This window comes from Piliocolobus tephrosceles, chromosome 10, assembly GCF_002776525.5.
Source record: "Piliocolobus tephrosceles isolate RC106 chromosome 10, ASM277652v3, whole genome shotgun sequence".
Lineage (NCBI taxonomy): Eukaryota > Metazoa > Chordata > Mammalia > Primates > Cercopithecidae > Piliocolobus > Piliocolobus tephrosceles.
This window is the reverse complement of record NC_045443.1, coordinates 10,291,920-10,364,008: the sequence shown is the minus strand read 5'-3', so window position 1 is coordinate 10,364,008 and position 72,089 is coordinate 10,291,920. Positions and strand designations below refer to the sequence as shown.

General features: G+C 38.3%; 2 protein-coding genes across 2 annotated transcripts; both read right to left on the bottom strand.

The window, feature by feature from the left end:
- Window positions 1-13,571: 13,571 nt before the first annotated feature.
- On the bottom strand, window positions 13,572-14,430 carry LOC111526630 (putative uncharacterized protein encoded by LINC00612). The gene is given in 3 exon segments (XM_023192417.1): window positions 13,572-13,803; window positions 13,805-14,115; window positions 14,206-14,430. Coding segments are annotated over 3 exon segments (768 nt in total).
- A 2,451-nt stretch (window positions 14,431-16,881) lies between these two features.
- Window positions 16,882-63,781, bottom strand: LOC111526637 (alpha-2-macroglobulin). The gene is made up of 36 exons (XM_023192438.2): window positions 63,526-63,781; window positions 61,096-61,279; window positions 60,121-60,280; window positions 59,904-59,956; window positions 58,068-58,088; window positions 57,623-57,791; window positions 57,080-57,164; window positions 55,582-55,702; window positions 54,555-54,669; window positions 54,300-54,409; window positions 52,287-52,448; window positions 49,060-49,287; window positions 48,755-48,818; window positions 46,683-46,825; window positions 45,910-46,059; window positions 45,289-45,450; window positions 44,722-44,833; window positions 43,065-43,179; window positions 40,752-40,980; window positions 39,922-40,048; window positions 39,466-39,587; window positions 38,783-38,834; window positions 29,857-29,940; window positions 29,402-29,578; window positions 29,008-29,095; window positions 27,459-27,615; window positions 27,105-27,179; window positions 26,506-26,686; window positions 23,729-23,952; window positions 21,839-22,057; window positions 21,543-21,670; window positions 19,669-19,759; window positions 18,936-19,004; window positions 17,913-18,015; window positions 17,357-17,398; window positions 16,882-17,013 (listed from the first exon to the last, which is right to left on the bottom strand). The coding sequence occupies exons 1-36, from the start codon at window positions 63,609-63,611 to the stop codon at window positions 16,997-16,999; spliced, it is 4,425 nt and encodes a 1,474-aa protein (XP_023048206.1). The 5' UTR covers window positions 63,612-63,781; the 3' UTR covers window positions 16,882-16,996.
- Between the last annotated feature and the right edge of the window lie 8,308 nt (window positions 63,782-72,089).

Genomic DNA, 72,089 nt, shown 5'->3' with positions numbered 1-72,089 from the left:
TTTTCATTTAAAAAATGGGATTAATAATAGTATCTACATCACAATGTGATTGTGAGGATAAAATTACCTAATACCAACAAAATGCTTAAAGCAGTGCCAGGCGGATGGTAGATACTATTGCCTTTTTAAAAATTAACCCGTCTACCTCTTTTGTACTTCTACATTTTTGAAATCTCCTTAGAAAACTTGTTCCTATACAGCAGGTGCTCCAATAAGATTGTTTCTGTTCAACCTCGTTTTGTTATAATGTTGATGAGAAAAAAAAAAATTTCTTCCCAGTCAGGGCCACTTGTCTGTGTGGAGTTCTCCCATGGCTGTGTGGGTTTCCTCTGGGCACTTCAGGTTCCTTGCAAATCCCAGAGATATGCGCTTTAGGTTCACTGGCACATTTCCATGGTCCCAGTCTGAGTGTGAATGTGGGTGTGAGTGTGCCTGCGACGGGATGTCCTGTCCAGGGTTGTTCCCACCTTGGCCGTGAGCTACCAGGAAAGGCTCTGACCACCTGTGACCCTGAACTAGAATAAGTAGCTTGGAAAAAGAAAGAAAGGATGAATACAAATTATTGTGAAGTAAAAACTTCACAATAATTTGTGAAATTAATGGCTGAGAATGGGATCCATCAGATGTCTACCCTGTAAAGTAAATGATAATCATACAAATACATGGTAATAAATGAGGCAGGATGAAAATGCTTGGCAACCCCACCAGATTTGTTCTCATTTGTTGTTGAACTGCATGCTGGTAGGAGGTGCCACCTCCTACCAAAATTTTGGTTTGTAAACATTTCTTCCTTGACTTAACCCATCACTACTATGGAAACCATCCCTATAAACTTTATAAAAGTAATCAGGAAGAAGGAAGGTGGAGAAATGAAAATAAACCCAGCTTGCAGCACACTCAGCATTAAGCACTAGGTCAGCCTGTGCTTGGACCTGCTTCCTCCTAGTTGTTTGCTGCCTGTTGTCCTAGAATCACACAGACCCTGGATCATAGTTCCTTTTAACTGCTCTACAGTTAACAACTTGAACATTATAAAATGTAAACTTTTCCATTTGAGATATCCTTTCAGGTCCTGTATACCAATGAAACTACTGACATCAGCTGGTCTGAAGGACCCCATAGGAGCTGACTCACTAAAGAATGCAGTTTCCATGTCCTGATGAATTCATTCGCCTTACCCCAACCAAACAATGATCCCAATTCTCCAGCTCCTCACCCTCCACAATCCCCTTAAAAGCTCCAGCCCAGAACTCTTCAGGGAGGTGAATTTGAGGGTCTCCTCATATGTCCTCACTTGGTGCCCTGTGAACATTCTTTCTCTGCTGCAAATCCTGCTGTCTCCATGTAATTGGTCTGTTATTGTGCACTGGTCATACGAATCTGTTGGTCATGTAACACTATGAATGCTGTCACTCAGTGATTCACCATAAATTGGGGAGTTGCCTTGTTTTTATTTATTTATCACATTTATTTCAATGTTCAATATTAGCAATGTTTTGGGTCTTCATTTAGAAGCTTGGTGATGTTTCTGTGATCAGATATATGCTGTAGAAACAACTCATTTTATTTTTTAAATTTAAATATAATTTTTATCACTAAAGTTATGTGCAAAATTTTAAAAAGGCAAATTTTCCTATGATTTTTTATGAAAAATAATGGTTCATTGACTTCTTTAATCTTTAATTTTTATGGATACATAAAGTTGCATGTATTTATAGGGTACTTTTTTAATACAAGTATACAATGTGTAATGATCACATTTTCAATGAGATATTCATCACATTAAACATTTATCATTTATTTGTGTTAGGAACATTCCAATTCCACTATTCTAGTTATTTTTAAATGAAGAATAAATTATTGTTAATCATAGTTGTCCTATTTTGCTACTGAACACTGGATCTTATTCCTTGGTTATATTGATTAGCCTAGGGTAAAATTGGTTTTGTTCTATGTCATGTCATTTAAAGTTGTAGTTTCTAAGAACTTATCAATGATGTTAAGAGAGGATATACTATACAGGTTGAGCATCTCTAATCCAAAACTCTGAAATCCAAAGTGCTCCAAAATCTGAAACTTTTTGAGTGCTGATGTGATGCTAAGAGGAAATACTCACTGGAGCATTCTGGATTTCCAATTTTTGGATTAGGGATGCTCAACTGGCAAGTATACTTCAAATATTTCAAATCCAAAAAATTCAAAATTCGAAACACTTCTGGTCCCAAGCATTTTGGATACGGGATACTCAACCTGTACTTATTTATACTTTTCCAATAACACATGATTCTCTCACACACGTAAAACTGATATCCAGAGGTTTTTCAACCCAAAGTCATACAAATGGTCAGTGGCAGATTTTGGACTAGAAGTTAAGCTAATTCATTTCTAATTCCATGAAATTGTCATAATATTATGACTCCCACCTAAACATAACTTGTTAATTAATTGATTGATTGATAAATTTTCACCATTCTGCAATACAGAACTTCTATCTAGACAGGCCAGTCATTTTACCTGATGCTAAAATGAACCATTTCTTCTGCTTTTGCAAAGAATGTTTCCACTCAGATATACTCTACACTCCTGTCACTAATCTTCAGTTTAAAATTGTTTTCTTGGAGTGAAACTTTCCCAGATTGCCATTACATTGCTTTGCATATTCTGAGGTTCTGCAGTATTGAGGCTGTTGTGAATTACTCCTAAATTTATGCTAGGTGCTCTTACCTCAATTTGGATGTCATTATTTGTTTATTGCAAATACAGGGTACAAGGAAAAGCAGTAAGTGAGCATGGAGAAAATTTGCATTGAGTGAAGAAGGAGTCAATTAGAGAGAGTCTAGAAGTAGATACGTATTTACCAACCTCATGCAGTATCTGTATTGCAGAGACAAAATATCCTTTTAAAAAGTCCTGGGTCTGGGGTTTCCAGCAAAGCCTTGTTTATAGTCAAACGTTCTCTTGCTCTGTGTCTGTGGAGAAAAGAGGAAAGCAAACAGGGTGACCTAGGGCTTGCCAAGGAGTGAATATAATTCTAACTGGATATGGACAGCAGCAGGGCTTGCTAAAGGATACAAAACTGGCTATGGCTGAGAATGGAATCCATCAGATATCTACCCTGTAATAAAATGACAGGGTAATTTTATTCACATTCTTCCGATAACAAAAGTAGGAAGCCTTCCAAGGAGTTAGTGTTCCTGTCCAAAGATGTATATTTCTGTGTTATCTTGTGGTATGATAAATCTGGTATCAACTAATAAAAGATGTAGATGATTTTGTATTTAAGAGGACCAGTTTTGAGAGCAAAATGAAGGCTTGGGATATGGAGAACAAACTGCCTATCTGGGACTGCAGGGGACACTGTATTCAGTAAAAGTTGCTTCATCTGAAAGACACAATGGAAGAAAAGTTCGAGAATGGGAGCTTCAGTGGGACACAGCTACGTGGAGAGGCTTTGACCTATTAGGACTGCAATCCATTCTGAATCAGGGCCTGCATGATCACAAAAATGTCAGCCCACTGGGGAAATATATAGACGTGGTCCAGGAATTTCCACTCTTACTCTGGTGGAAAATCAAAGCCTGCTCATGCTACAGTGTTCAAGCAAAGTACTAGGGGGGATCACTCAGGTATGTATTCTTTCCGTTCTTATTCCATATTTGCTTCTTGTTTCTTGCATGGTATTTCTTATATGTTTTCCTCTTCTGAAAGACTTAGCATACTTCTCTCCATAAATCAGTATAATACCTGAAATTTTACTTGGGGTGTGTGTATGTATGTGTGTGTGTGTATGTATGTGTGTGTATGTATGTGTGTGTGTGTGTGTGTGTGTGTGTATTTTAGGGATGGGGTCTCACTCTCTCGCTCACTGCAGCCTCAAACTCCTGGGTTCCAATGACTGTCCTGCCTCAGCCTCCTGAGTAGCTGGGACTACTACAGGTGTGTACCACCATGCTGGCTGATTTTATTTTTCAATTCTTTGTAGAGATGGGCTCTCGCTTAGTTGCCCAGGCTGGTCTCAAACTTCTAGCTTTAAGAGATCATTCTGCCTTGGCCTCCCAAAATGCTGGGATTATAGGCATGAGCCACTGTGCCCAGCCTCTTCATTTGCTGTTTTAAGACCACTCAGGCTAAAGTTCTCTCTCCTCTCTTAGTTCCTACTATAATTATTTGTGTAGTTCTTAGGCTCTTCTTTATTGCTCTGCATTGTTATATTACCTTTTTAAGGAGATTTATGTATGCCTTTATTCATAAGCACTTCTTTGTAAAACTCTTGGTCCTTTGGATTATTTTGCATGATTGATAGGCTTACATATCAATATATGTGTATATTACAGGTAGTTTTTGCAGTAATTTTGTGGGCCAAGGAGGAAAGAATAAGGTATGGAGACAAATTAAACTGAAAACAAGATGTAGAAGGGTTTACCACACCTTAATTCCTTTAATAATTGAGGTTTGGCCTCACTTCCACCCATGTTGCTACTATCTCAAGAGAAATAACTCGGAAACAGAAGGTCAAATACTTCACAATCTCACTTATAAGTGGGAGCTAAATAATTTGTACACATGGACATAGAGAGTGAGATAACAGATATTGGAGACTCAGAAGGGTGGGAGGGTGAGAAGGCATGAGGGATGAGAAATCACTTAATGGGTACAATGTACTCTAATTGGGTGATGGCTACACTCAAAGCCCAGACTTCACCACTATGCAATGTAGCCATGTAACAAAATCTTACTTGTACCCCCTAAATCTATATAAAGTAAAAAAGAAAAAAATCCCAAACAAATTGGCTTTTATTTTATTTTTCCATCAAAGACACCACGCTGGAGAGAACTGAATTTATCTAAGTTTCTGTTTAGCTCACATGTCTCATAGTAATCATAGGCTTTCACAAAAGCAGGTTCCAGCTTTCTTATATGGGTGTCTTGCAAAGGAAAGAGCAAACATTCGGAACCAGGGAGGCCTCATCTCTTTTTCTTTAGCATCAGTCTTCATCCTTTGAAAGACAATTTTTTAGTGAGCTGATAAGATTCATTCTCCAGTTCATCGTGCTCCCTAACAGCTCACATAGGGAGCAGTTGGATGGTGATGTGGATTTTAGAGTAGGAACCTCAGGAACTTGAGCAGAGGCTCCTGAGAGCAGATTAGAAGTTTATCAGTCTTTTAAATGATTAAAATAATACATATTCCTCCATAATATCCAACACATGGCTCTGCCTATAGTGAGAGATAGATTATTTATACTGGCAAGCTACTCTATCTATATTAATATTAATATTTCCAAATGTTCAGGAAACAGACATACATCAGGTGTTATCCTTGTGCTGCTAATGAAGTTAATGGAATTACACTGTGATAAGACTGACTGTGATTAATATATCTAGACTGATAGCATATCTATCATCTGTATCTATCTAATCTACTATCTACCTCATCTATCTATTATCTATTTATCTATCTGTCATTTATCTAACTTCTCCCATACATGTATGCTAAGGTAAGCTTGATTTAATCACTGACAACCCTTGGAAACACTTCCTATCCTTGATTACCAACTTTCAACATGGCTTCTGGATGATGAGGCTTATTTAAGGAAAAGAGTGTTTATCTGAAGTACACAGAAATATTCATATTCTCATTTTAATATAAACAAATCCATATACACTGGCCTCCCCCAACCCTCTTGTCTCTGACATTCCAAGTCCCAGGAAGCTTGCGATGAGGAATGAGGATGTAAAATATCTCACGTGAACAGAGAGGATATGCTTTTCCAAATGGTCTTCCTGATGACTGCTCTTCTCGTACCACGTGCTTCCCTGGTAATGAGACCCCCTGGAAGGACTATTCACCTGGGTCTGTCTAGCAAGGCTGGCAGGGGCCCCATCTGGTCCACAGAAATCAAGATATGGTTGTTTGTGCACTTCTGTCCTGCTCACATGGCTAGATCTTTCAAGCTGAGGAGAATAAGAGAAATCCCCAGTGTTACTGAATAAAGAAAGCCTGTGGGGTAAAAAGAGACAAATAGACTGTGAGACTGAAGAAGTCTATATATAAACAAAGCTGGGGTTGCATTCATTTAGATGAGTTCGAAGACACTTGTCCAGTAAGATGAAAACATATACAGAGTATTATGAATACCACCGCATTAGATATAAGATTGAATATTCATATGATTAAGTAATAGGCATCTTTGGCGTTTGTTTGAAGGTGAGGGAGAAGTATCCTCACACTGGATAGCTAGTCATCTGAGCTGATCTGTGAAGACATCCGTCTCTACACTGCCATTCATCTCAGCTTTCTTTACATTTTCACAGTACTTAAAGACTATGGCAGTGATTTTGGTACTTAATTATGTCTTGCCCTGAAATGTCATTTGACAGTTTTGGTCACCCATGTTTAATAATTTTATCTAGAATGTAGGCCCACCTTCCTTATATTTCTTGTATCAGCACCTAGCACAATACTAAACATATATTTGGTGCTATATGAATTCAGTTTCCTTAGATTATGACCAATGTTGCTTAACATTATTAGGATACTGCTGCTATATTCTTACATGGAATTAAAAAAATCCAAATACCTAGCACCTATTTACTGTTTTCACTGTGAGTTTCAATGGATAAAACCAGATATCACCTTGGATATATCCAAGACTAGACAGCTCCCTGTGGAACTGTAGATATAAGAAAGAAAAGAAATACAACTCACTATCTTTTGAATCTTGCTCTGTGTTAAGGTTCCACATAAGCCCTGACATCTTTATTTATTTTTATTTTTAATTTTATGCATTTATGTATGTATGCATGTATGTATGTTGAGACAGGTTCTTGCTCTGTCACCCAGGCTGGAGTACAGTGGCATGATCACTGACCACTGCAGCTTAGACTTCCCAGGCTCCAGCTATCCTCCCACCTCAGCCTCCTGAGTAGCTGGGACCACAGGTGCATGCCACTATGCCCGGCTAATTTTTGTGTTTTTGCTAGAGATGGGATTTCACCATGTTGCCTGGGCTGGTATTGAACCCCTGAACTCAAGCGATCTACCCACCTTGGCCTCCCAAAGTGTTGGGGTTACAGGTGTGAGCCACCATGCCTAGCCAGCCCTGGTATCTTTAAGTAGCTTTGCTAACTATTCCTGTGTCCTCAGTGATCTTTTCATTGCTGGAAATAAATCGCCTTTACTGTCATTGTGAATGGTTCTGAAAACTAACTGCATAACAGAACCACCTACAGAGTTCATTAAAAACATAGATGCCTGTTAGCTGGATGTGGTGGTGGGTGCCTGTAGTCCCAGCTACTAGGGAGGCTGAGGCAAAAGAATTGCTTGAACCTGGGAGGCAGAGGTTGCAGTGAGCTGAGATCACGCCATTGCATTCCAGCCTGGGCAACAGAGTGAGACTCCTTCTCAAAAAACAAAAAACAACAAAAAAAATACAGATGTCTGAGTACATCCTCAGAAATAATAAACTAAATCTTTATTGATGAGACCTGGAAATCTGCATTTTAAAATAAATTCTACAAAGGACGCTAACCAGATTTTAGAATTGCTGGTATATGTCGCTTCTTTATAACTTATGTGTTTTGGATTAATGATGATCCTTTTCCGTCATGTGAAGACTATCTTCACAATCAGACTATAAGATTTCTCTAGGTAAGAGACAGTATCTGTATTTATGTTTCCTGTGGTTACTTGAATATGATTTTGCTTAATTCATACATCTTGCTTTTATGAAACACATTTAATTTGTCTATTGATGATGGATCAAATTGTGAATATTATTTCTTCTTTTCATCCGAGAAGCTGGGATTAAATTCCTTTAAACAAGTTTGAAGGATTTTGTATTTATAACCAGAGTCATGGGTTCTATTCCAAGTAAAACTTTTTTTGTTTTTTATTTTTTTATGAGATAGTGTCTCACTATGTTGCCCAGACTGGTTTTGAATTCCTGGGCTTCATGTGATCCTCCCATCTCAATCTCCTGAGTAGCTGCCAGATAAAGTTTCTGAAGAGTGTTGTTGAATTGGGAGTCTTTTTTCTGTTAGAAAAATAGAATTTTTGTTTTTAATAGAGATGGGGTCTTGCTATATTTGCCAGGTTGGTCTTGAACTCCCGGCCTCAAGCAATAGAGATGAGGTCTTGCTATGTTTGCCAGGTTGGTCTTGAACTCCTGGCCCTCATCAAGGGATTTCAGTATCTCTCTGCTCTTGTCCTGGTTACCTGCCAGGGCAAAAGCATAGGCCGGCAGTGCCTTGGTGTAGACGTGGCTGCCATGGGCCCCTTCCCTTGCTGACTTTCAGGCTGACTCCAGGCAGAATAGGGCATTACTGACAACAGGGTGAAGACAGAATGATGGTATTTTGACTTATATAAAAAGGGGTCCTGCCAGGTCCTAGAATAAACATAAAGACTATAAGATAGGTGATACCAGTGCTTTTCATATCTATCTGTCTGTCTGTCTGTCTGTCTATCTATCTATCTATCTATCTATCTATCTATCTATCCATCCATCCATCCATCCATCCATTTACCTATTCCCTGACCATCTTTTTAGGAATCACTCTTTTTTAAAAAATAAAAAGAATTGCTTTCTGATTAAAATGTAAACTGATAAAAGCAAGGCTAAAGGCCACGTGCTTTGGATGGATTAGTTTTGGCACATAATCCAGGGCTTTATTGAACAAGTGGATCCTCCTGAAGGAATGACAAATATGATGCATAGTGTTGTGCAAAAGAAAAGCTGTCACTTGACTTTTAGAGGAGTGTTATTAATATTATAACCATAGGCAATATGATTATAACCTCATACCAACCTCTGGTAATATTATAACCATAGGTCACTTGGTTTCATAGCAGCGTAGGAAGCTGGGAAATTAATGTGGTTCCTACAGGGACTGGGAGAGGAATCTCCAGAAGGGAGATGGTGATGTAGGCAGAGAGGGTCATTTCATCTTCTACTCTTCCTTGTGAATATAAAAGAGAGAAAGAGAAATTAACTCCACATCAGGAAACCTTTAAAGATGTCTTCTCTCTTCATGGTTAATCTGTTTTCTTCTATGATTCCTTGACAATTCCTCTCATCTATATTCCCACTGTTCCACTCTCAACCTAGATTCCATTTCTCTTTCCTTGGTGAATGCCTTTTTTCTCCTTTGCTGTTGCCCTTCCATATTCTCCAGTCCTTTCCTTTAGGAATTTTCTTGCACCTTCTTCTTACATGTCTTCACCCTTAGAGAAATCGCCATGGACTGGTGAGTCAGCAGGTTCATAACTAGCACACAAAAGAGATGATCTTCATGGCATTGTTGAACAGTGATCTAGAAATCCTGAAATAGCCATTTGTCCTTTTGCTTCTGGGAGAGCCATGTGAGGGGTTGGGTAATGTACACTTCATTGATGAAAATGAAGTGTCGAGTTTGAGCAAGGGTCTCACTCAAGGCCTTCAGTAAAATTCAACACCCCTTCAACACATAGCAAGATCTCATCTCTACAAAAAATAAAAAAATTTAGCTGAGTATGGTGGCACATGCCTGTAGTCCCAGCTACTCAGGAAGCTGAGGTGGGAAGATCACCTGAGTCCAGGAGTTTGAGGCTGCAATAACCTGTGATTGCACCACTGCACTCCAGCCTGGGTGGCAAGGTAAGACTCATTATTATTGTCTTTTCCTTTACTCTTTATCAGTAAACCTAATTACATGTCTATCCTTGCAATTCAATCATTTGAGAAACACATGTTCAAAATCTGTATCATCTTCTGCTTGAAATGCATTTTATAAGGTTATATTTTGGAAAGAAAGGAATGCTGTTTTGAAAATGGGTTGGCTGTGCCATGAGTTTATAGACTAGTGCTTTAATGTTGCTTAGAAATCAAAGACTATAGGGAAGTAGTCATTATTCTGGAAATGTGTTGTTATAACATCTTATCTCATATGAATATCTCAATCATCATTGTTGTATAATACAAGAAGGGAATTTAGAATATTATTGTATAACGTAAGAAGGGAATTTAGAAAACAGTTATGTTGACTCTTTCATTTTTACTAATGAGATTGAGGCCTGAAGAAGAGGCCTTTTAGCTCCCAATTCAGTCTTTTTAAAAAATGATGGCAATAAAAATAATCTATTGAAAGATGATATTTCAGAGAGTGTTGAAAAGGGGGGGGTACAATCAGAGGGGAAAATGTTTCACTGTGGACTCTGAAAGTAAATAGCCTAAGAGCAAAATTGAAAGTTTAAAAAGGAAAGAGTTAGCCAATAGAGTAACTATACTTTATTTGCAGTGTAATTTGACTTAAAAATGATTTTCTTTCTCTTGATACTCTTCCCTTTGCTTCAAATGGTGTTTTTTTCCCCCTCAGCTACCTCTCATACATGTGTCAAAATTCTCTGTTCCACTTGATGCATCTTCTTTACAAAATATTTTTATATTCCACAGAAGTGTTATCTTCTTGTGTGTACATTGTATACCTATTGTAATAATTATTACATTTTATCTTATTGTCTTTTTATTGTTGTTGTTGGGTGGCAATGTTGTGTCTAACACATCAAAAGAAGTGGCTTCAGTTCTGGTTCTGCAACTTACCATCTACATGACTTTGGGTGATTAATTTGGCCCATGCAATATTGGGTTCTGTCTGTCTCATACGGGCAATAGGCCTGCTGCACCATTTCATTTTTATCATCTTTGCTAAATAATTAGCATTTATTCTAAAACATAAACTGATTTCTTATTGTACCTAGATCATGGAACACTTTATAGTAAAGACATACTTTGGTATGTTTGATCTTCAAGTTGGTGAACACCTCTAAGCCCATGTCCTGGAAAAAGAATGATTACCCAATCAAACAGAAATATTATATAAAATTATATAAAAGTAGAATACCTAAGTCATGACATTACAGTTTTACCTAACCAAGAAGAGTTACAGAATACTCAGTGCAGTAGTGGAATAGTATAATTTGTTTCTCATACTCTTTAGCACAGCAAGGCTGAGTAGTGCAATGTATTTACTATGTACTATATTTACTATATATAAATGTATGTACTCTGTTTACCAATATAGTATTCTATTAATCCTAAATAATTCACAAGGCATATTAATGGATAATATAGGCTTTACCTTAATAAAGTTGCAAACATTCTCTTCATTGTTGTGTGACATTAAGTACACGAGTAAAGACGTTATCCTATTGGATACAGTCTTTTTCTTCTCCCTCCTGCTGAAACTTGGAATGAAGTCAGTGATGTCCTTCATACTTGGCAGATTATATGCCCATAAAATACAAGAAATAAAGGGAAATATTTTTTCTCTTCTTTCTTGAATGATCCCCAGTGGAAAGAAAATAACCGATGTGATTACTACAAATTATTTCTTGCATGTGTTTATGATTTATAAAAAAGACTATGTGGATATTTTCTTTTAAACAGTGTCTTGTCCTAACAGTGTGTTTACCATGTTCATAAACAGACCCAAAATACTCCAAATACCCAACAGTAACAGAAACATCAAGAGAGTTCAAAGATAAATTTTGGACCTTATATATTGAGAGAGATGATATTTAGAATATAATTTAAAATAAAATACATTTATATAATTATTAAGATATATATTAAATGTATAATATATTAATTGCAGTTTGGGTGACAGAGTGAGACTCTGTCTCAAAAAAAAAAAATACATTGACTATATCTAACCTGTAGAACACGATAGCTTAGTCTATCCTACCTTAAACATGCTCTGAATGCTTGTATTAGCCTACAGTTGGGCAAAATCACCTAACACAATAGACGTATAATATAGCTGATATATTTATATATTTATTTATTTTTTATATTTATATTTTATATATTTAGTATATTTAATATTATAGTATATTATATTATAATTTATATTTATTATATTTATATTATAGTGTATTATATTATCATTTATATTTATCTTTATATTACAGTATATTATATTATCATTTATAATAAATATAAATTATTATATTATGTTATATGTTACATGATATATATATAGCAGATAGACTAAATATCTATTGTGTTAGGTGATTTTTTATACAATATATAAATATATCAGATTTATTATACATTTAAACAATTAAACACCTAAATAGCCCAATTTTATGTGGATCAGTACTACTAATGGCTTAGGGTAAAATGAGAGCTACGGCATAACTAGAATGTTAAAGTGCCATGTCTCAGACAACGTGGATGGACATAAATTATTCGAGAGAATACTCCATAATAGAAAAAAGAGTTGTAAAGACTAAAAGACTAAATAAGACCTTTTTTTCTTGAGCAATGATTTGCCCAGGCTGGTCTCAAACTCTTGGCCTCAAACGATCCTCCTGCCTTGGCCTCCCAAAGCATTGGGATTACAGGTGTGAGCCACTGCTCCTGGCCAGAATTCTTGATTAAACAATAAGGTCTAAATAAATTTAAAACCATTTTATTCTTTTTATTCTTGCAGGGTAAATTCAAATATTCTATTTCTTTCCAACTTTGTATTCTTGTTATAACATCCCAATATTCTCTGAGGCAAATGGATGCTTATGACCAACTGGCCTGAAATGGGGGAATATAGGGTTGGTGGTGAGTCACATATAACAAAATGCAAGAGAATAGCACCATATCATATTTCAAAATAAAATACAAACTCTATATAAAACTGACCCCAACAAGTCTCCATTTCATTTCCTGTCATGTATCCATATGCTTTCCTGGAAAGCATAAATTTCAGTTCACAAAATCAGATGTAGAAGATACGTTCCTTTTTAAAATTCTACGTAATTTTAATTCCAAGATTCCCATGCCACCAGGCTGGTGGGAAATCCATTTTTAGTTGTAATTAGGCCCTTTCTCCAGTATCACATATGAATTTGAGCGTAATACCCCAAAACTTGAGAAGGCCATTGTATCTCCAGTCCACCGGGGCAATGAATAACTTGAGCACCTGATCATTATAATGACCCAGAAGTGTATCTTTTTCTTTTACTCTGCGGTGAGTTTTTCTAAGGGAGGAATCCTATTTTGTTTAATTTTGTATTATAGCATGGGATATTGTGCCTGGCAGATAGTAGACAATCAGTTAGCATTTCAGGAATAAACGCTCTTGGTCAGTGATACAGCTAATGATTTGCAACAAGCATATCCTTAAAGTACATTTTCAGTAACGATTTCCATATGAACAAAGAAATAAACTAGAACTAAGAGGTAAAATTTATTATAATCCTGTTGTCTTGTTCCCATAGCCATACTCTGATTTCTTTTAAGTTCTGTGCTCTGGACTGACACTTAATTTGACAGCTAATTATAATGTTTATTAAGCTCTGAAATATGCTGTCTCCTGGCCTTTTTGTCTGAAGTTGTTTGAGGCGTCACCATGGTTGGAAGTTAAGAGCATGGAAACTAGACTTCTTGGTCTTGAATTCTAGCTTTGTCACTTACTAGCTTAGTAACTTTGGGCAAATTACATGTCTCTGCTTCAATTTCCTCATTTGTTAAAGTAGTACCTATTTCACAAGGCTGATGGTGGCTGCAGTGGGGCGTCCAGGGCTGCCGCTGCCATCACGCCAGCTGCAGCGCGAAGGGGTGGGCAGCGGCGGCGGAGCAGCTGCGGGAGCGGCAGTTACTGCTTTGGGACGTCTGTGCCTGGCGTCCCCTGTGCCTTGAGATCCCAAGGCAGCCGACTCCGCCGCCACCACCCTCGCGTTGCCGGATGGGGGGACCTGCTCCCAGGCCCGGAGGCTCCGCGGCTCCGGACCCTGGCCCTACGTCGCCGCTCCCCCCAGCCGCGGGGGGCGTGGGGAGGAGGGGAACAGTCCCTGGAGCCGGCCCCGGGAGTCCCCCCGGAGCCTGCCGCCCTGCAAGCCGCCGCGATTGACCGGGCTGAGTCCCCCGCTGGAGGGGCAGCAATGTAGTCGGGCACGGAGGGGCAGACAGAGAGGTGCCCCAAGGCGGAGCTGGGCCCAGGGCGGTGCGGTGCTCGCACACGAAGCTCGGGAACTGGGCCCAGGGCGCGGAACTGGGCCAGTCTTCGGGGCCGGGGTGGGAAGTGGGAACGGGGCCCGCTTTGGGGACCCGGCCAGCGGTGTGGCCACCGCGCACATCCCTACAGCGCCGCGTTCCTGCGCCTTGGGAGGAAGCTCTGAGTAGGGCCGCCCGGGGCACGTCTCCAGGGTCCGCCCGGCATTGGGGTGACCGCCGAGCTAGACGCTCCAGACGGCCAGGCCCCAGGGCCCGCGATCTGCTCCCGGAGGCGCCCCCCAGGCAGGGCCGTGAGCCGGGCGAGGGAGAGTCCTGGGCTGCCCCTGAGCCCCAGGACCACTGGAGGAACTTGCAGCAACGTCACCCCTGCTCCGGACGCCGACCCGGGCCTACGGAGGACCTGGAGCGCCCCCCTCCTCCCCGCCCCGCTCCCGCCCATCACCCCAGGCTGCAAGGAGGCGCCACTGGAGCTGCACACCCTGCCGCGGCTGTGGAATTTCTGTGCTCTAGGAGGCCCAGCAAAGCCCCCTGCCCACTGCGGGCTCTAGGGTGCCTGCTCCCGCTGCCTGGCTTCTCTCCACTGTTAGCACCCGCTCTCTTCTCAGGGCAAGATCGGGCCGAGCCTGCGTACTGTCACAGCGTCGCTGAGTGTGCACACGCTCAGGACAGCACTGACACGCCAGTCCCCTGCCGTCTCGGCCCCCTCCGGAACTTGGACACCAGCAAGCACGGGAGGGAGGCCGAGAGGGGGCTGAAGATAGCTGGGCACTGGCTTACAGGCGCCCCTTAGCATGAACAGCCTGGGAGCAGGAGGCAGACAGGTTCCTGGGTGGAAGGGGGTGGGTCGTCAGTGAAGCCCCACCCTCAAGCCGGGGAGGGCCTGAAGCCTGCAGACCAGAGAGGGAACTTGTGGTGGTGTTCCCTGGGCCCACCCGTGGCTGCCCATGGACCAATCAGCAGGCATTTCCTTCCCTCTGAGGCTCATAAAATCACGTGGACTCAGCTAGATTGGAAGAGAGCATGGGAAGACAACGGATGACCTTCCTGTGGAGAGAAACTACCCGTTCTAGGACCTCCTCTTTGCTGAAAGCTTAACACTCAATGGGAAGACCTGTTTGCAGAGAGGAGCCGCTCACTCCAGGGTCTCCTTTCTGCTAGAAGCTAAACACTCGGGACACCCTTGCTGTGGAAAGGACACCCTGGCTGTGGAAAGGAGCTACTAACTGCGGTTCTCCTTCCTCTTCGTCTTCCTCATCCTTCTGTTCCATTGCTGAATAATGCTCCTCTTCATCTGTCTCATTCTCCACTTGTCTGCTTGATGCAGGAGCTGAGGAGCCGCACAGCAAGGCTAAAAGAGCCTTAACACAAACAGGGCTGCAACATGCACCTTGCTCCCCGCAGCGAGAGAAGAGCTGCGGCCCTCTGGAGAGCCCAGACCTGGGAGCTCCTTGAGCCCGGGCTGTGACTCTCTCTTTGGGGCCCTGGTTGATGTCACTGCATTCCCCCGTGCCACTGTGGGAAGCTGCTTGTGGTGCACCTGGTCCAGGGGAAGCTGTTTGTTGTGTGCCTGGTCCAGCCGCCTCACAGCCTGTGCTGGTGCCTGCAGCTGCCCAACCCAGGCACCAGCTGGCGTGTGTGACTGCACGGTGGCCACGCTTGCTCACACACCCCTAGCATGCCCCTCTCCGCTGCACCCCTGTCTCAGTCTCTCTTGGATCCGGGACTCAGGTTGCCAGCAAATGCGAGTGGGCGGAAGTAGCCCAGTGGGCCCAGAGAAAATCTCAGGCAAAGGTGCCACCAGACTGGCTAGGAAAGTGACACCTCAAGGATCCCATGATGCTGATATGTTAATGTCTGTGTGGTGCTTACAGAATAAGCACCACACAGAAGTGATAGCTGTTATTTCTTATTTTGTCTAGCCTGGAGACAGAGCTGAGGATTGCTGGAACTTCAAAGTCCTTTCCGGTTCTTAGTTTATACAATCCATACTCACCTTCTGCCTAACTAAACATTGTCATTTTTGTGCCAAATGAAGAGTAGGACTCCTAGCATTGTCCTCAGACTCTCTTGGTTCAATCCTCCTGCTTTAATCTTTCCAACTTCTTTAAAAACTCCTGAAGCTTTTGCTTCTCCTTCCATAGAATGGAAATACATGTTGCAATACTTACTGCAAAGAAAATTATATAATTTAAAAATAGACTAAAGAAATGTTGTGAGACATCAGACATCATCAGACATCAGATGTTGAGAGAACTGATTTCTGCATCAGAATATCTCCTTGACTTTACAGCTATCCTTTCATCCTGGCTCAAAGTTCCAGAAGAAACATGCTCCAATATAATACTCCTATTTGGACTTTGAGTCATACACATTCCTTCTTCGGAGAAAACTTGCTTCTGCATGAACCCTCCCTTCATTACTTTCAGCTCATCTATTATTGAATCTGAGACCCCAGGGTAACTGACTGATGACTCTCATCAGTGGCAGATTTTGGTGTAACACAGGACACACAACTCCCAATTCAGGTCAGGTCCCAATTATCCTGCCTCCCATTATGACCTGTTCAATGTTGTATTCCATTCTACTTCATTTTAATGTAAAATGTCTTTTCTGGTGAAGCCCGTCTTGTTTTCTCATAAAAATTCACTCTTCGGGTTTTTCATAGGGTATTTCCATAACCACCTTCCTAGTATATAACCCAATACTTTCTTCTTTCCCCACAGTCCTTACATGAAGCCTACTCATACCAACATCACTGTATCTTTTTTTTTTTTTTTTGTACTCTGAAGTCCCTCAGCACTTGATTCCTTTAAGTTTTATCTTAGTGTTCTATTGGGAATCATATGGAAATGTAAAAAGATATTTATTGAATGAACAGGAAACAGGGAAAGACATTGACCAGAAAAAATGTTTATTCATCAAGTCTTTAAAGATACAAAAACATGTGTCTTCTGTGGAGCTCAGAAAACAGGACTCCAGCAAAGCAGTTTTCAGCCTTGTGGTCTTCAAGCATTTCCAAGATCTGTGATATTGAAAAGAAAAAAAATTAAGACAGACTTGGGTCTCCATAAGCAGAGAGTTTTCTTTCCCTTAGTTCTGAGTGGCACAGTGCCCAAAGAAACCTAATCAGTACAGTGGGAACCCAAATCTATTACAAATCTTTACCCATAAGCAATCCTATGGACTGTCTGAGGTTTGACAGAGTCAGTGGCCCTCTCCAGTAAATGTGTTTGTCTATAATAATGTGCAGTGTGAGTAATCTGATGTTTTTGACAAATATTTACCCAGGGTTTTATGAAGGAGAAGGTTTGGGAGACAAGCTGAAGGAGCTCTGACTGCCTTTTGAAGGAGTGTGAGTGACTTACCTTTGCTGCAAGGAGCATTGTATTCAGCAATTGCAAACTCATCTGGAAAAGAGAAAAACCAACAAAAAACCAGAAATCATTACATGAAGTGAGAAAGAAAGCAAACATCTGTGGGATACAGACCAAGGAAGGAGTTTGTTGTGGGAAGAACAGTATTGTACCAGAAACATTAGCATCACTCATTTGATGCATTGCTTGCTACCTTATATTCTCCTTTCAAATATAGTGTTCTATATTTTCTTTTATCCCAAACTCCTGAAGGACTCTTCAGATGTTCTACTTACTTAAATCTCATAGTCATACAGTCTATTTGTTTGATGAAAAGGGAACTGAATATCCCACAGGTGTTTCGTGTTAGTAGCTGATATATTTATAACGTAGGTTGTTTCTACAATGTGTGTATAAGAGACAAAAAGAGGAGCATCAGACTCGATGGAGACAAAATGAAGTGATAATGTAATTACTTAATGTAATAAATAGCCCCAACACATCTCCCAAATCTGAATTTCTGTGATCAGGGATTAAATATTTCTGTGTGAAACTCACTCTCACTCACCCGTCTCGTAGTAATCATAGACTTTCACTATGGCTGGCTTCAGATCTCTTACTGGGACATCTTGCAGAACCGTGAAGAACAAGCTCAGTGTCTGATTTGACACCTGGAAAGCAAAAGTCAATTAAATGACCTTTCAGGAAGCTTTCTTCTCTCTTTGAATTAGTTTAAGTATTCACCTGTTTTTTGGGGAAAAGCCTTATCATCCTACAGCACACTATAGGGTCCTTAATTACATTGTGCAGAAATCTCTCAGAGGGGATGATAAATTCTCCAGATTATTTCTTAAATAACTAACACAACAGATATATTTCTGTCAATGCCAATACATAGCTCGTTTCATGGGGGTAAATGATACATACTTTTTTATTGGATGACTGTGTTCATTTTTAAATATCCAGAGATTTGGTATAGCTTCACTTCTCTGTCTTGCAGGAATACTTGTGTAGACTCAAGGAGGCATCTAAAAGGTGGATCTTTCCAGGCTTAAATTTCATAAAATTTGTAAACCATAATTCCCATCAACATGTGCATGAACAAACTCTCCTACCACACGTATCTATAAAATCAGATTGGTTTATTGGTGAACTAGTCTTATTATTTTATGGTTCAAGTCCTTGTGGAGATTGACAGCTTTTTTTCCTTTCATATTGTTGTTATGTTGATAATTAACTAATAATGGACTAATCACAGGTGCTACTTCCTTACATTACTGTGTATCAAAATAACCTGTCAGCATAATAAACACATTCTGTGAAGATTTCTTGGTTATGGGGTTTTAGGAATATTCATATCCCAAAATCCTAATAAGCCACTTCTATCCATAATGCCTGGTGAAACACAAATAAAGGAGAGGAGAACATTCTTTTAGAGTTAACATTAGAATTCTGAAATTTCTAGCATGGAAGTGATGTTTCTAAAATGCATTTACCTTCCCAGATGTTCCCTTGGAGGATTATTATCTACGTTTTTTTTTTTGTTTGTTTGTTTGTTTGTTTTTTGCAGATAGACTGGAAGGTCTCTTACCTTATCCAGGTAAATCAAGACATGGTTGTTGCTGACTTCTGTCCGGCTCACATGGTTAGATCTTTCAAGCTGAAGAAAATTGAAACACCACAAATGTTAATAAATAGATGAAACCCCTGGGGAATCCACAGAAAAACTATTTTGTATTGCCAAAATAACCCTGAGGATAGAATTCTTCAAATGCTTTTTGTAAGCAAAGATATAATGTAATACAATTAAAAATGAAAGGCATAAAGGGTTCAATATCAGTATGACACAGGACCAATGTGTAAAGTTATTTATCTGACGAAAAGACAGCTAAGTATTCTAAACTTGGTAGTCACTCATATTTCAAAGTTCAATTCAGTTTCTATTTCTTCATAAGGAGTTTTTTCCTGTTTTGCTTGCTCTATTATTCTTTTAACTTCTGTAATACTTATAGTTTATGCCAGTCATTTTCATATTTTTCACTGGTTCATGTTCACATGTTTTATCTTCTTAACAAAATTCTGAGCTAAGAAGAAACTGAAAAACACCTGCTGACAATCTTTTCTTGTAGTCAGGGGTCCTAGCGCACGGCTCTGCACATTGTGAGCATTCATACCAACACGTGATTATATTTCTGAGCTTGGAAAAAGCGTAACGCTTTGATATTGATTGATTTTCGTAGTGTTTTAATATTAGTATTGTCTTATGTTCGGGATACACACAACATTAAATCAAACAGGGCATTCTGGGGTTATGATAAACCTACCATTTTCACTGTTGGCTTCAGGGGAATAAAGCCAGAGACCATCTTCACATCAACGATCGCCATGTTGGAGGCAGAGCGGCTCCCGGTATAACTGAGGATCCATGGAAGGAAAGGATTAGCGTTTTCTGTGTTTTTAAATATTTTCTTCTTCTATGTCCATGTTAAGCATTCCACAGCTCTAAAAGGTACATGTAAGTCTTCCCAAATATCTTATCCCAGTGGTTTGTAAAAGTGGTGTGTATAGAATTTTAGGAAGCCTATTGAAGCCACCGAGACCAGGCCCTGCTCTAGACCCGATGAATCAGAATTTCTACAGTGTGGAGGCTGAGGATCTGCATTTTTTTTTTTTTTTTTTTTTTTTGATGGAGTGTTTTGCTCTTATTGCCCAGGCTGGAGTGCAATGGCATGATCTCGGCTCACCACAACCTCCGCCTCCTGGGTTCAAGCAATTCTCCTGCCTCAGCCTCCCGAGTAGCTGGGATTACAGGCATTTGCCACCACGCCCGACGAATTTTGTATTTTTAATAGAGACAGGGTTTCTCCATGTTGGTCAGGCTGGTCTTAAACTCCTGACCTCAGGTGATCTGCCTGCCTTGGCCTCCCAAAGTGCTGGGATTATAGGCCTGAGCCACTGTGCCGAGCTGAGGATCTGCATTTTAAGAAAGCTCTACAGGTGAGGCATAGGCTGTTTGTGATCTCTAATCTATGCCCATTATTTTATTTATTTAATTTTATTGTCTTTCAGCTGACAAAATGATGTATATTATGAATAATAAATTTCAGTCTACATTATTTACAAAACCAACAATAATTTATAATGTTTACTTAAACACTGACTTTCAACAAAACACTTAGAAACACCTAGCGTCTTGTCCCTGAGAGTTTGCATCTGAAATTTGGACGGCTTAATTTATTTTTTGGCATATATATATGCCAAATTAAATGAAAAAATATATATATATATTTAACTTTTAGGTTCAGGCGTACACGTGCAGGTTTCTTATCTAGGTAAACTCATGTCACGGGGGTTTGGTGTACAGATTACTTTATCACTTGGGTACTAAATTTTGTACTCAATTGTTATTTTTTCTGATCCTCTCCCTCCTCCCATCCTTCACCCTCAAGTAGGCTCTGGTGTCTGTTGTTCTCCATTTTGTGTCCATGTGTTCTTATCCTTTAGCTCCCACTTACAAATGAGAATGTGCAGTGTTTAGTTTTCTGTTCCTGTGTTAGTTTGCTAAGGATAATGACCTCCATCTCCATCAATGTTCCTGCAAAGGTCATGATCTCATTCTTTTTGATGTATGCCAGTTATTTGTTACATAGATTTTGTCTTAACTGTTTTCCTGAATAGTATTCCCAACCAAGTTATATGTTTGTGGAGAGATAATTTTTTGTCAGATCTGCAGCTATTTAAATATTGATGCATATAAGTATACCTTCCCCCAAAATTAATTATATCATATATAACCTGAAATGTATTTATTGCCAGTAGGAATTCTAACTAAAGAGTCACTACTTCTTTCTAGTCAAACTTTTCAATTCTTCATCTCCGTCTTCAATAAAGCAAGAATAATATAGGATTTCATTACATAACAAGGAATTCAGGTCAGAGACAATGGGTAATATTTATTTAGTTGTTATTGAGGGAAATTATTACCCTTTAAACAATGAGGTTGCACAATGATAGATCCTGGATGGACAATGTAAACCCCATCATTGAGAAATTATATCGTATCAACTTAAGAGAATACATTGCATTTTTAACAAATAGTGCAAACATCTACTGTTGTACTGCTTTACTTAAAGAGGAGTTCCAGTACGACGATTGGTGGTTATTCTTAGGATTAGGTGATACAGTCAGAAGGTCTTACCTGACACTTAGTGAGATTTGGAAGCTGGTGTGGGCTTTGGGTTCGTCACAAGTTTCAGGCAGAGTCTGCACCCCTAACGCGAATGGGAACGCTTCCTTTTCTGGGTGAATATTGTATTTCAAGGATGTCTATGGAACATCAAAGACAAAATCAGTTTTTTGCCCTTTCCCAGAACTCCTCTCAACTTCCCTAACTCTTTCTCTGGTTTGCCCCATTGCTTTCTGAGTTAGGATTTCTCAGTGAGAACAGCTGCTGTCCTCATCTGTCCTCTGTCCTCACCTGCCCAAGAGTCTCACCTGGAGGTAGACACATCCTTCGCCTGTCACTTTCATGCTGTATTCCCCAGGCAGCTCTGGTAGTGAGACCTGCTGCAGTAACAGGCGGTTGCTGTTGTCCACTTGGAAGTTGTTGGAAAATGTCCCTGAAGACTGGATAGTCACCTGTGCAGCCTTCCCAGTTCTGGTAAATGTGGCTGCTCCATATTTGGACAGAGCATGGAGAGCCACCACTGTGTCCTGGAAGAGATAGATGAGTGAGAGAACCCACTGGGTATTTTAAAGCTTTGAGGGCTGAGATATTTTTCAAAGACCCATGTGGCGGACTTTGATTTCCTACTTCCCTCACTACTTAAATATTGGAGCTCTAATTTCAAGATTGATTCTAATCTTTAGATAGTTGAAGAGCCATAACATTCAAATATCTACCTTGGACTACACGTTTATTTATCAGAAAATTGATCCTTTTCTCTCTGTAAGTATATGTGGAACATGGAATATGGAAAATATATGTGAATGATAATCAGTTATTGGCATCAGCTATTTGCTAACACGTCTTTCTTGACTACTGTGGTCGTATCTGCCATCATCCAAGCAAAGTTCAGTCTGGCTCTCTCCCATATTAAACTGCTCAGTTGCTGAGGTCAGTGTCCTGGAGAGAACCCAAGGTTCTTTGCAGCCATGAGCAGAGTCATGCTTCAGTTTCTCCAAAAGAAATAAAAGGTGAATATTATAATTATCTTACAGATTGAATGACATTTTTATTTGGTTTTCCCTTTTTATTGGGTGATTTCCTGTTCCCAGTGAATGTCTGCTGGTAGGTATCCTCATCAACATTGAACCTGGATGGCCTCCTTCAAATAATATATTTCTAAGAAATGAATGATAACCTTTAACAAAATTACTTAGTTTTTTTCATTCATATGATGAAAGATTAATACAATGGAAATAGGATGGAATGCCACTTTGTCACACTTTTTCTGTTTTAGGGTATATAAGCAAACATCTAAATTCTCTGAAGATAAAACTTCCTGCTGTGTATATATCGATGAATTGTTCAGATACATGGTTATATAGCTAGACTTAGGAGGTTGGATGAATCAAGACAGTTCTTTATGCTCCTGATGAATAAACGTTTGTGTATTATGAGGTGAACAGGGGGCTGGACGCAGCGGCTTACACCTGTAATCCTCGCACTTTGTGAGGCCAAGGTGGGCGGGTTGCCCGAGCTCAGGAGTTCAAGATCAGCCTGGGCAACATGGTGAAACCTCGTCTCAACTAAAAATACAAAAATTAGCCAGGCATGGTGGCACATGACTGTAATCCTAGCTACTCGGGAGGCTGAGGCACGAGAATTGCTTGAACCTGTGGGTGGAGGTTGCAGTGAGCCAAGATCGCACCACTGCATTCCAGCCTGGGTGACAGAGAAAGACTCTGTCTCAAGAAAAAAAAAAAAAAAAGGTTGAATAGGGGAAGCACAAAATGTGTAGTTTTGAAAAAAGCCTATTAAAGGGGACCGAAGAATGGAGAGATTTGTGAGGAGAGGTTGTTGGAGGATTTTGAGTAGAGTTCCTTTGAACAGTTTGAAAGAGACCCTATAGCTTCCAGGAGAATGGCAGGAGACATCTCTTTCATTCTGCTGATGCTCCACTGCTGCTTGAGGAAGGCAGTGCTGTTACGGGAAATAGAAGGATTACACAGTGATGGGGTGCCGGAATTCTGAGCATTTCCTTTGGGCCCTTTTTGACTTTCATTTGCTTTTATTTCCCATTATCCTTGGATACTGAAAACTTTACCTCATTTCAAGTTATTGTCATCTTTATTTTTTTCTTCTTGGATGTGTTTGTTTCTTTTTTGTTCAAATCTTTTGCTGCCTGAAGGTGAAATCAAAGGTTTTGGCAAATCACCAACCTGGGTGGAGGAGAAACCGCCCTGGGAATTCTGCTGCTTCGTGACCCACTTCACGATGTTGGTTGCAGAGATCAGGTCCTCCGAGGTTGGGGCTGGCTGGGCCGTGAGGTAAGCGAGGAGCACATAGGATGTCATCTCCACCTCAGCAGAGGGAGCCTGGGGTTCGTAAAAATGCCCCACTGGTGCCTTAGGTTTCTGAGGGCGCTCCCAGTGGACTGAGTTGTCTTAAAGGTGAGAAAAAGATATTTATAAGTGACTACATATTTATATTTAAATATAAATATAAAAGTACCCAAGCCAGTGCTGAAATGAGAATTGCATGCCCATTATGATCCCCTGAACTGTATGTAGATGCTTTTCCTTCTATGTAAATCTGAATTTGGTGTGTTTCAGCCCAGCTAAGGCAGAGATTGATGCTGGAGTCAGAAGCCTATGCCTATCTATGTTTTCAAATAGTTACTATAGTTGGGTTGGTGGGAGAAAGAAATGGCACAGCAGTTGTCTCATTGGGTGTGGCTGTTTCCTATTTATGATGTTATATGATGTTATATTAGACCATAGCTGGAGTTTGTTACATTTCCTATAAAGCCTGTCTTTAGCGGTTTCTTGTGAGGATCACAGATCACATGAAATAGTAGAGTTGGTACTCATTACATTGAAAAAAACAATACAGTAATCCTTGAAATACCAAAGGCTGACATGAATGTGAAACAATGGGAACCGATATACACTGCTGTGGGAAGCCAATTGCTCTTTGGTGATATTCAGCAATGGGGAAGATATGCTTAGCCCACTAATCCATCATTATGCTTCTCAAAGTATAATTTGGAGAAACACAGATGCACAAGAAAACAGGCACATGAGTATTCATTGCAGCATTGTTTTTAGTAAGAAAACATAAAAAAATTCATGAGAGAAACTCTATGTGTAAATTATGACTAATTTATAGACTGTAATGTATTACACAGCAGTGAAAATTAATGAGCTGACTCTGACGTACTTGTATAGGGGTCTTCATCAACATAATGTTGAACTTAGAAAATGAAAAGCAAACAAAAAACTAAGCTGCTGAAATATTCAAAAATGTTTCTCTTGTTTCTTGAATGAGAGAGAAAAAAATCTTGTTTCAGTCGCGATGAAACACGTGTAAAGATTCTACATATTAGTTAGGGACACATATGCAGAAAAATATAAAGAAATCCATGAAATTGTAATGACAAATTCAGGATAATGATTGCCTCTGAAGGTGGTAGTGATACACAAGGGGTTTATTTCTCCAATATCGGTAATTTTCTATTTCTTTTCTTTCTTTTTTTTTTTGAGACGGAGTCTCGCTTTGTCACCCGGGCTGGAGTGCAGTGGCCGGATCCCAGCTCACTGCAAGCTCCGCCTCCCGGGTTTACGCCATTCTCCTGCCTCAGCCTCTCGAGTAGCTGGGACTACAGGCGCCCGCCACCTCGCCCGGCTAGTTTTTTGTATTTTTTAGTAGAGACGGGGTTTCACTGTGTTAGCCAGGATGGTCTCAATCTCCTGACCTCGTGATCCGCCCGTCTCAGCCTCCCAAAGTGCTGGGATTACAGGCTTGAGCCACCGCGCCCGGCCTATTTCTTAATCTATGAGATAGTTATACGGTGTTTTCTAATTATAGCTTATGCCTTTTTGTGTATCTATTATAAAATATTTCTCAATACATTTCAAGAAGAATTAATGGCTATCAAAGGAAAAAGGTAGACTATTTTAATGGACATCTTATGATTTGCATTTTATTTTCTATGTTTTCAACCCCTCATAAAGACCACGGTATATGTAGAAGTATTGTGTGAATATGAGTAGACTGGGCAACACTATTGGTCTTATGAAATGGGCTTAAAATACCAGAATTCATTTTGGGAGGCTGAGGAGGGCGCATCACAGGGTCAGGAGATTGAGACCATCCTGGCTAACACAGTGAAACCCTGTCTCTACTAAAAATACAAAAAAATTAGCCGAGTGTGGTGGCGGGCACCTGTAGTCTCAGCTACTTGGGAGGCTGAGGCAGGAGAATGGAGTGAACCTGGGAGGCAGAGCTTCTAGTAAGCCGAGATTGCACCACTGCACTCCAGCCTGGGTGACAGAGCGAGACTCTGTCACACACACACAAAAAAGAAAATACCAGAATTCATTCCAATAGTTACTTCCATGATTATTTTCTTATGTTTAAGGTTATACAATGTACCAGGTAAGAATTGGGCATATATTGAGAACTGATATGTTAGTAGTAATAACTAGTACTTTTATAGGATTTGCTATGTGCCATTTACTCTACTGTTTTATGTATACCAATTCATTTAATACAACAGCTCTGTGAGGTAAATACTATTTTTATCCCCTTTTTGCTGATGAAGGAACTGAAACACAAGGAAGCTAATGACTTTCCCAAGCTCACATAGGTAGCACATTTTGGAGCTAGTCTCCAGAGAATGCTCTTCTTACTAACATACTATACAGATGGTCCCTGACTTACAATGGTCCCACTTAAGATTTTTCAGACTTTACAATGAGTTTGTCAGGATATAACCCTGTCATAAGTTGAGAAGCATCTGCACTACCTCTTGTCTTTTGATTTCTGATTTAAGAAATCCTAGATTTTATAAAATCACAATATGGACAAAATACATATGATATGTAGAAAAGAAGAGAGGAGACAGGGATCACAGGAGGTAGGAGTGAGGGATTTTTGCCATGCAGCTCTTGAAACAGAGGATGGGCCAGGAGAAGGATCTCAGGTGTGCTCTCACCTTTCTTCACAGCTTCCTCATTAAGTGACTCGAGTACTTCCTTCCTCTTTTCCTGGTTACCTGCCAGGGCAAAAGCATAGGCCAGCAGTGCTTTGGTATATACATGGCTGCCATGGGCCCCTTCTTGTGTCGTCTTCCAGGCTGATTCCAGGCAAAACAGGGCATTGCGGACAATAGGGTGCTGTGAAGGCAGAACAAGAAGGGAACCGAGCTATGTAAACAGACATGCTAGCATTCCCAGGCAAATACACAGATCACAGCACAGAAGTTTTATAAATGCATTTTTCCAACTATTCCTCACTCTTATCGACAGATATAACAGTATTTTTTATCTGTTATTCTGACATTCAAAAGACATATCTTTAAGATTTTTTTTTTTTTTTTGAGTGGTGGTGGTAAATAGCCTAGGGGAATTACTGGGAAAATTTAAACCTTTCTTAAATGGGTTGACCAAATTCTCTGTAGATCTGGGAAGCACTGGCACTGCATAGAAGGAAAACTGACACTTTGCTGTTAATAGGATAGTATTTCAGATAGCAGGTCAGCAGTTTCGTTGCATCCAGAACTCTCCTTCAGCAGAGGAATGAGGTGGTACCTACAGTGACTGAGAGAGGAATCTCCAGAAGGGCGATGGTGATATAGGCGGAGAGGGTCACTTCATCTTCTACTCCTCCCTGTGAATACAAGAGAGAGATTTGAATAATTCAACTTTTGAGAATTCCATTCATTAGTTATTTCTATTCTGCTGTGTCATGGAATTCATCCTTACCCATATCCATCCCTATAGGGCAAAGTATCACAATCCACTTTTGTTCTATCCCCTCTTTTTTGGTGCCATCCAGGTTTTATTTTCTTCTGATGCTTTCCCTTAGAAATTTTCACATTATCACTTCCCTCCTCATCCTTGCCGGTATCATAATGGACAAATCAAAACTAGCTCCAGAATGATTCACCTTTATGGCATTGTTGAGCAGTGACCCAGAGCTCCTGAAACAGCCATTGTCCTTCTGCTTCTGGGAGAGCCATATGAGGGCTTGGGTAATGTGTGCTTCATCGATGAAGATGTAGGCTCGAGCTTGGGCAAAAGTCTTCAGAACAAAGGCTGTGAGCCTGACCAGGGAGGAAGCGATCATGATATTTATGTTGTTACGATGGTTTTATAACCACTTCACAGCAACAGGCTTCATATGATGTCAGTTAGCTAACAAAAATTCTTGTGTACTTAGAGATCTCATCTCCTTCATTAATCTTTAGTCTGCTTGATTAATCTGCTAGATCGAGTATTTCCTTGCTACCTCTCTCTTTGCCACAGGGAGTCTAAGTATATTTTATTTTATTTTAGTTCCCGGATACATGTGCAGAACGTGCAGGTTTGTTACATAGGCATACGTGTGCCACGGCGGTTTCTTGCACCTATTGACCCATCCGCTTAGTTCCCTCTCCTCACCCACCACCTCCCAAAAGGCCCTGGTGTGTGTTGTTCCCCTCCCTGTGTCTGTGGGTTCTCATCATTCAACTCCCACTTATGAGTGAGAACATGTGGTGTTTGGTTTTCTGTTCCTGTGTTAGTTTGCTGAGGATGATGGCTTCCATGCAGCTTCATCCATGTCCCTGCAAAGGACATGACCACATTTCGTTTTATTGCTGCATAGTATTCCCTGATGTATATGTACCACATTTTCTTTATCCAGTCTATGATTAATGAGCAATTGAGTTGGTTCCACTACTTTGTTATTGTAAATAGTGCCACAATAAACATACGTGTGCATGCGTCATTGTAGTAGAATGATTTATATTCCTTTGGGTATATACCCAGTAATGGAATTACTAGGTCAAATGGTATTTCTGGTTCTAGATCCTCGAGGAATCGCCATACTGTCTTCCACAATGGTTGAACGAATTTACATTCAAGTACTTTGAATTTACTTATTTTTGTTAGTTACTCAAGTAAGGCTTTAAATCTCTCTTATCTTTAGAGATTTCCTTTTGCAGATGACAGAATCTTCTCACATGCAGCTCTTATATGCAGTAACTTTTGATATTGCTTTACTTTAGGGATTTAAAAAATGTTTTATATTACCATTTCCTTCTTAATTGTTTCCTCCTATTAATGAATTCATTCTAAATCAAGCTGAATGACTTAGAATGGGACACAATATACACTGAAGTTAACATGGTTTATCTGGAAGTTATATATGTTCACTGGCAATATCATTTTAAAACTCATGGTTATGGTAGCTACTTTAGAAAGAATAGCCATTTCAGAAAGAAAACCTTGGTATATTATTAATAGGATCAATTTTGGAAACAAGCCTAATGTACATGTATTTGGATATCAGGTTTTCTTCTTGTTACCTTGCTACTCTTGGTGGATTTATCTAGTATAACAAACCATCGGTCTGATAATACATATCTGATAGTGTTGCTGTGAATATAATTGAGGTAATACATGTAAAAGAGCTGGCACACAAAAAGGAGCTCAAAAAATTGTTCTTTCCTTACCAGGTGTTGCCCTGGCTCCTGCCATATCGCTCCCCAAAGGTGCTGTAGGAGCCATCATAGTGTTTGTAGTTCAACTGTCTCTGGTAACCTGGAAAGGAAGATTAATGAAACAGCACAATGGATTAATGTACATGCTGAGGGTGGAGAAATTACTAAAATACCTTGGCTTCCCTTGTGACATTTCTTAAATTTTGTTGTCATAGATAAGGAGTTTCTGAGCCTTAAACATTTTATTGGAGGTTGGAGAGTGGATAGTTTCCATGAAATTAACTATCATAGTTGCTATCATAGTAGGCTAAGCTAATGTATCATGATATTCATAAGTAACTGAAACCTACTGGGAAATCCAGTTGAAATAACATTCAAGTTTTCCCTTACTTGAGTAATCACTCACCAGTGTTGAGATAGCCAATGGCCTTGGACTCGATCTCTGGAGTAAGCTGCTGTGTTTCATTTAGATAATCCAGAACATAGATGTTAGGAGCAAAGAGGACCATATTCTGCTCTCCACAGCCATAGGGCATCTGGAGAAGATTTTGTATGTTTTGCATGGCAGAGCCTAATATGTCTCCTAGAGAATGGGAGAGATGGGAAATCATAAAGCTTGCAGATTATCATCTATCAAAATCATTAAGCAGAAATAATTAGTTGAGCTTAGAATTTGAGAAATTTTAGGAAGGATGATTCTTCCAGGGATAGAAGTATGATTGAAAGCAATAAACAAGCCCAAAGAAGAAGAGAAGAAAGAAGTTAAAATTATAGTGTTACTTTTAGTAAATATTTATGGCAAAGAAAAATAGTATAATAGAAGCTGTTAATGCCCAGATCCATTAGGGGCTGGAGACTCACCCAAAACTGAGACAGAAGCTCGGGCAGATTCTTCTACGACATTTGGTGGCAGTTTCAGGGATAATTCTTCAGATACCTCACCACCTAGAGAAATAAGCAAATCAGACATATGAAAATTATTTCTGCATTATATCTTTCTAAACAGCTCTATGACCCAGAAGCTAGGACTATGCCTTATACTAAACTCCTCCTGAAAAGTTGTCCTCCTTTAATACAGCAGTAATATACATATCTTAAAAATGGGCTACTGGTTTCCTGTGATTTTCAGAATTTCTTCTTCAATGATCTTTTCAGTAACTTATGTAGAATTGCATCCCAAATAAGACAACAAATTGTAACAGCCTGGTGATGCTGTGATTCAGCTGCTGTCATCTGATGGCTGACACAAGATGGTTGTCACAAGATGGTCTATTTCGTCCCCACCGCCAACTTCTTACTCAACAGTTGTATGGAGAAAATACCAACAACAAAGCCCTATAAGTATACATAGGTAAAGGAAAAATTACCCACAAAGGTCCTGAATTCTATAATAATGCTATGTTCTTTCTTCAAATTTTGGATATAAAGATAATATTTTTATGGAAGACCTAGAAAATTGAGGATAAGAAAGTGAAGATGAACAGTATTTGATGTGTTGAAAATAAAATAATTACTACTGATGAACATACATTTACTTCCATTTTAATCTTGGTAAATTATATGAAATGAAAATGAGAGAAGCATAGTATTTATTTTCACACTGAATTCCTTCCTCATAAAATTCATATCAAAATGTTTCTTAAAAAAAAGCCACTAGCAGAGTTAAGGGACAAATGGCCAAGCAAAATAAAATGCTTGACTCACTGAAAATAAAATAACTGCTACTGATGAACATACATTTACTAAAATTTTAATATTAGTGAATTATATACAAATGAAAAATGTAGCAATTATCTTCCCTTTCTCATAAAATTAATATTAAAACTTCTGTAAAAAAATGCCATAAACAAAGTTAAAAACACAAATGACCAAGTGAAAGAAAATATCTGCAACATATTCAACAGATAAAGAACTAGTGTCATACAACTGAGTCAGAAAAAAACTACTCAAAAGACAAATGGCCAAAGATTATAAAGGCAATTAATAAACATGCAAAACTAAGGTCATGCTTGTAAATAAAAAAATATAAATTAAAACAACAGCAAAAAATTTTTTTTCTAAATTTTTGGCAAAAATTAAAATTAAAAACTTTGATGGTAACAGATGATGGCAAATATAACACTATGGTAATGTATACTGGTGGAAGTATAAATGCATTTGGGTAATAAAGAGGAGGATTTTCTTTTTGTAGTTCTATTAAAACTCAGAATAAAGCAAGATGATGGACTAGAAAGTCTCAGGATCTTCTCTCCCTCCACAGAAAGTCCAACTGGCTACTATCCACAGATCAGAAAATCTATTCTGAAAACCCCAATACTTGGAAACAAGTCTGGGACACATACATTGTCCACAGAACTGAGTGAAGACAAATTGGAAGGGTAGAAAGAATGGTCTCACTTTGACAATGTCACTGTTCCCACTCCTTTAGGTTAGCACAATGCCAGATAGAGAGGATTCCCCTGGGGTCACAGTTTCTACAGAGGGGAAAGAGAATCAGAGGTAGACATCAAGATTCTCAAGTATTCAAAGACACTTCTCAGGAAGCCCACTCTGGTCTCATTTCACTGGGAACACTGGAAGTAATGGCATGACTAGACTACCTGAGGTCAGGTAGAAACAAAGAAAGACAGAGCTCACAGTGATCAGCATGTGGATTTTAGTAGTGCTTCTGTGTTTCTGCCAGCTATGGCACTCATTCAGAGACACCAGCCAACTGCATAGCCCATCTGCAAAACTGAGCTGGTCACTTTCAGAAGCATGGTGGGAAGTTCAACCTAGCTTGAGTTTCCAGATGGCCAGTTTGTAAGCCCAGCTTCAGAGCTTATGCCAGTGACCCCACCCAGGTAGGAGACACCACCTCTGTGCATTTCATAGAAGTGTAGGGGTTAAATACGCTTGACCTGGGAGTCTAAAGGGTGGCTCAACTCAGCCAAAACCTCACTCCATGGCTCCATTCACAAGGGTGGGGTAGCAGTCCTCTATTATGCACATCTAAGAAGTATAGTATTTATTGCTGTCCAACCCAAGCAACAACTCCACCTAACCTCACAGCCCAGATTGTGACCCTGTCTACCTTAAGGTCCCAAATAGCAGAATCATCCAGCCAGGCAATATATCTTGTGACTGGCCTGACCGGAGGCCCTTGCAGTACCCAGCCAGCAGCTTCACTAGATAGCAGAGACCAAACAGTGATCTTGCCAGACAGCAAGGCATAACCAGTGGCCTTACCAAACATAAGAGCAAAGGCAGTGGCCCAGCCAACTAGGGAACCCATGAAAAGCTCTGCCTGCTCAAGGTTGTCACCAACTGATCTTTCCAGAATTATAGGCTAGACTAAATAGCAAATGTTTATCCCTGCCAAATAATACCTATAAAGTCCAGAAGAAGTGGCTTCCTCCTCAAATGCACAAACAATGCAAGGACAAAGGATTATGAAGAATCATGGAATCCTGACACCTCCAAAAGAAACTGACAAAGCTCAAAAAATTGACCTCATAGAAATGAAGATCTATGAAATCACTGACAAAGAATTATCCTCTTGAATAACCCTCTTGAAGAAGTTCAGTGGACTACAAGAATATATAAATACAAAATTAAATGAATTTGCAAAATAATACACCAACAAAGTGAGAAGTTTGACATAGAAATAGAAACAATTATCTGCAACTTAGCTAATATTGTAAAATAAAAAATAAATAGAAACAATTAAAAAGAAACCAAATAGAAATCCTAGAAATAAAGAATACAATGACTTTATTTAAAAATACAATAGAAAGCTCAACAGTAGACTTGGTCAAGCAGAAGAATCAGCAAGCTCAAAGACAGAATATTTGGAATTATCCAGGCAGAAGAGCAGAAAGACAAAAGAATGATGAAAGCCTATGGGAATTTTGGGACATCATCATGAAATCAAACCTTCGCATTAAAGAAAGTCCAGAAGAAGGAGACTATAAAGCATATTTAAAGCAATAATGAAAAAAAAGAGTACAGAATCAGGAAAAAAAAAGAAAAAAAAGCAATATGGCTGAAAACTTCTCTGATCAGGGGATAGATGCCAGCATCCAAGTACAGGAGGCACAGAGGTCTCCAGTGAAATTCAAATGAAAGAATTGTTCACTAAGACACAATAATTAAACTATCAGAAATCAAAGACAAAGAAAAAGTTCTGAAAGCAGAAGGTGATAACAAACATATCACATACAAAGGAATTCCAATACAACCATCATCCATGGGTTTTTAGCAGGAACCCTGCAGGCTGAGGGAGAGTGGAAAAATATATTCAAAGTGCTGAAGGAAAACAAAAATAAAAACAATGTGTAATCAAGAATTCTTCATCCAGCAAAGCTGTCTTTTAGAAATGAGGGAGAAATAAAACATTCCCAAACAAACTACAAGCTAAGGGAGTCGTCAACATTAGTCCTACCTTCAGGAGTTACTGAAGGAAGTTCTTTAAGCTGAAACAAAAGGCTCCTAATTAACAATACAAAAGCACAAAAGCACAAAATTTAATGGTATAAGTAATGCAGAGCCATATTCAGCATACTCTGTGACTGTAATGATGGTATTTAAAGTACTTTTATCTCTAGTACAAGGGTTAAAGGACAAAGTGTTAATAACAAGCATAGCTAAAAATAAATGATCAATAAATACACATTACAAAATGATATAAAGTCTGACATCAAAGACATAAAATGTGTGTGGGGGAGTGAAAGAATGCAAAGTTAAGTTGTTATCAGCTTGAAACTGACTGTAAACGTCATAGTAACAGCAAAGCAAAAATCTTTAATAGAAGCACAGAACAAAAATTTTAAAAGATTCAAATCATACCACTACAGAAACCATCAAACCACAAAGGAAGACAACAAAAGAGGAACAAAGAAGCAAAACAACTGGAAAACAACAAAATGGTAGTACCAAGTAATTTTTTAAATTAATAATTACCTTGAATGCAAATGGACTAAATTTCCCATTTAAAAGACATAAAGTGACTGAACGGATTTAAAAAAACAGGACCCAAACATATGCTAATTACAAGAGACTCACCTAATTTTTAAAGACACATATAGACTGAAAGTGAAGAGAAGGAAAAAGATATTCCAGGTAAATGGGGACTAAAAGAGAGCAGGGGTAGTTATACTTAGATTCAACAAAACAAACTTAAAGTCAAAAACTGTACAAAGAGACAAAGGAGAACATTATATAATGATAAAAGTGTCAGTTCATCAAAAGGATATAACAATTGTAAATTTATACATATCCAACATTGGAGCACCTAAATATATAAAACAAAGGTTGAAGGGAGAGATAGATTGCAATGCAGTAGTATCAGGGAATTTCAATATCTCACTTTAAAAAATGGATAGATTATCCAGATAGAAAATTAATAAGAAAATGTTGAACTTGACTAACACTTTAGATCAAATATACCTAATGAATACATACAGAACATTTCATCTCAAGCACACAAGAAACATTCTCCAAGATAGATCATATTTTAGCCCACAAAACAAGTCTTAGAAAATTTAAGAAGACTGAATCATATCAAGTATCTTTTCTGACCACAATACTATGAAAACTAGAAATGAGTAACAGGAAGAATTAGAAAAAATTCACAAATATATGAAAATTAAACAACATGCTCCCAAGCAGCCAATGGGTCAATAAAGAAATTTAAAAGGAAATTCAAAGATATCTTAAGACAAATGAACATGGAAATGGAGCATAACAAAACATAGCATAAAGTAAAAGCAATTCTAAGAGGAAAGCTTATAACAATAAACACCAAAAAAGAAGAAAATTTTCAGTAATTAATGATACTCCTCAGAGAAGTAGGAAAAGAAGACCAAACTAAGTTCAAAATTAGCAGAAGAAAGGAACTAATAAAGATTAGAGCAGAAATAAATCAAATAGAGACTAGAAAAAGAATACAAAAGATCAATGAAACTGAGTTTTTTTTTTTTTTTTTTTTTAAAGAAAGACAGACAAAAACTTCTAGCTAGATTAACTAAGAAAAAAGAGGGAGGCCTTAAATATATAAAATCAGAAATGAAAGAGGAGAAATTATAGCTGATATCACAGAAATACAAAGGATCATAAGAGACTACTATGAACAAGTATACACAAATAAATTGGATAATTTAGAAGAAATGAATGCATTCCTAGACATTTACATACTACCAAGACTGAATCATGAAGAAATAGAAAATCTGAACTGACAAATAATGAGTAAGGAGATTGAATCAGTAATAAAAAGTTTTCCATTAAAGAAAAGCCTAATAACTGTTGGCTTCACTGCTAGGTTCTACTTATCATTTAAAAAGAATGAATACCAATCCTTCTCAAACTCTGCCAAAAGACGGAAGAGGAAGGAATACTTTCAAGCTCATTTTATGAAGCAAGCATTACCCTGATACCAATGTCATAAAAAGACATTACAAAAAAGAATTACAGGCCAATATTCTTGATGAATATAGATGCAAAAATCCTCAATAAAATACTAGCATACCAGCTAAGCATGGTAGGATTGCTTGAGCTCAAGAGTTCAAGTCCAGCCTGGAGAACATAGCAAAAGCTCATCACTTAAAAAACTAAAGCACCCAACCAAACAAACAAAATAAACTAGCAAACTAAATCCAACAATACATAAAAGGATCATCTACCTAGTCAAGTGGGACTTACCCCTGAGATGCAAACATTGTTCAACATATGTGTATCAAAAAATGTGATACATCACATTTACATAATGAAGGGTAAAAACCATATGATCATCTTTTTAGATGAAGAAAAAGTATTTGACAAAATTCAATGCTCTTTTATGATAAAACTCTCGCCAAATTAGATATACAAGCAATGTTCCTCAACACAATAAAGGCCATATATGATAAACCTATAGCTTACATACTTAACAGTGAAAAATTGAAAGACTTTCCTTTAAGATCTGGAACAAGACAAGGATACCCACTGTCACCATTTATTTTCAAAGTAGTACTGGAATTATCAGCAAGAGCAATCAAACATGAAAAATAAATGAAAAATATACAAATTGAAAAGGAAGAAGTAAAATTTTCACTGTTGGTGATGACATTATCTTATATATTGGAAGCTCAAAAGACTTCAAAGGGTTGCAAGAACTTATAAGTGAATGCAATAAAGTTGCAAGATACAAAATCAACACATAAAAATCAGTAGTATTTTCTATACACTAACAATGAATGATCAAAAAAGAAATAAAAACAGTCCCATATACAATATCTATGAAAAAATATGTAGAAATAATTCTAATCAAGGAGGTGAAGTGTACACTGAAAACTATAAAACACCGATGAAAGAAATCAAAGAGAACACAAATAAATTAAAAAAGCATACAATGTTCATGGATTGGAAGAATTAATATTGTTAAAATGTCCACACTACCCAAAGCAATCTACATATTCAATGTAATCCCTATCAAATTACTGATGTCTAGTTATGGAATCATAAGTGTCATCAACAGATGAACAGATAAAGAAAATTTGGTATATATACACATGGAATTCCATTCCATTTTAAGAAAGAAGAACATGCTGCCATTTAGGGCAGCATGATTAAATCTGGAGGAGATTATGTTAAGTGAAATAAGTCAGGTACAGGAAAACAATATTGCATGTTCTCATTTGTATGTGGAAGCTAAAACATTCAAATTCACAGGAGCAGAGAGTAGAATGGTGGTTATGGAGCATGAGGCTGGAGTAAAAGGAAGATTGTGTTCAAGGGACACAAAGTCTCAGACAGAAGGAATACATTTTTTTCTTTTTGGGATCTATTGCACAGCATGGTGAATATAGTTAATAATAGAGTATTGTGTGTTTCAAACTTGCTTAGAGAATTTCAAATGTTCTCACCACAAAACATAAGCATTTGAGGTTAGCTTGATTTAATTATTTCACATTCTATTCATAAATCATAACATCACTTTGTATGCTGTAAATATATACAATTATAAATGGTCAGTTTACAATGTAATTAAAGAATAATAGGCAGGGTGCGGTGGCTCAAGCCTGTAATCCCAGCACTTTGGGAGGCTTAGACGGGTGGATCACGAGGTCAGGAGATCGAGACCATCCTGGCTAACACAGTGAAACCCCGTCTCTACTAAAAAAATACAAAAAACTAGCTGGGCAAGGTGGCGGGCACCTGTAGTCCCAGCTACTCGAGAGGCTGAGGCAGGAGAATGGCGTGAACCCAGGAGGCAGAGTTTGCAGTGAGCTGAGATCCAGCCACCGCACTCCAGCCTGGGCGACAGAGCGAGACTCCGCCTCAAAAAAAAAAAAAAAAAAAAAAAGAATAACAACAACCAACCAAACAAATAAAACTATGCATATCTATGCATATGCTCTCTGACGCAGGAATTTTTAACAGTTTGATATGTACCCTAGCTGTACTTGCATATGTTCATAAGGAAGCTATTATTATAATTAATTAACTAATTTTTTTAAAGCTAGCAAATAGTTGAAAAAACCTATACAGGAAGACTAAAACACTAAGCAGAATTGTGACGTATTTATATTATAGGATTAAAAGCAATTAAAAGGAAAGACCTAGATCTACAATTTGACATAGATAAATCTCCAAGACAGGATGCTGAGTAAAAAACAAACAGTGATTTATACAATGAAACTTACACAGTTTATTATATGTAAATCACACATCCACAAACATACACATCTACACACATTATTTCTAAAGATAAATGGATGACAGTTAAAGTACTGAAAAATGTTCAGGGGGTTGACATTAACCTTTAATATGATGTTCTTTTTTGTTTTTTTTAAATAAGAATATATTTTTGTATAATTAGGTAAGCAAATTTGATTATGTTGGTAATTAAAATGAAATTAAATAAAGCTATTTGATGATTAGCCCTTACACCCAAGAGATAAATCAAAATAAGGAATGCAGAAATGGAGAAGTCATGATAAAAAGATTGAATGATAGGTACTCAATTCACTTAAATGTAGAAATAAGGCTAAATGATGAGGAAAGTATGGTTTTAGGATACATTTTATATGTTTCATCTTGGCCACAGATGAATAGGTAAAGTATTTAGTATTTAGTATGAAAAACATACTAAATAGAAATTTGTAGGTAGTCAGAGAAAGGCAATGAACATATGTATGGTGTTGATTCAGTGTTGGTTTGGGGTGAGAATGCGTTGTGCTGATACATTTCTTAGTGTATTAAATTTTTACTGTAAGTTTCTTAGTGTATTAAATTTTTACTGTAAGTTTTACTGTAAGTTTCTTCTCAAATGATTGATAGAGCATTAAGTACAGGATAGGCATCAAATGAACATTAATATGACAATAATGGTAAAGGCCATGACAACTTTTTCTTTGGGAAATAGCAATCCCATTATCAAATACAGTTGGCTATGCAAAACTCAGTGTTAGAATGCCCCAAATTCAGCCATCCAGAGTTTGCATTACTAATTATTTAAGGAAACATCCCCTTTGGTAATATTCATTTTGATTCTACCCACTTTCTACCTATGCCCATACCATACACTGGTCAGAAAGTCATTTGATGTTTGCATAGGTGCTACAATAGATCAAGACTCAGAATGCAGGCCTAGAGATATTCTGATCAAATTACTTGGCCATCCTAAGAACTGTTTTCCCCATTTGTCAAATGCATTGATGCTGCTTCCGGTCTTAGATCACAGAGAAAGTGTAGGAATAATATATAAATGTTCTTTGAACTTTAAATGTTAGACTTTAATGTTTTTTAAATTATGATGGTTGAGTCTTACCTGATGGACAAAGCAGGGAGTTGAATGTTTTTTCCTTCTCTAGTCCTTCAGGCTTTAGATAAAAGAAAGAAAAGTTAGTGAGAATGGACAGACCTTTAGAACATGTGTGTTAATGGAGGGACCACAGATATCTGGATAGTGAAGAGAAGGATTTGAACTGTATTATCTAAGAAAATTCTGTACATATAAGCAATATATGTAGGAGGTAATTTTATGCAAGAAAGTAAATCAAAGGGAGCCTGGGCATGGTGGCTCATACCCACAATCCCAGCACTTTGGGAATCTGAGGTGGGCGGATCACTTGAGGCCAGGAGTTCAAGACCAGCCTGGCCAACGTGGTGAAACCCTGTCCCTACTGAAAATACAAAAATCAGCTGGGTGTGGTGGTGCACGCCTGTAATCCCAGCTACTCAGGAGGCTGAGGCACAAAAGAATTGCTTGAACCCTGGAGGCGGAGGTTGCAGTGAGCAGAGATCCTGCCACTGCACTCCAGCCTGGGTGATGGCAAGACTCTGTCTTGAAAACAAAAACAAAAAAACCCCACCCCAACAAAACAGAAAGTAAATCAAGAGACAGAGAGATACATCAGAATAATATTATAAAATATCCATATATTATTATTATGTTACCCATATATATTATTATATATTATTATGGACGATATATTATTTAGGTTTACTTACTTCAACCAACAGAGGCTTGATGATTGTGTCTTTCTTTCCATATTGAGGGACTGAAGCCACCTCAGTTCCACACAGCTCTTGAGACTCTAGCGCCTCTGCACTCACAGTGAAATTCACATTTCCTGAAAAAAAAAAAAGGCCAATAGAAATGAATGCCATCTTCCCCTTCCTCCATGCCTCCAAACTCAAGATTTAGAAATGTTCAATGCTTTGTAAACTTTTGTTTCATTAAAACAGAAGCAGGAATGGAAACATGCAAATGAGAGGTGAATGATACTGGGAATTCAAGGTGGAGATGTTGAGGATATCTTTATAGGTATCTTAGAATAAAAGACAAAGGAAAAAAATCGCAGCATCTAGTGGTCTTTTCCTGAAGGAAGTAGCACTCAGTATAAGGTTCCCACTGCCATGTGCAATCTTTGAATAGAGAATTACCTCTAGGAGTTTTTGGCTCACCTAATGATTTCGGGGTTATTGCCCAGGACACAGTTTGCCGCCCGTTTGCACAGATGCAGTGAGGCTCTTGTTCCTTCTCCACTGGGACAGCTAGGAAGGCGGGAGAGGCTTCCAGCTGCACACTGACCTGAAATCACACATAAGAAAGAGAGTAGAGGGGGAAGGAGAACAGAGGGAGAATGGGTTTGAAATAAAGCATCTTGGGGAATTGGTTAGATTTCAGGTTGCCTCACATTAAAGATGATATAAACGAAGATCAAATACCTGAAATACATTTAAGTGGATCTGACATGTAAATCTGAGTTATTTTGGAAGCGACCTGCTCTTTCACATGATGGGACCAGAGGAAGGGAAAGGTAATGATGGCATGCTGCTCTACCTCTTTGGTCTGGAACTTGGACCATTCCCTCAGATCTCCCAGCAGAGGATACAAGACTTATAAACAGTTATGGTTTCAGCAGAGGTAAGATGCTCACAAATGGCTTTTAAAATTAGGTTTAATATAATGAATGAGCTATGAAAAGTTAAATATATGAGATCGTAGAGGTTGAAACCTTACGGAATCTGTCAGGAGAATAAAGTACTGACTTTTGTCATACCTGTCAGAAGTCTTCATACCACACAAATACTAACTTTGAAGGGTTACAAGGGCTAGAAACTTGCTTTATGGTGCAATTTGGTATTTGGAGATCTCACAACCTGTAACTTGTACAATCATGAATATCTAGTAAGCATATTTTGCATACAAGAGTTTGTCAGTACTCCTAGGAATGCAATTTTTAATTGACTTGATGGCTACCTTGTGTTTAATTGAGGAAAGAGATCCTTACCCGGATGCATTTGGGAAGGTAGTTTAGGACCGTGGCCTTGAGTGTGAAGGCCTCTCCACGGATCACAGAGTAGGGCATTGTGAGCTCCACAAAGAAGGGCTGGAAGGCTCGGAAAGAGGCAGTGGAAGAGATACCAAGTCCAGAGTCTTGGGACAAGCAGAAGGCCCCTGCCTTCCAGTCGGTGATGGTGTCAGGGACTGTTACTCCTACCTCAGCCACACCTGCCGAGCTGGAGAGGAGAGAAAGTGAAGGATAGAAATTAAGCAGTTAAATACATCCTCTCTAGGGAGAGGATCCCTAGGAATGATTCTACTGTCATGACTTAAAAACACTCAATAGAAATACCAATAACAGAGAGTATAATCAAGGATTGAGATGGGGAATATAAGGTCTTTTCTTCCAGCTGTTTTTAATTGTAGTATATCAGAATTGTAGCATGACTTTTTACAGACAATATAGTTATAAATTTAATATGCAGTTGGAGATTGTTCTTAAGTTCTCTTCCCAAAAATGCTGTTCCACTGAGGGCTGCTTTATAATTTTAAATTCTACTACTATTGTGTATAGTGGGCCTGACTGAATCTGTATTTAACTCAGGATTGCCAACCAATGAGAGATCTCTTACAGGCATTAATCTGTGCAGTACTTGGTTATATTTGGTCCTTATGCCCATTTTCTGGAAATCTTAGAATTAAATTTGCACAAAATTTTTTAGCTCTGATGCAATTAGATTAGTAAGACTTCTTAGCTGATGTATTTATGTTAAACATCTCCTGAAATTAGCAATGTGTTTGAAAGAAGTACTTCAGTACTGAAAAATTAGCTAACGGCTCCTAGTTAGGCTTCGTCTACCCACTTCCTCAGTTGCTGACTGAGTGTTGGGCTTCTAACTAGCCTGCACAGGGAAGCAGAAGGGGCAGGGAAACGATCGACTTACAGGAAGCCTGAGAAGCAGCAAGGGCACTTCCCATGCCTCCTTCCCCCGGCTCGCCCCACAGATAAAACCAGGTCTCCAGCATACCCCTGGGAATAATTTGTCTATGCATCAAGCACCCCAGCGTTTACAGCTCCTACCTAAGGGTCTGGCTCCTAAATCACCTAGCTCCAGGAGTAGATGGAGCTTTGCAATCAGGAGTCTCCCTAGACCACAGCGAGCACAGAGGTGGTTTTAAATAGGCCTTTGAGCAATGCCAGTGGCTACCCGCCCCCAACCACCCCTTGGCTCAATACAGAGAGAACAGGCAAAATCTCCTAGCTTCCGGTCTCTCCCTCGAAGGAGTCTGTCTACACACATTTCTGGCTGCCTCCTAAGGGTTGGGCTTCTAAACAGTCTGCATCTGGGAGTGAAAGGGAGAGGTAGACAAGACTCTAGGAGCCTGAAAGGGAGCATATGGCCATTCCCACTCCTTCTTCCCACCTGCCCCACTGGCTTGTTTCAGGGATAAAACTCCATTTTCCAGTATCTCTTTGGAAGGAGTTTCTTCACTCTCCTTGGTACAAATGCACATTGCCACAGCCATTATGGAAAACGGTATGGAGATACCTCAAAAATTTTAAAATGGAAACTACCATATGTCCCAGAAATCCCTCTTCTGGGTATACTCCCAAAGGAAATGAAATAGGCACCTTGTAGAGATATACGTGTTTTGGTGTTCATGACAGCATTATTCACAGTTGTCAAGATATAAAAACAGCCTAAGTGTCTGGGTGAATGGATAGATAAATTGTGGCTATGCATAATGGAATATTATTCAGCCTTAAGCGGAAGAAGATCCTGCCATTTGTGACAACATGGATGAAGCTGGGGGAGAGTATGCTAAGTGAAATAAGCCAGACACAGGACAAATACTGCATGATCTTACTTGTATGTGGATGCTAAAAGAAGTTGAATACATAGGAACAGAGAGTAGAACGGTGGTTGGGGTTACACGGATGGGGAGAAGCAGGTCAAAAGGTATAAAGTTGAAGTTATATAGGATGAATAAATTTAGAAATCTAAAGTACAGCATGAGGACTATAGTTGATAATATAGTCAACTATAATGACTATATAGTTGGATACTGAAACTTGGCTAAAAGGATAGATTTAGGTGCGCTTGCCACGCACACAAAAACAGGTAACAATGTGAGCTAATAGATGTGTTAATTTGCTTGACTGTAGTAATCATTTCACTGTGTGTATGTGTTTGTATATCAAAACATCATGTTGTACATCATAAACAAATAAAACAATAAAAACAGAAACACTAGCAAAGAATTGAAAACAGTGAGGGACCTCTATCGTTGCATATTGCAAATACAGGAAGTTACTTACTTTACCACCACCAAATCCCAGATCCATGTCTCAGGGAAGTACTTTCGTACAGTCTCTGTGTGAGGCTCTTCAACTTGCAGCAGGCGTGCGTGGCCTCTTCCCATTACATCTGAATCTATGTTGGGTGAGGGATAAGACACTACAATAAACATACAGATAAAGCTTATGAAGGAATGTAATAGTTGTCACCAAAAAAACCCAAATCATCTGATGAAATAGAGAGGAACGAGGAGAGGGCACTTGGGTCATTACGGAAAGCTTCTTTGAGGAGGAAATATGTTGGATGTTGGATGACTTATGAAGTGTCAGAATAAGCTAGGAGTGGCCAGGCGTGGCGGCTCATGCCTGTAATTCCAGCACTTTGGGAGGCCGAGGCGGGCAGATCACAAGGTCAGGAGATCAAGACCATCCTGGCTAACATGGTGAAACCCCATCTCTACTAAAAATACAAAAAACAATTAGCCAGGTGTGGTGGCGGGTGCCTATAGTCCCAGCTACTCGGGAGACTGAGGCAGGAGAATGGTGTGAACCCAGGAGGTGGAGCTTGCAGTGAGCGGAGATCGCGCCATTGCACTCCAGCCTGGGAGACCTGGGCGACAGAGTGAGACTTCGTCTCAAACAAAACAAACCCATCCCCTTCCAAAAAAAAAAAACAAGAATAAGCTAGGAGTGAGCTGGGGGAGGAGGATCATAAGCAGAGGCTATAGAGACTTTGGCAGACAGAGGCTTGGATTATCTGTGGGGCACAAGGACTTTGTGGAGTCCTTCGTGGCTGCTGCCGCTGTGCTAAGTGGAGAGTGCTATGACACAAGGCCGTGAAGAGGGTAGGAATCTCAAGTTTCCACTGGTGTGCTCCTCTGCAGGAGCAAGGAAAAACGAACACAGATGTTATGACAGTGGCTTTGAGAAACAGTTTACAGGAGGGAAAAGTTCAATGATAATAAAGACTCTTTATTCTCTATCGTGTCAGAAGATTACAGTTAGTTTCTTTCACTCTATTCACCTTCTATTAAGGGTGTGCTGGTCAATATTTCACAACCAGCTTTCTGGAAAAAAATTTTGCATATATCTAAACCTATACATGCATAAATTTACTATAAACCTTACTGATAAAGGATTGTACAATATAATCTATAAATAATAAAATATGCCATAGACTTCATAGTGAATTCCGTAGAGCCAACTGATTCTCCCTAAATGCTTTCCTTGATTTTGACCCTCTTTTCTGTGTACTCGACTTATTGTCATATCATGACAATCATGACATGACAATATGGGACTACAAATAAATGCTTGATTACTATTCAGTTCATCAAAGAAGTAGCTCATGTCATTGATGAATGTGTGTGGTTCCAACATCAATATTGGCTGATGTTTTGGGGAAGTTGAACAGCGATTTTACCTGACTGATGGAGAATGTAGTCCTGTTTTGTGAACATTTCTATTTCTCTTTACACTAATCCTACGCTTGGAAACTTTCTCTTTCCTTTTCAGCCTAACACATCTATCTCCGTTTACTAGAATTTGAGTTTATATTGCTATGTGACCTTGAGCAATAACCATAATATGTATTACTCAAAAGTCCTTTGTATCTTTAAAAAAAAGTAAAAGCTGGTGAATATATTAGGTAATACATATGTATTAATTTTTTGTTTACCATAGTAACCTACACGTAGACCTTCAGGTCGATGCATTTCATACTGTTGAAGTTGTGCACATATTTTGGGTTTATGAATCTTTGAGTTGGTGAATGCCTTTAAGCTCATGTCCTGCAAAGGAAATTATTATCTAATCAGTAAATATATATTATAAAATATACATAGGTGGATACTTCTTTTCATTGAATTTGAGAAGCAATCCAGTTAACTTAATATTACACTTTGAACATTCACATGTGTAGAAGGGATATTCATATACTTAAGGAGGTAATTTTATTCTTTTCATTAAACTCTTTCAACAGTAATTATTTTGTATATACGATATTAATAAACATCACAGAGCAATTAATTTCTGTGAAAAAAGAAAACTTGAATAATATTCCAGAAAGTTCCAGCTTAGTTCAGCAGCTTTTAGCAGATCTGCTGCTATTAGTGGAGAAGCCACTTACCTCTTTATATCCCATTACCCTCAACTAGGACATGAAGGCATTCAAATAAAGACTCTTTTCCAAGTGTAATATTTTAAGAACCTTAAGATCAGACCATCTACAACATAAGGAGTTTACCTCTAGGAAGCTGTACATATCCTTTTCATTTGTATTTGATACTGGAGTATATGTGATTCCATTAATATAGACATTATGACGATTGACGCAGTCTTCATCGTCCTGGTCATTCAAAGGCCCAGGGAAGCCAGTGAGGTCCTTTACTGGTAGCAAGTTATAAACCTGTACAAATTCAAAAGACAAAAAGGCAAACTTATTTGTGACTTTTTTTAAGTTCAAGGAGAAAAGAATAGGAATAATGAACATCAGTCTTTCTTTGCGTGCTCTCATTGCTCTGATGATTTATGGCGGGTATGGGTCATTTTCTTGACACAGGGTTTTCATTTTGAAGATGTTTAACAATTTTAGGAAAAATCAAAACACTCCATCTAAGTACTCAAGGGCCATACTACTTCGTTACACAGTTCAGAGGCCAACTCAACACTGGAATGAAATGAAATTTTATTAATTGAAAAATCGAGGTCTGTTGTATATGTGACATTGCACAAAACTTTGAGATGATAGAAGGAAATGATAGTTTTGTGCTTATCTTGTGGCGAGAAACAAAGTTAACGGGTGCATGTCCTTGCCCTGAGCCCCTGGCATGGCCCTTCTTGATTCCTGAGGCTGCTGAGAACTCACCGAGGACGCCGAGACCTCAGCATCAGGCTTCATGAGCAGCACGCTTTGGTCCACAGCACGGAGGGCGCAGAGGGACTGAGGAGCCGCTGTGACTCGCAGGTGGGTGTGTGAAGCTGGGAGGCTTTGTGATGGGCTGAAGCTCAAATCCACCTGTGAAATTGGAACAAAAGGTCAGAAAAGCAAATTTCCCGGTTTACCCATGCATTCACTTGCATTTGCAGTGTTCCTCATGTACAATGTATAACCACTCTGCTTGACTTCGTGGAGAGTTGGCATTATGTCAGTCCTGAAGCCTTTTGTCCCCTACACTTCTCTTTCATTCTCAAGAATCACTTGAGCCATTAGAATTATTTCTAATTATTCTTATAAACTACTAGTCATGAAATGCCATTTTTATCTTTGATACACGGCAAGGTGCTTATTAATTGTGGTGGAACGTGCATGGGGCTAGGTGCTCTTGCATTTTTTCTTTTGGCTCCTTAGTAGTCTTAAAAATGTGCTTACATATTTCCCAACATTTTATCATAGAAGAAGGGAATAACGTACTCTGAACTGTGTAATTGGTAAGAGGCAATGCTAGGAGAAGTTTGAGAGTTTTGTACCAGGAATCAAGTGATTCTGCTTCTTAGTATGACTCTGCCACTACCTCGCTGAAAGTCTCTGGGGAATTTGTTTAACCCTTTTGGCCCTAATGTTCACATGTGTAAAACAAACGATAACAGTAGTAACTTCTAGTTTAAAATGTTGAAGATTTTATTATGTAAAGCACCCACCTTGTTGTCCAGACAATTTTCGACCTCGTATTTTGCAGAATCCCCAATCACGTCCCCAGTAGGTAAAACGGCATATAGGAGCAACCGAGCGACAGGAGCAATGTTTGACTTCACAGGGATTGGGATGGAAAAATGGCCCTTCACTGGGGCACAGAGAATGAGAGGAAGCGATCATAGGTTAATGACTATTTCCATTAGTAGATGTAAAAGACATAATAAACAGAAGATGTAACAAATGGAGGACTGCCTCTAAGGACTCTAGCTTTAGAAAAAAACCTTATCAAAGCCCTCTCTCCTCTCATAAATCCTATACTATATTCATTTTTCACCAGCTTTAAGCTTCAGATCACCTACATAATGTTCTGATGCTCGTTAAGGGTATAAAGCCATCCAGTTCACTACCATTTGATCTAGGCCTCATACTAGAAGAGGGAGATAGAACCTGAAGTTATGAGATGTAAGAATAAGACTTTAACACATTGTATTCATGCTACATCCTCTTTAACCTTCTATGAGCCAATATTTGATTCTTTCTCCATAAGAGGAACACCATGCTCCTTCAGAAGTTATTTTTTGATGCCTTTGTAGATTCTTGAGACGTTGTATTAAGTTTCCTTCAGTCTGCTATGGTGCTTCTGTGTTGCTACAAGAGCTAATGAGGGAGTCGACTACTGATACTTTTTTAGCAAGTTATCTTTTAGAGTCTATTAGACTAGGAGCAACCTTCAAAGGCTTATACTATGACATATTTGCTCATGGTGAGAGTCCAGTTCAGTGGTGGAAGTACCCAATTTAATGCTTCATAATTCATAACTATCTTGAAGAAAAAAAGATATTTATAATAATAGAAATGACGGCTGAGCGTGGTGGCTCACATCTGTAATCCCAGCATTTTGGGAGGCCGAGGCGGACGGATCACGAGGTCAGGAGTTTGAGACCATCCTGGCTAACACAGTGAAACCCCATCCCCACTAAAAATACAAAAAATTAGCCAGGCGTAGTGGCGGGCACCTGCAGTCCCAGCTACTCGGGAGGCTGAGGCAGGAGAATGGCGTGAACCCAGGAGGTGGAGCTTGCAGCGAGCCGAGATCGAGCCACTGCACTCCAGCCTGGATGACAGAGCAAGACTCCGTCTAAAAACAAAAAAGTATATATATAATTATATATAAATTTATATATATAAATATATTTATATAAATATAAATAAATAATATATATAAATGACTCAGCACAAAACCTGGTATGTACAACATACCCTGAAATCTTACATTTTCTCCACCCCATTCTCTAACATAATTCTCATTTTGAGAAGAGGTTCAAGAATATTTATGGTTTGAAAATTTGGAATAAGCACAAATTATACACAAGAACATTTTATGTATTTTATTTTCCTATTTATTTATTTATTTACTTTTATAGAGATATGGTCTCACTATGTTGACCAGGCTGCTCTCAAACTCGTGACCTCAAGGGATCCTCTCATCTTGTTCTCCCAAAGTACTGGGACTACAGGCGTGAGCCATCACAGCTGGCCCACACCAACATTTTAAATAACCCAAAGAAAATAGGCTAAAAAGAAAGACAACACATATTTGATAAAGGGTGAGAAAAAAAATTATTGTTTTCCCTCCCTCAACTTTCTTTTAATTGATACTAGATGGAAATGGTCTCTCATTACTTGAAAGTATTCCCAATATTTCCAGGTCAGGAATGGAAAACCAAACATCGTATGTTTTCACTCAAAAGTAGGAGCTAAGCTATTAGGAAGTGGCAGCTAAGCTATGAGGATGCAAAGGCATAAGAATGATACAATGGACTTTGTGGATTCAGGGTGAAGGGTGGAAGAGGGGTGAGGGATAAAAGACTGCAAATTGGGTACAATGTATACTGCTCAGGTGATGGGCGCACCAAAATCTCAGAAATCACTACTAAAGAATTTATTCATGTTACCAAACACCACCTGTTCCCCCAAAAACCTTTGGGAAAAAAGGGAAAATATTCTCATACTTTCGTGGTGTAAGGCTGAATGGGTCAGAATGGGGTAGCAATGCAGAGATGATGGAAATACTCACTGTGTTCCTGCTTCACAAGCAGTCCATGAGTCCCAGTTTGGACAATGCCTCCCTTTGCCATTATCTGCAAAAAAGGAAATAAAAAGAAACTGAATGTGCCAAACAGAGAACATGCTTCAGTCTCACTTCAATATACTTGTTTTATTGAGTCCCTGCTGGTAATAATCCACCTCAAGAGAAGTCAAACTTTCAAAAGGAACATGGATAAGAAGTCGAAGTAATGACATCTACAGAACTTCATGATCACTTGCTCCACAGGCAGCTTTTGTCTACAGAGAAGTCAATGCAGTAACCGCCCTTCTCACCAGATAATAGAAGGAGAGCTTCTTCAGTCCCTGCAGGGCGCCTCCGTTCAGAATATAATGTGCCTGGACTGTCTGAGTTTGGCCACACGGTAGTTCATGAGGCAGGGGCTCAAGGTGGACAAAGCTCTTGCTTGGGGAGAACACAAGATAAGCAGTGTGATGGGCCTCTTCGTGTTCTTCTGACACCCACTGGTAGCCGTAACAGGGACTACGATCTTTGTGTTTGACCTAATGAATTAGAAAAAATATGTTATTTTTAGATTATATGTCATAAAAATTAATGTTCTCACAAAACTGTGTAAGTTTGCTGTGTTACCTTAACTAGTAGCTAGAAATCTTTTGTTCTACAATGAAAAGTGGGAGAAGGACCCCGTATTTTGTTTCTCTGCTTTAAATGCAGGCGTGCTTTGTGACTTTACACTGCGGAGCCTCCTGGGATTGAGATGTATATTTCTTTTTTTTTTTTTTATTTTTTATTTTTTATTTTTTTTTATTTTTTAAGTAATTTTTAATTGAAATTTTTATTGAGATATTTGTAGATGTACATGTAGTTGGGAGGAGATGTATATTTCTTAAGAGGATAAAAAGAAGCATCCTTTGCTCTGATTAGCTTGCCTGAAATTTCTCTGGCTGCTTTACCTGTGCAGTTAGAGACACTGGAGCTGTGAAACTTCATTGAGGAGAGTAAATAATCTCTAGAAATGGAAGAACTGTGCTTTCAGAAAGCAGCTGCCTCTTTTAGGGTGGATTTTGAGTGGGTATTATGAATAAATAAAATATTGTAACTTTAGGGGTCTGAGAAGACATTGGTAAAAAGCATTGGTTTAAGAGCTGAACTGGGCCGGGCACGGTGGCTCACGCCTGTAATCCCAGAAATTTGGGAGGCCGAGACGGGCCGATCACGAGGTCAGGAGATCGAGACCATCCTGGCAAACCCGGTGAAACCCCGTCTCTACTAAAAAGTACAAAAAACTAGCCGGGCGAGGTGGCGGGCGCCTGTAGTCCCAGCTACTCCGGAGGCTGAGGCAGGAGAATGGCGTAAACCCGGGAGGCGGAGCTTGCAGTGAGCTGAGATCCGGCCACTGCACTCCCGCCTGGGCGACAGAGTGAGACTCTGTCTCAAAAAAAAAAAGGGCTGAACTGATGAATTAGCTGAAGTCTACCTCTTCTGGGCTGTCTTAGGCTGATTGCTATTATTGTTATTTTTTCGAGACAGGGTTTTGCTCTGTCGCCCAAGCTGGAGTGCAGTGGCACGATCTTGGTTCAGTGCAATCTCTGCCTCCCGGGCTCAAGTGATCCTCCCACTCAGCCTCCTGAGTTGCTGGGACTACAGGTGCATGCCACCCCACCCAGCTAATTTTTTGTATATTTTGTAGAGATGGGGTTTCACCACGTTGCCCAGGCTGGTCTCGAACTCCTGGCCTCGAGCAATCCACCCACCTCAGCCTCCCAAAGTGCTGGGATTACAGGTGTGAGCTACTGTGCCCCGCCTAGGCTGATTATTTTTAATACTCCCTGCGGTCTGGATTCTAATGCCTCAGAGGCCCTATTTGGGTTACATTTCTAACTTTCCTTCCTGTAGAAGTTATTCCTTAGCTCCTTCCAGGCTTCCTCTACCTTCATCCCCAGCTCCCAATAGCACTAGTGAATCCTTGAGCAAAACATGTTGTTCATATCTTAATATATATTTTGGTGACAACACATATATGATCACTCCAAACAGGGAGCATGTAGAAATAATAATTTCATTGTCAAGACTGGCACAGTGCCTGGCATGTAGAAGGCATTCAAGACACTTTTTGAAATGAGTAAACGTTCAAATTTGAGTTTATTAGAGGTAGGTGCTTTTATGCCATCTATTAAAGCTAAATAAACACAATGCATTGTTTATTTCTCTATAACAACGTAAGGACTCTAAAGAGGCAGGGTTTTCCATTACCATGATTATGTAATATATATTGAATATGTATTGTATATCCATGTATCTATAGACATGTTTATGTCTCTCTTGATCAATAGAGGACTGCATGTTATACTGACCAAGTTATATTGGTATGAACAGGTCATCTGGAGAAAATTAGAATAGCAAAACAAAATAAAGTAAGGTAATAATTTTTGGAGTATACATTTTTAAAACTAAATGCTAATTATGTTAGAATAGGCTTTTATAGTAAAAGTATCTAACAGTTAAAGGGGGCTTACTAAGTGCTTCAATATGTATTATTTCACTTAATCTTCGCAACCACCCCAAGAGTTAGGTGTTAATACAGCAATCATTTTACAGATAAGGAAATGAAGCATAGAGGTTTTAGTTAATTCCTTAAAATAGGGTTGAGCCAGTATTTTTAACCACTTTATCTGATTCAGATCCTGGAATTCACACTTTTCAAAAAAGTATTATACACATACACACACACACACACAACATAAAATTATCATCTTCATTATTCTTTAGTGTACAGTTTGGCAGTGGTAAGTATATCTGTTGTGCAACAGATCTCCAGAACTTTTCATCTTGTAAAGCTAAACCTAAATACCAATAAGAGCAATTCCCCATTTCTCTCTTTCCCTAGCCCTAGCCACCATCCTGCTTTCTGTTTCTATGACTTTAACTACTTTAGAAACCCCCATATAAGTGAATCATATAGTATTGGTCTTATTGTGACTGGCTTATTTCACTTACCATACTGTCCTCAAGGGTCATTCACGCTGTAGCATGTGACAGGATTTCCTTTCCTTCTCAGGCTGCATAATATTCTGTTGTATTTATATACCACATTTTGTTTACCTGTTCATCCCTTGATGGACATTTGGGTAGCCTCCATCTCTCAGCTATTGTGGATAGTGGGGCCATGAACATGGGTGTGCAAACATCTCTTTAAGACCCTGCTTTCGATTCTTTTGAATATATGTCCAGAAGTAGGATTACTGGATCATATGGTCATTCTATTTTTTAATTTTTTCAGGAGCTACTATACTGTTTTTCATAGTGGCTGCACCATTTTACGTTCCCAGCAACACTGTTAAAGTCTAACCTGCACTTTTAATCACAACAATATACTGCTTTCTTTTCATAAACTTTAAAAAAGTTAACCTTAAATTGGTTTCTAATTGCCAGTTTTTTCTCTCCATAGAACTAAACACAGTTTGGAAATTTTATCACCCTTAGGTTGCAACCTTGTTTTCAAGGCTACTTCATGTTATTGGTAACTTCTTTCCAAACTTACCCTAACAGTAAGAGTGGTACCCATAACGTTGGTGGTGTTGATGGAGAACTGTACGAGGCCATGCTCATCCGTGGTGGCATTGGAGTAATAGTTTGCTTCATTTCCTCTGATGAATATGACTTTATTTGGTATAGGGACGCCTTTCCCATCTACCAGGCGCACCTGAAGATTAAAAACTATGGATGAGTTATATCGGTAATAACTAATAGGCACCAAACATATTCATTTTATCACATTTTTAAATGCCTCCTCTATGTTGAACGTGGTTCTAGGCACTGAGGACACAGTAGTGAAAAACAAACAAACAAACAAACAAACAAACAAACAAAAAAACAAAGTTTCTTCCATCACAGAGCTTACTGTCTGGTGAAAGAGACAGATGCTAAATAAATACATATATAACATACACTAATTTAGTAGTAACCAGTCCTAAGAAGAAAAACAGAGCAGTGTGAAGGGATAGACAGTGATAGAGATAATAACAACAGTGACCTGAAAGATGTATTCTAGATATTTTGGAAGTGCTGTGTATTATTATATATAACTCTTAGAGAGTCACAGAGCACTAGAGTAATATGATAATGAAATATCTAAATCTATTAACTAAATTTATTTGTGCCCCAAACACCTATTTTGGGGTGGACCATTAACTTCCTATAGATTAGTGTCTGAAGTCTCATAAGTGCACAAGTAAACAACTGCCAATACATTGTCCCGTGTGTTTCTCTAGCTGTCTTAGACATGGTCTCTGCTTCTCAACCTAGATCTTCAGCCTTTCGGAAGGCAGGCAGATTTTATGGCAGACTTCCCAAGTGAAAAAGGTAAAATTGGAAAGAGGCACACAGTATTAAATAAGTCGCCAAAGCTAATTTACTGCTAATATTGTGTCAGCAGTTGAGTAGTCCAGTTCAGATTGTAAAGGTGGTGATTCTTATTCAGTATAAGCTACATTTGGTAGCAGGAAGAACACTAGGCTGACCCCCATCAGTACCCATAATTGATTTACAAAATCTAAGTTTGCCAATGAAATGTTGGCTGCATGTACAAAGACAAGAATAGGCACATAATTCTGATTTTCTTCTAGCTAGAGGCTCTTCTGACAAATAGGATATTTAACAGCAATAAAATATACTTAAAGAGTACACTATCTTTCTGAGAAATTTACAAATGAGCTGCCCTTTCATTTTAGGAAGTTGAATACATTTTGGTGTCATGACATAACGAAGCCTTCCAGAATGTAGGCTACTTTGTTGAATTTATGCCTCTTTTACACCCTTCATAGCTGAAATCCTATAACATTTACATTAAGAAAATGATACACAGTAAATACACATCGAGGCACATGTAACTGTCATCTCAGACTTCTAGAGTCATAAAGATCCATTTGTACATCTGCTGACAATAGAAAAATTGTAAGAGAAGATTTTTTTTGGTAGATACTATGAAAAGTCAAAATTCGAAAACCTGAGAACCTTAAATAGCAGTGTTTTACCCCATGTTCACTGTTTTAGAAATATACTTGTTATTATAGAAAAATAGTGTAAATATACTATCCATGAAATAAACATTATTGTAGAATCTTTACTACTTCAAAGTAAAAATTAAAATCACCTACCCACCTGTTTCCATACAAAGTTAGTGTTAGCATCATAATGAAACTGGTCAGCATGAATGTTGAGATTCTTGTGAGAAAATGTCATAAAAACCTGAGACTGCCTGGTAAACCATGAGAAGCAGATTGTGTGACTTGTACGATGCTGTTTCAAAAGGAGGGGAAAATCTCTACTAATTTTAATGAGGCTTTAGGACCACTACATACATTTCATATACAAATTTACAGAAGAATAAATCTATTTTTATGTAGTTTTATACCTTTGGTTATACTAATCAACCGTGGTGATATTTTATACCTTTGGTTATATTAAATGATGACATTAACCAGGCATGGTTTTAGCAGAAACCATAACTATTGTGCTAATTAGGTAACGGTGAGTGAACTGGAAAATACTCCACCTGCCCAAAGAAGGGAATCCCTTGTCTAAAGTTTGAGTCCACTTTCACAAACGAGAGTTTGGTTATGGTTCTTGTGATTTCACTGGACTCCTTTCCAGTCAATTCCACTACTGGAAAAGAAGAAAAAAATACGTTCTTTTTGGGAAGAATGATATCTCTAAAATTCTATTACCTCCCCCCAACTTACAATTCATTATTTGGCTAAGAAAATCAATGTCTACTGTTTTTTCTCTTACATCCATGTAGTACACAAACCTGTTCCTTCTTCTTGGATCTTAGCCTCAGTGTGAAGTTTCATTTCATACTCCTTCCTCTTCAACTGGAAGACCTTAGTTTTTACTTGCTGATAGAAGCAGCCATGGCTGTTTAGCTAAGAAGGGAGAAAATAAAATACAAAAATACAATGCATATTATACTAAATAGATCATTGGTCAGTTAACCTAGTGTGATTTTTGTGGGGGTACAACATCATGTAGGCATTTTCTATGACGAGGACATGATAAATATTCTCTAGCAACTAAATATTAAATTTCACAACAATGTCTCATGTATAATTGACAGATGTATTTCTTGGTATCTGAAATTCCCTAGATAGAATGCGACAGAAATGTCTTAAAATTTGGAGAGTAATCTTTTTTTGTACAAAGGATGCATAATATTTATACATATTTATGGGGTACACAAGATATTTTGTTACATGCATAAATGTGTAATGATCCCATCGCGGTATTTAGGATGCCTACCAACTGAAGTATTTATTATTTCTATGTGTTGGAAACAGTTCAAGTCCTGTCCATTTGCTATTTTGAAATACACAGTACATCTGCTCTTGACCATTAGAACTCCTCATCAAAGTCTGGTTCCTCCTCCATAATATTCAGCTGTGGCTGGGAAGTGGCCTCCCATATGTGGACTGTACCTGTCTGGCATCTTGGTGGGGCCATGTGTTAGGTTCTTGCTCAAAGAGAGAGCAGAACTGATGCCCTGGCCAGCTAAGGCAGTTAAGAGGTGTATGGTTTTTCTCCTTCCTTTGTAGAAATGAATGCCCATGGAGGCTTCGGATGGCTCGGCGTCTATCATTCTGAAACACTCACAATGGGCAATTACAAGAAATAAATAATTCCCATTGTGCTCAGTTCATGGTTTTTTTGAAAAATTACAATAGCCAACATGGAATTCTCTTCTAGATTGTTCTCTTCCTGCATCAGAAAAATGCTGCAACTCACTGCTTTTCAACAATGCCTTTATTGTCATTCTCTAGAAAAAACAGTGTTCAACCTACCTGTCCACTGAATTTCTCACAGAAAGCCTGTGAATCTTCACCAAAGCAGTCAGAAACGTCACTATACTTTCTGCAAATGCTCACAGTCACATGTCCTGGGACAGGCTTCCCATATGTGTATCTGTCATGAGAACATTCCCAAAGGAATCAGAGCAGACACTGAACCTCCCCATTTTCTAGCTATTCATATCTCCCTTTTACCTACAGTATATTTTTCCTCCACTGTACTTCCCTCTGCTCTCTGCGGGCTCACACAATACTGAAGATAAGAGTCACTAACTGCTCTTATAGAAATCTCCATTGCAACATACTGAAATTTACTAGATTCTTCTTTTATTATTTCTTTTTTTCTTGATTTTTTTAGCTTTATCTTAAAAAACTTCCTTATTATAAAACTTAAACCTGTACTTAAAAGAAAAAGCAATACAAGCAAAATGAAACAAACAAAACAAAGCAGAACAAAAAAGCAAAGAGAAGAAACAAACACCCTCAAGTCTACTGAGGAATACAACCTATTAGTACGGTAGTGTCTCTTCTTCCATCATCCTCTCCCCGTGTGCAGCCATCTCTATATCGAGTTTTCCTTGTTTACTTTTTTACAAAAGTGGGATTGTGTCATAAATATGTCACAGACGATTTCTGGGTTTCCAAGTGCATTTGTCTCCTTTCCTATTTGAGAATGTCCTCTGTATCTCTATTTACGAGATCACACCAGTTATGAGGAACCAGGAACTTGGCCGTTACTGTGAGACAGAACTGGAGCAGGGGCCCAGCTGAATAGCAGGTGTATTACATGTGTGATCTTTGGGCAGGACTGATTCCTTCACTATACCTGCTCTTTCTGCTACTGCTACTGTGTGCCACCAAGGTTAGGAGCATAAGACCCAGGACACAAAAGTTTTCAAGGTTGGAAGAGACTGTCTTGAGAGATCACATTCAGTCTCCTCAGTAAAAACATCAGTGCAGAGAGGTATGTAGACCAGCCTTAGGTTGACCAGTAAGTTAGATGAGATTTCAGTTGTATGCCTATCTCTACAAATTCTGAATCTAAGTGATTTTTCCAGTAAGCATGCAAGGTCAGGTAAATGATCTGTTGATGATTGAATTTCCCCTATAGCCATGTGTTAATTATGTTTGGTTATTTTTGGTTAAGGCAGAGCCAATACCCTTCAACACTATCCACCCTTCCCATTGTGTGTGTGTGTGTGTGTTTGTGTATGTGTGCAATTTTGTCACTTTCAGAATCAATCCTATTAGCATAACCTCTCTAGAAACAGTTTCTTACCTCATAATAGAATAATGCTGATAAGAACGTGACAGAAAATAAAAAGGAAAAATAGAAAAGCAACAGGAGAATAACATTCTAGAAAGGAGGATGCTGTCAAAGCACTTAAAATTTTTGTGTTGCCTCTGCTCCTAGAGAGAGTAGCTAAGTATCCCAAATAATGAGTCTCTTTTAAATAATCCCCCACAAAAGATTTTTTAAAAATGAACTCACAGGCCACACACTGATACATTCATCTCTTCTTCCAAGATGGTGATTATCTTTGGCACTGTTACTTGTACTTCAAACTTGGGAAGAACTGTTGATTGGTGATAAAGAAGGTTGGTGATTGGTTTTCAACTTTGGGGGAATTCACATTTTCAAGTTCCCTGTAACGGTTCCCTAATAATATTTTAGGGCTCTGAAAAAGGTAGCTCTGCTCTCCAATATAGTCTTATCCACCCTCCTCTCAAATGAAGATTTCAGTTGAGGGACTATGAGAGATCACTGTATGCTTAGTTATGGAAAACTCAGTTAAAACAATAATGTTTTAATTTTGGGGATTGGTATTAAATATTGCTACAGAAAATAACCAAGCTATGTGAAGTCCTATTCACAAATCACCGATGTCCTCGTTGGACTTAGGTGTAATTAGTTCTACTCCAAGCCCAATGTCACCCATGGGAAATGGAAAGACTCCAAATGAGCTTAAATTCCAGGCTCTAAGAGTTTAAATATGAAGAAAAATCATGTTCGATGACTTTTCATGATCCATACCAAATTCCTCCACGGTGAAAGGGTGCTCTGTCCTTCTACCTGATTTCTTCTGTACCACCACCTTGTAGGAGCCCTGGAAGGGCTCTGATGAGAGGGGAAAAGACAATTGCTTGAGGCCACCCTCTAACTGGAAACTCTGCCATTGTGCGATGCGATTTCCTTTGGGATCCTATGAGTGAATTAATTATAACTTACAAAAGCACCTGGAGCATTGGAGCTAATAAAGGATATCTATGGAAACCCTAAGTTATCTACAAAAAGGACAAATGGGGTAGTAGTAAAGGGTGAGGAGAGGAGATTAGTTAGAGCCATCTAGCTCTATGGGAGTTGGAAGACTTCTCCTTTAATGACAAGTTTCTGAGATAGTGTAAAAACCTCTCAAATAAGAACATTTTCCCTATATGTATTGCTTTCCTTCTAATATGGAATGTTTCATGTTGCTTACCTGAATGTATACTAGTGGAATCTGAAAGACAAAAGAAAAAAGAAGTTTATACTTATTTTCAAATATTCTTAAATCTCATTTATAAGCAAAGCAGCTAGTGTTTGCTAGCACAACAGAGTGAGTATAGTAAAAAATAATTTAATTGTACATTTAAAAATAACTAAAAGTATAATTGGGTTGTTTGTAACACAAAGAACAAATGTTTGAGTGGATGGGTACTCCATTTATTGATATAGGCATGCAATGCATGATAATCATCATTATCCATATCATGGATAATGATATGGATAATGATAATAATTATCCATAATCATTATCATGCACTGCATGCCTGTATTAAAATATCTTATGTAACCCATAAATACATACACTTACTATGTTTCCACAAAAATTAAAAAATAAAAAAATTAATAAATCTAAATTAGTTTTATGTAGAATAATTCCTTCTGTAGTGAAATACAGGAATATTCCAGATTAAATTTTATAGAACTTTTCATTAATCTATTTTAAGCAATTAATAAATGCTAAAAACTTACTAGGCCTTCAGCAACAAATATACATGTAAAGTGCCATTTACTAAAAATGGATTTATTAACCTTTCTTAAGTGCTTATAACATCCTAGTGAAGATCAGTCCTTTGCTATGCAATTTTACAGGTTAAGAAATAAACACTTATGTAACTATAGGTAAATATGTTCAGATGTAATCATTAAGATGGGTCCTAGAATTCTTAGGTAGTTCTAAGAATGAGGAGGAATGGACATATTTCATTAATAAATATTAGTTTAATAAATATTACTTTTAAAAATGAATAAACATTGATAAAGGAGCTACTATCAATGTTTACTCATTTTTTAAAACTAATATTTATTAAGTAACTTCTCATGTGCTATGTATCATTCTAGGTATTGAGAATATAACCACGCACAAAAGAACAATGTGCCTGCTTTAATGGAGCTTATGTTATAATAGAAATGGGCAGATTTTTAAAAACCAATATGTATAGGATGGTGGTAAGTGCCAATAGAAAAACAAAGCAGAGTTAGGCTGACAGAGTGATGGAAGTGGTGCCTCCTTTTAGATAGAGGAGTGAAAGTAGAAGCTGGGAGACCACTTTGAAGGTTACTGCAATGATCTTGTTTAGTGATGATATTGGCTAGGACTAGCTTGCAGCAGTAGTTCAGATGATGAGAAATTGTCTGAATATATTTTAAGCCAACATGATTTTCCAGTGAGGTGGATGTGGGTATGAGAGAAAGAGAAACAAGGACTAGGCCATAATCTTTTGTCTTTGGAGCTAGAAGAGAAGAGTTGCCTCTTTTTGAGATAAGAAAATGTGAAGAAGTTGATTTGGGAGAGAAAAATGAAGACTTTGGGTCGATGTCTGCATTACAATAGAAATAATTGTTTCTTATCACAGATACCAAGGGTTAGTCTTGAGGAACAAATTAATTACCCTGACTTTCCTTTATAGTGAAGATTTTGGTAGGTATGTATAGAAAAAGTCTAAATCTTTTAAATGTCTTTGGAGCTTAGGTTCTTTGAGGGTTTATCTGTGTCTGTTATTTAATGTAGCTTTCTAATTGTCCTAATTAAGAACAATCTGAAAAATAATTGTGTGACAACTGACTGAGTACCAGCACCAAGACAGAAAGAATTACCTACTTTCTTTACCTGGAATGATGTTTTAGATTAGGATCTTGTGCTGTTGTAATGCCAGAAGTTACTGTTAGTGATACCAGATTCTTTCTCTCCCTGGTCTTCCCCCAACACAGAAATCAGGTTCCCAGCCTGTTTATACAGATAATCATCTTATGTAGATAATAGAAAACTCACCAACTCGTTCACAGGGTAAAAGTTTTCATCCAAGGAGACAACACGAAATTTCACTGAAACAGAAATATTTTTCATGAGCCCCAAACCCAAAGTAGGCCTGTAGGCTGGTAAGACAAGCTATCAAGGAACCAAGATTATAGGAACTTCGCCTGAGGAACATCCAGGGGAAGAAGATCTTTCCTTTTTGAAGTTGTTCTGTCTGTAGGCTTCTTCCTACCTGTCTGCTCTGGTTTGTAGATTGATTTGTCCGTCTGGACAAAGACCAGACTTTCCTCGTTCTTAACCATCACTGTGGTCCGCTTCTTAAATTCTTGGGTTGGTCCTTTCACTTGGACAGTGAGGAACATTACCTCCTCATTGGATGAAGACTTTGGGACCTGAAATATAGGACAGATCCTGAAACCCCATTCAGCACCCGCAGGTCTCCCCTATTTGCTGTTCCATTCTTCTCTGGAGATTTTGCCCTTCTTACTTAACTTCACTCCCTTGTTCTCAGCAGGGAAAGTTGTCAGGGACAGGAATCACTTCTGCCATTTTACAAATGGGGAGACAGGACACAAGGTGGAGGAAAATACATCAGTAAAGAGAAGTCATAAATGAGATTCACATCTTCATACAGCTCAGAAAAAAAGTCTTGATTTATACACTGAGCTTTACCAGGTTGATGTTACATGCTAAAAGGGCATGGTCGAAGCGTGTTGTAAAGGCTATGGAAAAAAACCCGTATTTTACTGACACTAGGCTGTAAGCATCTCACATGTAGACAACTCTGAAGAGATATTATACCTTTGCTCAGGGCAATTTCTACAATTTTTACTCTTAGAAGTAGTGTGGAGTGATGTGTTCCCGTCAGTCCACCACTGGTGGCTCATGTTGAGCCTTGGCCTAGTTTGCTTTATTAACATTTTTTCCATCTTAATTTTAAGAAGTCACATTTTCTTTTTTTTTTTCCTGTCTGGCTAGTAGGGTTTCTATTTGATTATTAAGTGGATTTTCAGTGTGCCTGTAAAAATTTGTCTCCCATGGCTGGAGAGTCATGCATTGCTCCTCAATTTCTATACTTAGCTTGCTACATTTGGATTCTTTCCTGAAGTTCTTACCAGCCTCCCAAAGCCTCATCTTGACAGAATACTAGATCCCTATGACTCTGACTAAAATAACCAAGTATATTAAGTCGAACAGCCACACTCACAACGAAGGTGACGCAGTGGAGTACATCGTTCTCTGCCTCCAGGTCAGTGAAGAGGCTCCTGTTTCCCCTGACAGACTCCAAGGAAGCACTTACAGTCACTGTCTCGTTCAGGTAGCTCAGAAGGACACAGCCCTTCTCAGGGGTCTCAGTGTGGAGCAGGGAGGGCACCAGAACCATATACTGCCTGGGAAAGAGACAGTTCAGTTAGAGGAAAGTGAAGGAAGAGAGGCATTGATATTAACAGCACTTTTTCCCATCATAATAATTGTCATCATCAGTTCTACACCAAGAGAAGACATACTGATGAGCATGAAATTTGGCTGTTGAAGGCCATGCATAAGAATTATTTCCTCTTTCCTTCACATGCCATGGCAGTGAACATTTTACTTGAGGTAGGTATTAACAGATTAAAATTTGTAGGCATGTTTCACTTTAAGGAACAATTTCTGAACATCTGAATTCAAATAAAAATATGTAGTTACATTTGTTCATGTTATAAATCTATTTTACCTTCAAGTTGCTGTAAAAAGTAAGTAAGCTCTCAGTCATGTGGACATTACAAAAGCTAATCAAATTATAGAATTCTCATTAAAATATATATACACACATACACACACACACATATACACACATTCAGCAGCCCTATGAAAATTGTATGGTAAGTACTTGCTCCCACTCCACAAATATGGAATCTGAGCCTCAAAGAAAGTGAGCCATTGCTTTACAGTCTCAGTTGTGGTAAGCAGCTAATAAAGTCTTAAGAGTGTTACTTAACCATGGATGTTTGCATTTTAAATATTTGCCTTTCAGCTCATGATCAGACAATGGCTCCACACAAAAACGGTCCTCTGGTGATTGACTTTAGACCTTGGTAACTCATGTGAAGTACAGAAACTTTCTCAGTACCCTGACATAATTTAAGATTAATCCTGTAGTTTTTATACATTTTTACTCACAGAACTCCTAAAATAATTTTTGGACACTGTGCGCTCCTTACATATTTTCAAGTAAACATATTTTTATCATGATTTTAAATAATAGCAAAAGATATTATTTTTGATGATATTTTAAATTAATACTTAGATTAACTTTACAATTTTCTCATGGAATAATAAACACTATAGTATAAGGTACCTACTATCACTATTTGAAAATACATTAAAAATTCTTTTAATGATCTAATATATAATATCTTTCTCTTCTTTTTTCCTTTTCTAATTTGAATTTCTATGCCAATTACCATACAGAAGTTTATCCTAAATTTTTATATTTAAAAAAATTTTGTGAATTATCCTTACCTCTTTATTATCAAGCATCTATACATACATGTATGTATACACATGTTCACATATATACGTATATGTAGACATATACATAAATACATATATATGTAACATATGTGGATAGGTAAATTTAACTTTAACTCCTCTTTTAAATAGAATGTGACCATACATTTATAAATATTAAACATTTCCTTCTGATTGAGCTATTTTAAAAAATACTTGTATATAACTGATCAAAACAAAATAAATACATTACAAAATATGATTCATACATATTAGATATAAAATTAAAATACTTTTGAAGCACATCTTTAATGAGAATGACGAACTGCTTTTCCCCCCAGTGAATTTATGTATCCATGAATGAATAGTCCCTATTGCAAGAATTAAACAAGATCTAACATTAATTCTGTTACTATTTTGTTTTGTGTAGATATAAGTGCTAAGAAGAATGGTTCACATAAAAGTAAGTAAATGGCAGGTAAAACAATCGCATCACTGTTACCACTTCTTGCAACTTCTGCATTACATGCTAAAAATCACCTAGTACTCTATTATCAAGAATTGCTTCTCATCACTCATCAGCTGGTATTTCCTTTAGCTCCTCCTTTAGTTGTGTTGAAACAAAGAATTCATCACCACCTCATCTGCAAAAGGATTTGCTCTTCTGACATTAGAATCTCTTTCTTTTTCAATATCAACACCAGTATTTCAAATTGTTCCTTTATTTGGCAGTCTACAGATTATTACACTCCAGGGCATTATTCCATGTTTGCTTGTGGGAGAGAATTGTCTTTATTTTTATAAAATAGAAAATGGACCCTTAAGAAAGAGGAAGTAAGAAAAGATAAATAGCATGGTCTCAAGTAGATCAATATGAACAGGAAAATCTAAATATTATTCTTTTAAAAAAAACTAAAAATTTCTGACATTCCTTAGGAAGGCTTTGCATATTAGAGATTCAGAGAGTTGGGGAAGAATAATGAAAAATAAGCAAGTCATGAGTAAACCAGATTTATAAAATCTGGAAGGAACCTTAGAGATAAGAAGGCGACAGTATCATAGGAAAGAAAAAGGAATGCTAGAAAAATCTGCAATAAATGAAGGACTCTAGATTCATGCTTTATGCTCTCTGTGTGGAACTCACGGTTTTCCAGAGACTGAGACATCTGTGGGTAGGAGGACCAAGAGGAGAAGAACAAGGCTTGGATGAAGGAGTTTGTTCTTCCCCATGTTGCAGAAAGAAGGAGCTGGAGGAGACCAGACTGTATTGTACCCTATTCCCTACAATCCATCTGGTCCCAAACACTTCCCAGAGCAACTGGGCTTTATGCTGCTCTGTGTGCAAACAGGAAGTTCCACCCACACAAGATCTCTAAACAAAGTTGAGATCTCTGAACATTCTCTGGAAAGGTCATTGATGGCCTATTTACAGTCAAAGTTAATTCCTGGCGGGCTAAATAGAATCCCTGGGGGCTAAAGCCACATTCCCATAAGAGGTCACTTTCTCTGGGTTTTACCGTAAAGCAGCTAATAAACTTTTCAACCTCTTCTCTCCCTCACTCCCCCACAACTCCTCACAACGCCTTTTATGGTGCTTCTCACATCTCTTGTATGAATAGTTGGCAAGGGAGACTACAATTTAAGCAACACTGGGCAGGCTCAAAATAGATATTTCACTACAAGTCAGCGTGGCTGCAAGTTCTCCATTAGATATGCCTACCCTAAATGTTTGAAGCCACATCAGAATTCTGTAGTCCTCTTTGAGAATGACATGAATTAAACCAGTAGCTTTTTGACATTAGTGATATTACTGGATTGAAGATGAAGAGCCAGGCCCTGGAAGAATGATCATAGAAAAGAGTTTCCTGTTTTAATAAAGTGAAACAAAGAAAGGTGAAGTAATAGGACTTCAAAAACAAATTTTGACCTATTGTGCCTAACAGACTTCCCAACTGCCTTTACCATCAACTACACAAACTTCCTTACTGCCTTCCAAATATGATACTCCTCTGCAAACTTTAAGTATATAAACAGTTTCATTAGTCCATCCATCCATCCATGCATTTATTCATCCATCTATTCATGTAGCTATTCAGTTGCTTTGTAAGTATTTTTTGATCCTACTAGGACTAGACATCATGCAAGATTCTAGAGATAGAGTGGTCAAATAAGTATGAAAACAGGCACTTAAAGGTTTTTACATTCTTGTGGAGGCAAAACCAGAAAAACAGAGAAACAACTACTGTATAAAATACAGTATAAAATACAATATAACAACTACTGTATAAAATACAGTAGCTAAACATATTATTGGAGAAGTTCAGGATGCTCTGGGAGCACATAGAAAGGGCACATAACCCAGACTTGGAACCTTTTAAAAAAATTTTGAGGGAAAGCAAAATGTAAATTAAGATCTGAAATATGAGTAGTGGTTGTCTAGAAGAACAAGGAGATGAAAAGAGCTTTCTAAGCATAAAGAATGACAGATGCAAAGGTCTGGGAGGGAGAAGAATCATGGCACATGCATGAAATGAAAAGTATTTGGTATGGAGGAAATACTCCTTTCTGATGCTTCAAATCAGAAAGGAACTTGTCGACAATATTAAGGTCTTCAGAGGAGTAATCAGTGGATTGACTTCAGATTTGTTTCCTGGAAAGCTTGCTCTTATTGAAATTTGAAAGGGCCGCTAGAAAGAGGTGATCCAGGATGCAGGAAGACCAGATGGGAGTTGTTGTAATAATATAGGTGAAAGCTGATGGCATTTTGAACTATGGTATTGTGGTGGTATTGAAAAGAGCTTTCAGATTTATATCACATTTAAGAGGTAATTATAGTGCTCAGTGAATATATGAATGGAGGAATAAAGGAAAATGTGTCTTTCCATTTTCCTGGCTTGTCACTGAGTGAATTGTGTTGCCTTTAGCTGAGTGGGTGAAACAGAAGAAACACAGATTGGTGGGAGCAGAAGGAGGACAAAAGGGCTGAGGGTTGGGAAGATGACGTAAGTGTCTGTGGGATATTCACATATTAATATTCACAGGAGTTTGACATTTGAATGCTGAGCTTAGAGCAGTGTGGTCTACTAGAAATATAATGTGAACCCCCTGTGTAATTTTAAATTTTCTAGTAACTACATAAAGAGAAACATCAAATTAATTTTAATAGTCTATTTTATTTAATCCAATATATCCAAAATATGATTATTTCAACATTTAGCCAATACAAAATTGTTAATGATATCTTAAAGACTTTTTTTCCATAATTTGTTTTCACAAGCTGGTGTGAATTTTATACTTACAACATAGATCAATTTAGGCTAGCCATACTTCGAGTGACCAATATTAGACATAATATAGGTAATAATTTTCAGATTATGGTATCACCATCTAAGTGGGTTATAACATCATGACCTGAGAGTCACGACCAGGATTTAAAAAAATGAAATAGAGTATAATGAAAAATACAATGTACCAGACAGAATAAGTGAGAATAGTGATTTGGGAAACATCTGTTTCATATACATGCAGCAGAGGCTGGTGGTTGTTCCTGTTACCACTTCTCCAATTCTGCTTTAATAATAGAACTCCTGATCCTTTGCTGGGTGCAGACTTCTATTTCTTAACCCACTCCCTTGAAGCTGGGTATGGCGTATGACTAAGTTCTGGTGATTGGAGGGCAAGTGGAAGTGATACATGCAACTTTCAGTTCATGACTTAAAAAGGAAGGTACAGTTCTGTGCTTCCCCTTTCTTCCTTGCCCAGGCTGCAATGTGGACATGCTGACTGTAGTGATAGGTACTGCTGTAGCTCATCAGATGGAAGCCATGTGTTAAGGAAGGCAGAACCACAAACAAGGCACAGCCTGAGCACTTGAGTCATCAAAAGGCTACTCTACTTGGGACCTTCATGTGACAGAGAAATGCGTTCTCTTAGTTAAGCCATTGCATTTTGAGGTCTGTTTGTTACAGCATTAAAACCTATATCCTAACCTTATTTTTCTTTGATACTATTTCTGTCTCAATCATCTGTATCCTTTACTATAAGTGTCCTAGGTCACAACTGTGAAAATGTGACTACAGTGTTACATTGGGAACTGCTTATTGAACATGTACAAAATCCCTTATTTTTGGTTAAAGTTACAGCAGTCTGAATGCCACTAGCTTGATGAGATCTGCTGTACTTAGAGAGACTATGGATGTATCAGTTTATTGGGAAAGCTGATGCCATGGAAATGGATGATAATACCCAGGTAGAAGATGTTGACGAAAAGAGAAAAAGAGCCCAAGACAGAGTTAGAGGGAAAGATCTTGTCTACACAATGGGTAGGAGCACCCAAATGGAGCAAGAAGGGCCAGTTAGAGAGGAAGCAACACAGGCAGGAGAGTGTGAGGTCTCTGAGTCCCAAGGAAGGGACCGCTTTAGTAAGAGAATAGTCAACAGAAGATTACTACTAGACCAGAGTGGTCATGACTTTTTATCAAGGCATCAATGTTAATAGCACACAACATTTAAAAAAATTATTACAAATGATTATATGATTTTATAATGTATTGATTCAAAATGTAACATAATTTAAATGATTTCTAAGGCGCTAGAAATAAGTGAGTATTTACTCGGATTAGTGACTTAAAATAGGAAGGATTAATGTTAATAATATTCGTTTGATGCTTCATCATAAGTTGCAAAGATGATGATTTATAAAGGTTGTTATTGATAAATTCCTGGCTACCCATGCCAAGTGCTGCTGTGAAATCAAATAATAGATTGATTTTTTTTTTTTCTGCTGGGTTTAGGGACAAGGACATTGGGATTCAGTTGTTTCAGTGCCAGTGTGGGCAGAAGCTTGCTGAGGGGGGTGGGGGATGTGAGGAACTAGAGCCAGTTTGGCAGTTTGTCTGAAGGAGAGAAAAACAACAGGGCAGTACCTGATGGAGATGCCAGGGTGAGAGGAATATTTCTTTAGGTGGAGATAAACTTGAACAAGTTTGAATGAAATATTGCTTCTAAAAATGCTGAGTGGGAGATGCAAATGACAGGGGAGAGGTTGAGCTTTTTCGAGTGAGAAGGGATGATCCCCGAGGAAGGTCTCTGACGGATGCATGCAGCAGATGTATTAAGAATGTGGTGGAGGAGGCCGGGCGCGGTGGCTCAAGCCTGTAATCCCAGCACTTTGGGAGGCTGAGATGGGCGGATCATGAGGTCAGGAGATCCAGACCATCTTGGCTAACACGGTGAAACCCCGTCTCTACTAAAAAATTCAAAAAACTAGCCGGACGACGTGGCGGGCGCCTGTAGTCCCAGCTCCCAGCTACTCGGGAGACTGAGGCAGGAGAATGGCGTAAACCCGGGAGGCGGAGCTTGCAGTGAGCTGAGATCCGGCCACTGCACTCCGGCGGGGGGACAGAGCGAGACTCCGTCTCAAAAAAAAAAAAAAAAAAAAAAAAAGAATGTGGTGGAGGAATGATCCTTAATGGGAGAGATGCCACATTCATTATAATCACAGATAAAGAGGAAAGTATCATTAAAATCCCCTTTCACCATGACAGAGCCTCATATTCTTTAGGAGAGGGAAAACGAGCTTGAGGGAAAAAATAACTGGACCAGTTAGTTGCCAGGACACCTGAGCCCTACTTCCAACTTAGCTCTGTGGTTCTGGGTAACTCAGTTCTAACTGCTCTGAGCCCGAGCTTTCATGCCAATAGTGGGGCAATAACATCTGTGGTCTCACCTTCCTGAGGTAGTTTCATGCCAGATGCTAGGTGTAACACAGCTTTAACATTCTGATCCTTACCCTACCAGTGTAAGTTAATTTTTATAGTTTGAATCCTAATGGCTGAGGATGACATCTATTTCATCTCTCTTCTGGGTTTTGCTATAGGAACAGCATCCATCAGCATTTCCAGGAAAAATCACCAATCGGGTTACCTGAATAGCAAGTTCTTGACAGAAAAGGAAGCACACAATTTGAACAAGTTCTATACAGTTTTGAAATATTTAGCAAATACTGCTAGAAAGCTGAGGTAAAGGGGTAAAGAGAGAAAAAAAAAAAAGGAAGGGAAAAAGATAGTTCATGGAAAAGAAAGTAGAGGAGCAAAATACAGGAAAACATATAACATTAAGAACAAGCAAGGAATGTTTGGGAAATGAGAGAAATTAGGATTAGGAGGTAGATGGGCCTTAATGAAAATAAATAGAATACAAATTTCCCCTTGTATTGCTGTAGTGCTTCTCAGGAACTGAATATAATGTATTCAATTGTACCAATTGTACTAATTGTACCAATTGTACACTTCGTGCACATTGTCCTGGGAAAGAGAACACTTAAGCTTCCCTTAGTCCTGACAGTGACGATAATGAAAATTTCAGCTGGTTACATATTAACTACCACCAAAATTAGAAAGCCCAGTAGGTGGCATAACCATATTCACCCTATTAGAGGGTCTACTGGCTTTTTCTTTGCCCAAGTATCTTTGGCAAAACCTGGAGTGAAGGAAATATGTATCTACAGAGATGTACTCAGAGATCAAAGAGCAGAGTTTTTCTCATTTGTGCTATCTCATTAACATGTGTGTGTGTGTGTGTGTGTGTGTGTGTATACTTTTTTTTTTCAGAGACAGGGTCTTGCTCTGTTGCCCAGGCTGGAGTACAGTGGTTAGATCATAGCTCAACTCAGCCTTGAAGTCCTAGGCTCAAGCAATCCTCCCATCTCAGCCTCCCAAATAGCTAAGACTACAGGTGCACTCCACCACGCCCAGCTAATTTTTTCTTAAGCTTTTTGTAGAGACAGGGTTGTACTATGTTGCTCAGGCTTGCCTCGAAGTCCTGGCCTCAAGTGATCTTCCCACCTCGGCCCCCCAAAGTTTTGGGATTATAGGCATGAGCCAACATACCTGGCCTTTCTGATTTTTAATGAGAAAAAATATTTGAATATACAAAGACAAAAGCACATCCTCAGTTTGTTTTCATTCTAATATGCTTCCATCGTTTTTCAAAATTATCAAAAAGCACTTTGGGAGGCTGAGGTGGCTGGATCACGAAGTCAAGAGATCGAGACCATCCTGGCCAACATGGTGAAAACCCATCTCTACTAAATACACAAAAATTAGCTGGGCGTGGTGGTGCATGCCTGTAATCCCAGCTACACGGGAGGCTGATGCAGGAGAATTGCTTGAACCCGGGAGGCAGAGGTTGCAGGGAGCTGCGATTGTGCCACTGCACTCCAGCCTGGCAACAGAGTGAGCCTCTGTCTCAAAACAAACAAACAAACACAACAAGAAAAAAAAAGCGTTTTATCTTTTTCATCAGGATACACTTGCTCCAGAGGACTGATTTCCACACATAATCCATTTTACTAGATCCTGTGTTTTGCTACAGAGGAATTAGTGTTTGGACTAAAACAATTTACTACAAACAACAGAATTCAATGGCTGTCCTAACATATTTATACTTTTGGGCATGTAGAAATATTTTTGTGTAATGAATCTGTCCCCACTGTGAATTTGCTATGTCAAAGAGTATATACCTTTTAAACTTACAGATACTATCTCATCAACTTTCTAAAATGACTGCCAACTTACCTTCTCACTAGCAATGCTTACATGTGTGTATTTTCCCATCACTTTTAAAATTTTACCAATCTGATGGGGAGGGGAGCATGATCTATTTTGTCTTTTCTTTTTTAAGCTCACGATTACTAGTGACGTTCAACATCATCGCCACTTATAGGAACTCTGTTGCTTATAATTTATCTTTGTTTAACTTTCTTTTTTTAATACTTTATCTTTGTTTATTTTCTGATTAAGAAGTCCTTCTGCATATGCATACTGAAATTGTAAAAATATTATCCTACTTTTTTCCTACATTAAGTATTTGTGTTTAGATTTTAATCTTTATCTGCAGTTTATTTTGGAATACGAAGCAAGGTGGGGGAATTACAGGATTACTTTTCCTTTGATGAACAGAAAATAAATGTGTGCATGTTTATGCATTTGTGTGCACACGGTTGATTCATGACTCTTAACCATAGGAGTCCCCTTTGTTCACTGTGGCTCTCATGTTCACTGTGGAACTTTCCAGTGTCAGAACTTTCATTTTAGAGAGTTCTATTTAGTTTGGGAGCAAACATTGGGGTTAAATTTTAAAAGTAGGAAACATAAAGTTGTTTGCCAACTTTACTTAATTACTCAGATGATGCTGATGATAATGATGCTAACAACAATAGCTACAACAGTAACAAGTAATGACAGCTCAGCTAGCAATTATGTAGCACTTACTACATAAATGGGCTAAGACAAGTTCTAAGAGATTTAGGTGTTCTAATTTTTGTTATGCTAAAAGATTATTTTACCATTAGTTGAACTGTGGGTCCCTAAACCCACAATTTACAGTAATATCATAAAAATTTATAAAAAATTAATTATGGAATATATTGTATATTATTGAAAGCTCTTAAGTTTTAAATAGTGTAGCTTTCATGATTCATATATTTTCAAAGCAAGTTATACATATGTACTCTCATTATTTAATTTAAAGTAATGCAGTATAATTTGAAGATAAAATTACAAGTTATGTATAAAGAAAAGGGTATAAAAAGGCATGGTATTTAAAATGTATGCATCAAACTCGTTTTTGACTTTTGGCAATAATTATAAATAACTATTTATTAATTAGACATCATAATGTAACTTTTTCCATGTATTTAAAGAAAATGGTATAGACTGCTAACATATTTTAACTTTTATTAGACAGTAAAACATGTTTTTATTTGGTAAAATAATTTGAATATATCTTGTTATTGGTACAAATATTTTAGGACATAATTTTATTAATGAATTTTAAGTGACTTTATTTAATCTTGTATATAGTAGTTCCTCTTATCTGAGGGGCATATGTTCCAAGTTCCCCAGTGGACGCCTGAAACCACAGATAGTACCCAACCCTATATATACTATGTTTTTTCCTATACATACATACTTAGGATGAAGTTTAATTTATACATTAAGCTTAGTAAGAGATGAACAGAACTGATAATAAAAGAACAATTATAACAATATGCCAACATCACTACTCTTGAGCTTTGGGGCCATTATTAAGTAAAATAAGGATGACTTGAACGTAAGGACTGCAGTATTGAGATAGCTACTAAGTGACTGGGCTGGGGGCTGGGGGGATAAGAGCAGCATATACAGCATGGATATGATGGAGAAAGGAATGATTCATGTCCCGGGTGTCAAGATTTCATCACACCACTCCGAATGGCACACAACTGAAAATGTATGAATAGTTTATTTCTGGAATTTTCCACTTAATATTTTTGAACCCTGGATGACCAAGGGTAACTGAAACAACAGAAAGTGAAGCTGCAGGTAAGAGAGAACTAATATACGATCTTTCTTGCATAAAGCACATCAGCAATACTAATTGACTACATTTCTAGTTTCAGTTTCTTCCTTGTTTGTGAAGCAATTATTTTCCTAGATCTTTTACATTATCCCTTAAATTTTATAGTAATTTCCTCTATGCCTAATTCAGTGGCTTTTTTTTTTTTTTCCAGAAAATGCAAGATGAGCCTAGAATATCTTATCCTACCAAACAGAAAGGATGCTGCCAAAGACTACTAGGGTTATGTCAAAAGCACTCAGCTGCCGCCCTTAACCCATTTCCTGTTTAGAAAAAAAAGTGCAGAGCTCCCTGCCAGCATTCATTTAA

What these genes read in the sequence shown, in the direction of transcription:
- LOC111526637 (XM_023192438.2), bottom strand. Translation starts at nt 63,611, where the DNA reads ATGGGGAAGAACAAACTCCTTCATCCAAGCCTTGTTCTTCTCCTCTTG. An exon ending in CTGAGGTCTCGGCGTCCTCG is followed by an intron (nt 45,451 to 45,909) that starts GTGAGTTCTCAG and finishes GAATTTGTACAG; the next exon opens with GTTTATAACTTGCTACCAGT. An exon ending in CAAATCTCACTAAGTGTCAG is followed by an intron (nt 19,760 to 21,542) that starts GTAAGACCTTCT and finishes ATGGATCCTCAG; the next exon opens with TTATACCGGGAGCCGCTCTG.